This window comes from Anopheles coluzzii, chromosome 3 (genome assembly GCF_943734685.1).
Source record: "Anopheles coluzzii chromosome 3, AcolN3, whole genome shotgun sequence".
In the NCBI taxonomy this organism is placed as follows: domain Eukaryota; kingdom Metazoa; phylum Arthropoda; class Insecta; order Diptera; family Culicidae; genus Anopheles; species Anopheles coluzzii.
In genome coordinates, this window is record NC_064671.1 from 67,827,648 (window position 1) to 67,895,813 (window position 68,166).

General features: G+C 42.4%; 1 protein-coding gene across 1 annotated transcript; it reads right to left on the bottom strand.

The window, feature by feature from the left end:
* Window positions 1-51,244: 51,244 nt before the first annotated feature.
* Window positions 51,245-56,817, bottom strand: LOC120957814 (gamma-tubulin complex component 6). The gene is made up of 4 exons (XM_040380188.2): window positions 56,060-56,817; window positions 55,418-55,997; window positions 54,632-55,347; window positions 51,245-54,563 (listed from the first exon to the last, which is right to left on the bottom strand). The coding sequence occupies exons 1-4, from the start codon at window positions 56,480-56,482 to the stop codon at window positions 51,582-51,584; spliced, it is 4,701 nt and encodes a 1,566-aa protein (XP_040236122.2). The 5' UTR covers window positions 56,483-56,817; the 3' UTR covers window positions 51,245-51,581.
* Window positions 56,818-68,166: the final 11,349 nt, after the last annotated feature.

Consider the following 68,166-nt stretch of genomic DNA (forward strand, 5'->3'; position numbering starts at 1 on the left):
AAATCTTGAAGGAATGACTTGAGATCAAGCCTTCAAGTTCACATCTCCAAGATTTTTGAAAATACTCTCCAAAGAAGTAATAACTTACCAAGCTATTGAACCATAAGATTTAAAAAAAAGTACCGCAAAGCCCCACAAACTTACGCCGAAAGATCTCAGATCATGTGGAAATATTAGAGTTCATGTCTTCAATTCCTTAAACGATCGGCTCTGAACATTTGGGTACTGTCCTGAAATTATTGAAGCTCTAGTTTCTCATCTTAATATAGATTGCTGGAGTTCCTGGAGGAAAAATACCAAAACATCAAATGATATAAATTATCGTTGTAATTGTTTATTTCTCGTTCAATAGATAACAGAGATCCCTGTGAATGGTCTTAAGTCTAGTCCAACTATTAAATTAAAATATATTGAGCAACTTGATAACACGTTTTTGAAGAGTTTTAAAAGATTTTTAATGAGGCTCTAAAATCGAACAAATGACATGCTTCATTAAATTTCCAAATTATGGATTTGTGGGGATCCCCAGAGCCGTATTCAGTGCGACTACGGCTAAAAGCAAAGCCAATTATGAAAAAAGCATCTTCTACAGTATCTGTGAATTCCAAAGAGCTATTTCATTCATTTGCCGTCGTCAACTTCATCGATATCTTTTAAGGGTAATGTCGGCAATCCTCCATCAAATCGATATATTTCAGGACACTCCAAAAAGCTTAATCATTAACAGAATTAATCTTAATGAAGAGTACTTCTTTATCTTACGAATCTTACAAAAACTCCATTTTTTTAATCTATTCTTAATTTTACCAGTTGTTGTCATTAAATATTCTAGCAACCCTGTCATGAGACATGACAGATTACCAAAATCTAGTCAGTTTTTTATGTCAATTTGTCCGTAAAGATACAAAAGCTAGTCTAAGCTATCGTCCCGCCATTGCACGACACTACAAACTACCATACCATAGGAGCTGTAGCTCGTCCAGCTGCCCAGGAGCTTAGAAGTACAGCTTGACACCTAGCACGAACTATCGATCAACCGTTATCTACACACCTTGGCCCAGGCAAACCTGTATGCAGATTGACCATTCCACACTGCTTACTACATTGTACAGAGAGGTGCAAACGAATCCCATCGGGCACTGGCTGATAAAGTCATTCTGAAACCCTTTGCTTTTCCCGTCGCTTCACGAACGATCGATGGTTTGATTTAACATTTAAATGTTACTTTGTGCAAATGCACGAATGGTAGTGGTCTAACGTGAGTCCGTGTGACGTCAACTTAACAGCAGCAAAGCAGTGGGAGCGGAGGTTCGAAGGACGTTCACTTTTTTGTTTTATTTTAATCCGGATGTTTGCACGTTCCTTTCCTTGTTGACAATAAAGGAATACGGTGGCGTTGTTTTGCTGGAGCTCAGAAGATGCCTGATTCCAGTGTGTTTGGCAGTTGAACTATCAAACTACAAGCGTTTGAACCTCCCACCCAACAAGATCTGAAGGTCAACGGTCTCCTCCGGGGGAGGTAGAACCAACAAGAAAACGTTAAACGACCAACACACACACACACACACCGAAATCATCAAAATGCCATTTCAGTTTATTCTAACGGATTTCTCATGATCGAAAGATTAATGGAAACGACCTGCGCCTGCACGCGGAGCAGCACGCCAAACCTCTTTTGCTTCTCCAAAAACCCGTCAACTCCGTTTCTCCTCCCCCCCTCCCCCCCCTTCACACGATCGACAAGAGTGACGCGCCTTCAAATTTGTAAATCCGATAAGCATCTCGATGATGCGGAAAAGGCGGCTTTGTAGGGAACTACAACCCCACAGCAGAGGTCTGGAAAGAAGAACTGTCCAGGGGATCATCAAGAACCTTCTGACAGCAGGTTGTTGCTCCGATCGTCGTCACTCACTCGTCATCAAAAAAAAAAAGATCGATTGTTGATTTGTCCAACGTCCAATGATCGATCGAGCTGTGCTGTGCTGTGCGATAAACGCTTTCGCTGGCATTTCTCGTTAACTCCGGGACTCAAGGCTTTCCAGAGCGGCGGTGTTTGCACGAGGGTTTTTGTTTTTATTGTCGCTAGAAAGCTTAAGGTCTTAACACGGATGCTTCCGCAGTTACGACACGGGTGCAATAACCATATCTCGCCTGCATCTAAGGAAGGACCTTCTGTCGAACGGGGACGAACTTCCTGCCCTATGCAAAAAAGGAAGAAACCACCCGTAGTGCGAACCCGGGCAATAAAAACACCATAAATGCCCTCGTGCCCCGAACGACCCTGAACGATGCTTCCCCGTCGATGTAACATGACCCGCAGAGAAGCGAGAACCATTAACGGTTTCGGTGCTGGGCCCATAGATTGAACGGTGCAAGGTAGAATCGTAAATGGGATAAAATGAGATCTTAGCTGCGGCAAGACCTTCCAAGAATTGGGCATTCGCCTACCTGGCTCAGCTCGCTCAGGTAGAATAGGCGCACAGACCACGGGGGGATGATCCGTGCGCTGCTTTACCGTCCGCTGCGGGATATCCATCCGATCGATAGCACAGCCAGTAAGTCGGTTCGGGAGGACTGAGCCTTCAAGGAAGCATAACTAATGCCCGAGTCGGGATGTTACGATAGGATAGGACACGCTACAGGACGTGTCGGGGTGTTTTCGCGTGTCTCCTCTCCATTCTCAGAAGCTGCAGGGCCCAGTGTTTGGCAATTCGTTTTGGGTTTTTGTTTTAAACCTTTTCAGGCTCGGTTTTTTTTTTATTCGGGAAATGACTATGCTGGTGTTTCGGAACCAACGGAACCAAGGGGTAATCTATTGCTTCGATACGCGCAGATCTGTAGGTGCTGAGAGGATCAACTTGGACCTCGTCATTCTACGTTGCTACTTTTGTTTGATCGGTTTGTAATGGAGGTTTAGGAATCGGTTCATTATTTTAGAAAATTAAGTTAAATCTGAATTTCTAGAATCGTACAGGAAAGCAATCACCATGAGCTATAGGGCTTTTGTTTCTTTACTGCTTTTGTGCGGTGATGTTTGAAAAATTTTGTTCTACAAAAACAAAACAAAATCAACTTCGAGATACCAATACCCATACAATACAACCAATTCAATACCCATTTTATTGCCGGTGCTGACTATGTAGGCCAACTAAATCCTTTAATTTCAAGCTTTATTGCCTTTTTTGAGTTTATATTTATATAATGATTTTAATTAATTATATAATAATAAAATGCTTTTGGAGATTCTATATACGAAAGACGTTTCTTATCTCTGAAGAAATTGGTACTAAGTTGTTTCTAACTGGAATTCTAATCTATGAGGTCGTTACAACAGTATTTCAAGCCCATGTAGCAAACGCTAACATGCTTACCCAAAAAGAACATTTGTCGATTCCTACTATATTATAATATATTTTTTAACATTATAGGGTACTTAATTCTTTCATATTGTCTAAAGTAGCCATAAAAGTAGTGATACAATAAGTCTTATTTGGAAGTTGTGTCAGATTCAATAATGCTTACCAGGAATGCGAATGGTATCGTAAGTATTCACATGTTATGATCGATGTATCACTTGACAAACGTTATTACCATGTTTAGTCAAGAGTTCTGAGATAATGATGATTAAATACGTAACTTTAAATGCCCTAGCTAAGGATAATTTCAGGAAAGATTAATTGTGCTTTGAATTTTTAAGCAATATGGCAAAGCCGTCCCTACTGAATAAAAAAAATTATACTTTGAAGCATAACACATCTCGAAACAAACATTTATAAAAACGAATGCTAGGTTTTTATAAATGTTTGTATCACAGGTCAAAGTGACTGATCAGAAGTTCTAGAACAAATTTAATGATTGGATCAAAATCATATTTAATCTATTAAAACTTTCTGAAATTTCGTTTTTTTTCATTTTGGGTTTACCTTTTCTACCTAGAAGAGCACAGAGCCAAGTTATTTCTAAAATCAAATATTACGCAATGTCGCTTTCAATAAAAAAGGCATTATGAAATCAGTAGCGATGCAAACAGTAAACACACTCCTTACTTTCAACAAAATTACCAATTACAAGCATTAAAAACATGTTGAAAAACAACACGATAAGAAATACACTACATCCCAGCACTACAATCGATCTCTATTGCACCAGAAGCATCTCGCACCCTTCCCCACTGAAACTCCAAAACTACTCTCGCACATGCGTTGGGGTGGGTAAAACGCAACCACTAATCGCCCATCAAATGCGATGTCGAACGCGCATTTATTTTCTGTTTTACTCTACATCGGTTTTTTTTTGTTTGTGGGTCACTGACGATACGGGGCGCGCGAGAGAGCTTATCTTATCGCGGGGCACTGGCGTGTTGCGAGCAGGGCCGAACCAGCTTACGAGAAAAGCACTCCAACGCACCACTATCGCTATCGAGAGCCGCTGATTAGTGGATGGTGGAGGAGTAGATGAAGGGTGGCCACCACACTGCGTAGCGTGCGAGCGATGGCAGCAAATCCGGAGCCAAGCGCGTGCTTAAAGGGTACTTCGCCGGAGTGGCCTTCCCTTCCTTGCCGCCTATCTTACCGCACTCAGGGCAGGGGACTACCCAAGGCGGGGGACTGTTTTGTTAGCGCTGGGACACGTTCTCGGAGTGATAGGATTTTTGTTTTTGCGAGTTTGTAGTAAATTACGTAGTTTAACAATTGACAAAACGGTCGTTGGCGCAACGATAGCTTCTTACTGTGTGTGTGACGCGTTTGGTTGTGGTCGGTAATGATGGTTCGTGGCTCTTGCAGGTTTGTGTTCTCATCGGGTTGAGAGAGACAGAGGGAGTGAGTGACAGTATATACCGTTTGTCACTGCGCGTTTGCCGTTTGGTCATTGCCATTTGGGTGGCGAAGCTGTCACGAACGACTATTGAACTTGCAAATGGCAATGAACTTTGGAGACGCCATACCTTGGAAAGGTGATCTTTATTGTCTTTAAAAAACAACAAAGGTTAAAGTCATGAAATTGATGATTTCATATACTGTACTAGGTAATAAGGTACTGGAAAGTTGAAAATATCGATAAAACGATATTTTGGGCCATTTTCCAGCAGACAAAAGCAGAACAGATCATACAATTTTGATTTCAAAATTGAGTTATTTTGCTCAAGCTATCTAGATGAAAGAATTCTTTAGACAGCTAAATATTCCAGGTGAATATCATTAATCATTAAATAAATGCACTTCATTTTCTACAGCTGCAACTTGAACTTAGATAGCACTCAATACATACTTTACACGGCGGAAACAAGGGCTTGATGGATTTCCGATGAAGTGTTGAGTTCAATATCTCTAAAGTTAGTACTAAATTACTTAGTACTTAGTTCCAAATCATTTCAAAATCGATAATCGATCAATCATTTTGGACACTTTGGAAGAAATTGAACAAAATCTGATCTTGGATAGTTGGATTGCAGAAGTCGAGACTACTAGTAGCACTTTAACCACAAGCTCTTTGGAGGATCTAACCTATGGTTCTAAACTCATGTTGATATCGTTGAACTTTCTGCTAAAATGAAGTTCAGAATATATTTGTGTTCATATATTCTGTAAACTTTGATAGAAATTGAGACTAATCTATGATAGTTAGATTGCAGACGTGGAAAGTCCCAAGTCGTCCTCTAACAAACTCTAACCTTGACCTTTTTTAGGTTCCAGTCAATTATTATAGATACATGTGAATATCCCTAAACTAAACACTACAAATCATACTAGGTTGCATAACTATTTTATCATTTTGGACAGCTTTCATAAATAAAGGATGAAGATCTTCTATAGGATTACAGATTACAGAGTCTTCTAATAGCATAGAATCGTAGTTGCTAGTAATGAAGATCATTGTTGGCATTCTAGTCAAGTCAAGAATACTGCACGAATGGCTGCAGTATGAGGCATCGAATCTCTTTCGAGCTCGAATTTTTCTTTTGACAAGAGTTCAACCTGTGGAATATGCTGGAATGTGCTCACAAATGGACTCAAAGATCACTCTTAAAGTCTAGTAAAAACCTTCAAAACAAGATCGTAATGTAAGCAGTGAGTAATTTCATGTAGTACATGTACTTCGATAACACAAGCTACGCTTAAATGAGGGTTTAACAAATGCCTATTTCTCAAGACACTTCAACTCCATTCGAACACAATTTGGCAGCATCTCAGCGCACAAAAAAAACGTTCTCCCACCGGTGCTGACCAGAACATGGAATGTAACTGTTAAGCTTGTAGTATGCAAATTGCCTACACGAATGGCGCCTCCCTAAGGTGAAGGTGTCTGGCGTGTTTGCGTGAATTATTTATTGGCACAAAACTAAAAGCCGCCTCCTCCGTGGATTTGTTACCGTGGCAGTTACTGCTCAAAAGATGACCGCGGGGATAAAATGTACCATTGCTTATTCAATTTTATCGCAATAAATTGTGCACACTAGAAGCCGGTCGGTCAGAGACTGGAGGATGTGCGCGAAACAAAAAGCCAAGCGTCTCTCACAGTAAATATTGCACTTAGATCACGATTTTTTTTTGTTTTGTTTGCCAACTGACTGATTGCACCACTTGCACCATGAACTTGTTGCACCGGGTGCGCTTGGGAGGGTGGTATGGGTCAGTCGTTAAGCCGTTGCGGGAGAATGAATGCTGCAGCTGCTGCTCCTCCCAGGAGAATGCAAATCATCGCCGCCCGGTTAATTAAATGGTAATGAAGTTGGTCGCTCGGTTTTTTCGCCCCTCCGCTGCGTTGTTGATGCCCGATGACGTCACGGTGCTTTTTGTTGGTGTGCCGGGCCACCCAATCTCCGGTGCATCGTACCGCGATCTCTATGCGATATTTAACGACGATAGGTTGGCGGCGCGCTTCGCTCGGTCAGTAAACGCCACTGCCCTCCAAATGATCGCTTATTATACAAAACACTTGCATCTCGGTGTGCACAAACCCAACGCGGGCAAAGGGCAAGCAGCGCGAACGCCGTAAACGGTCGCGGATGATAGCTAGCATAGGCTGAGGAATGCGCGCGTAATTAAGTGAAGCACGCTTGGCGGGCAGCTTGGGAAATTTGATGATTGAGCCAGATATACGGCATAGGTGTTGTGGATTTGTGGCTTCACGCCCGCCCGTGATAGTGTTCTATTTGCACTTGCATCGGGCATGGAGGGGGGTGATGTAGCAATTGATTGCTTTATTATGGATGGTGGTTTGACATGGAAGTGGTGAATTTTTGCATAGTGATGTTATGTGTGTGTGAAGTGGATTTTATTTAACATAAACGCATTTACTAACTTAACGCATTTACTTTATTCAACATAAACGCATTCAGTACGCAAATTGAGTTAGTGCATGTTTGGTTGTGCAGCGACCTTGGTCGCTACGATTCGCGTAACGTGTAAATGCGACTCGGGTGCTGATAATGAAGTGAGAGCGATCGGCACAGATCGATTGGAGAGAGAGATCGTGAACGGCGAAGAGAGATCGGAGAATGGAGACAGAAGCGATGGCGGAGAGAAGCGGGTCTTCGGTGACGGCTTGCGTGTAGTTCGGGTGTGTTTAGAGTGGCGGTTAAATTAATGTAGCGGGAAATAAAAGTTAATAAATAAAGTTAGTTATAATCTCTAAAATATTAATCTTTAGTTGTTTCATCTGGTGACAGCGGTAAAGCGCCTACTTTGTAGCGCACGTAACGTTATTTCTGGCTGGTGTTCTAAGTGATAGTGTAAAAGTAAAGGTATAAAGTATGTGGTGAAGGTAAATTGCAGCGTCATAGTGTTAAGTGCTAATTATGATCTAATTATTTAAAAAATCATTTTTCTTTCGTGTAACTAAGTTAACAACAGTTTATTTTTGTTACTATCATTACAATCATAGTCATCATAATCGGTAGGCTAATCAAATTAGTTGGTAAATTTTTGCAATCATAATCCGTCATTTTATTTTAGCCGCGTACGTAGAGAGTAATGAACCCTAAGGTGTTGGCGCTTAGAAACAGGACTGTCAAAATCAATAACGGTAACGTGGATAAAATTCATTCAACAAATCTGCAACACAATCTTAATTCAACTACAAATAGTGATCAGTGTCTACACAAAGAATATAATTATACGGAACACCTCAGAATTCTTAAGGAAGACTTTTTCAACCAGAGTATTGAAATCGAGCGTGCATTAAACACTACAATCCACAAAATGGCATATGAATTTCCACTCGAAAGGGCAATGTTATGTATTCCGGAATACAACGGAAATGCAAATGATTTAGATGGATTTCTTTATCAAGTTGAATTCTTTGCTAAACAAATACCAGCGGGTGAATCGGAGGAAGATTTAATTCGAACCGTAATGTTTAAATTAAAAGGTAGTGCAGCTGGTTTCTTTCATCGCATATTAGACGAATCGTGGGTAAAAGTAAAAACAAACCTTATTAAGCTGTTTGGAGAAAAAATGAGTTTAGAAGCCATTTTCCAACAAGTGGAAACACTACAACAAGGGGGAAATGAAGCTTTTTCCGCATTCAAAGAAAGGGTTCTTAAACTCAAAGAAAACATAATTAATGCAGATAAAAACAACACCGAGGACTCGTACGCCATACGAAACCTAAAAATACACTTTTTAGCTGGTTTGAGAAATTCGGAACTGCAAACACTGGCGAGAATGAACAAACACTTAGATTTCGATGAACTTTTAGAGTATTTGGAAGATGAAGTGGTTCAAATTGAGCACATGCGGAAAATCGAAACAAGGTTGAATCGCTCAGAAGCGCATAATACTCCTCAAACCAGTTACTGTAGTGGCTCATCTGCACAAGGCGTGAATGACGAAAGAAACCTGCAGCAAGAAGAATGTAGTGCCAATAGTTTTAGACGCTGCAACAATAGCACTAATTTCACTAACCCTTCAAATTCAAATAGTTTTTGGCAATCACAACACAATAGTACGGCATATAACACAAATACTCGTAACATTAACAGTAACTTTTCTCGGCCAAGAAGATATTTTGCTCCGCATAGTAGTTCCTACCATAATAATTATACACAACTAACACCATCACACAATTCAACACAACCACAAAATTATTATACACAACATTTTTCACAACAAACACCACCACAGAATCAACATGAAACTAATAATTCACGGGGGCAAAATCAATATTACCACCAACCATTGAATTCCAACACACATACAAAAAACTAAATCAAGGAACACTATGTGATGAAACAGTAATTAATAGTGTTCCGAAAAAACAGAAAAATTTATTTTTGCTCAGTCCTAAAGAAGAATATATGGATAACATAGAAGAAGTACCAAATGTCTGTGGAAATGAATATGAATCATTGGATATAGAATTTACTAGCGATGGTAAACTAATGGTTCATATTTTATCGCAGAGCTCAAAAAAATTAATGATAAAGTATTTAATTGATTCGGGAGCTTGCTTCAATGCATTGAGTTGGGAATCGGCAAAAGAATTAGGGCCTTCTTCCATAAATTACAATGACAAAATAACATTGTCAGGGTTTGATGGAACTTTGTCCGAAACCATTGGCTCAATTTATGTTAATTTAAATGTTGGAAAATCTTTATATGCTATAAAATTTTACATACTTAAAACACTCAGCGTTCCAGGAATAATCGGAGCTAGTTTTTTAAGAAAATACACGTTAGGAATAGGAAAAAAATTTGAAAACATTCATTTGCAAAAGAATATAAATGAAAATGAGAAGGAAAAAGGGAGCGAAGAAGCGAGTATGAATGAAGAAGATTGTACTTTGATAGACAATCAAGAAAAAAATGAGTTGCTCTCACATATGGAGAAACAACTCTCTGATTGTGATGTGGTCGAAACGAGCAAGGAGGAAGAGTTAGTCGGTTCAGATATAGAGAATTAGTAAAGAAAATTAATTTTACACATTTAGATAGCACAAAAACAAATATCATTCAACAAATAATTGCAAAATACACCGATATATTCCATTTGCCAGGGGACAAACTTACATTTACTAAAGCAGCAATGCACGAAATTGAAACAAATTCCAATATACCTATATATAAAAGACAGTACAGATTTCCAGCTGCTCTGAATAATATTATGGAAGAGCAAATAGAAGAAATGCTTAAACAGAAAATAATAAGGCCAAGTAAAAGTCCATGGAATGCTCCTGTCATGTGCATTCCCAAAAAATCTGAGGATGATCAAGGAGAAAAAAAATATCGGATAGTAGTCGATTTTCGTGCTCTCAATTTAATAACTAAACCTTTCGTATATCCTATTCCCAGAATAGATGACATCATGGATAATATTGGCAATAGTAAATTTTTTTCTACCATAGATTTGAAATCTGGATTTTTTCAAATACCCATCGCACTTAAAGACGCCGCAAAAACAGCTTTCTCTACAGCTAAAGGGCACTATGAATTTTTAAGAATGCCAATGGGCCTCAAAAACAGTCCTTCAACATTTCAGAAGCTGATGAACACTGTGATTTACACCATACAACCAATTAAAGCTTTCGTTTACTTAGATGATATTGTGGTGTTCGGGGATTCAATAGAAGAGCACACCAATAACCTACTAAAAGTGTTTAATGCTTTAAGAAATCACAATCTCAAAATAGAACCGTCAAAATGCAAATTACTCCACAAAGAAATAACATATTTAGGCCACACTATCAAGGAAACAGGTATTAAACCAACACAAGCAAATGTGAAAACAATTTTAGACATGCACACACCAAAAACCCTGAAGGAAGTACGATCGTTTTTAGGAATGATAAATTTTTATGGTAAATTTATACCAAACGTTTCTGATATTAGAAAGCCTTTGCATGAGCTTTTAAAGAAAAATGCTGAATTCATTTGGGATAAAAATTGCGATGAAGCATTTAAAACGTTAAAAAACCTACTTATCTCTGAACCAATTCTAGTGCGACCAAATTTTGAAGATTGTTTTGTAATTACAACAGATGCTAGCGATTATGCTCTTGGAGCAGTATTATCGAACGAAAAAACAGTAGAATGTCCGATCGCTTATGCCAGTAGATCCTTGGTTGGAGCCGAAAAACGGTATCACCCTATTGAAAAGGAACTATTAGCTATAGTATGGGCGGTGGAACACTTTAAACATTATATATATGGAAACAAATTTATCGTATATTCCGATCATAGGCCCCTAGTCTCTATATGGCGCCTTAGAGAAAACTCGCCGATTTTATCTCGACTTAGGTTGCGCTTGCAAGGATTGGAATGTGAAATACGATATAAGAAAGGGAAAGAGAACGTGGTTGCCGATTTTTTATCTCGGCTTCCAGAGCTAAAATCGAGTGAAAATCAAAAAGAGGAAGAAAACAATACGGTAGCTGTGTTCACACGCCAACAAAAGAAACTTCTTATGAATCCTAATCAAGGTAAGAAACAAAAAGAAAAAGTGGAAGAAAATAATAACATCCCTGAACATGAAGATCACTGGCAACAATTATTAAAATTAGATGTACAAAAAGAAACAAGCACTGAAGAACTAAAGAGGACAGAAAAGTTGGAGAAAAACAAACAAACACTTAAATCAAAATTTCAAAATTATAACCCAGGGACAGAGCGAATTCAGATTGAAAAACATGAAGTAGATACAGTGCTTAAAGAATTTCATGACTCTCCGGTAGGAGGACACGTGGGTGTTAAAAGAATGAAAAAAAGGATAAAGGAGTTATTCTTCTGGGCTGGTATGGATAGGAATATTGAGGGCTACGTAAAAAGTTGCAAATCTTGTCAATTAAATAAGATTGGTAGATACAACAAAATTCCTATGCAGATTACTACTACATCAACTTTTCCTTTTGAAAAGTTGTACATGGATATTGTAGTACTACCAGAATCAGAGAGGGGGAATAAGTACGGATTGGTAATACAAGATGATCTCACAAGATATTTGATAGTTACACCAATAGCAAATCAAGAAGCAACAACTGTAGCTAAAGCATTTGTGGAACATGTCATCTGTCTTGTTGGCGCTCCTGTGGAACTCGTTACTGATCAGGGAACAAACTTCATGAGTGCGGTTATGAAGGATGCTTGTAAATTATTAAAAATTAAAAAAATCAACACGTCAGCATACCATCCGCAAGGTAACATAGTCGAAAGAGCTAACAGGGAGCTTAAGATATACTTAAGACAGTTCGTCGGTAAAAACTATAAGGTGTGGGACGAAGTTTTACCATATTTTTCCCTACAATACAATACATGTATTAATTCGTCGACTGGTTATACTCCCTATGAATTAGTTTTTGGTAGGAAAGCTAGGTTACCAACTTCCATATACAAACAAATTGATAGGAAAAGGATGTACTCGGATTATTCTGAAGAGTTAATAAGAAATATTGCAGAGACACATTTCATAGCGAGAGAAAATTTGATAAAGTCAAAAGAGAAGCGTAAATTAATATACGATCAGAACGCAATAGAATGGCAACCTATGTGGGGAGAGATGGTACTCGTCAGAAATAACCAAATAGGAGTAGGGCAAAAGTTGCAAGGGCTGTGGAGAGGACCATACGAAGTGGTTGAAATACCGAGCGACCAAACATGTATAGTAAGGAATGGGAAAAAATTAGAGAAAGTACACAACAACAGATTAAAAAAATTTAATTCATAAAATGAAAATGGGAAAACAAAAAGAGTAGAAATAGGATAAGGAAGATTCTTATATTCAGATTAGGATTTAGAAACATTAGAATTAGTAGTTTAGGGATTTGAAATCAAGGAAAACATAAATTGTAGGATAGTCTTGGTAGAAAAAGCTTAGTTACCAAAAAAAAAAAAAAAAAAAAAAAAAAGTAGAAGTAGGATAGACAAGGGTCATAGGTTAGATTAGGATTTAGATACAGAATACGGGGTTTGAATTTTAGGAAATTATTATTTAGCTGCAGGATAGAGCCAAGATATAGTTAGTTTAGATTTCATTTATAGCTTTAAGTGATTATGTACATTTAGGAAGTAAGGATTATTAAAAAAAAAAAAAAAAAAAAAAAAAAAAAAAAAAAAAAAAAAAAAAAAAAAAAAAAAAAAAAAAAGATTATCCCTAACTAGTTCCCTAAGCAACAGTAGCATATAGCCACAAATATCCACACGGCATATCCACACAAGCACGTATCGATGGAAGCAGCATTAAACAGACACAGGCACAAACGAGATATCGAGTTGAAGAAAAAAAAACGTAGCACACACCACTAGCACAGGAAACAAACGCTATACGGGTTGAGCTGGTGAGGTTGAGCTAAGACGGTTGAATGATGGTTGAATGATAACTTTGCTCCCCCAGTTCCCAGTCCAAGAAGGCAGCTTATAGTCAGAATTATGCACCTAAAATATAGAAGGCCAATGAATTATTAGGTCACGCGGACGGACTTTACACGTATGTTACGTTGTTCGCACGTGAACGCAGCAGCAAAAAGAGCGATGAAAACGACAGCCCAGCACAAGGAGCGTTCTGACGGAAGTCCCTTCTGACGGCCTAGATCTATCATAAGACACATATAGATCACGAGATAACGATAAGAAATTGCTTGCAAAACAAATCGTACTATATAGTTTTCTTGCAAAACAATTTTCGTTAAAAAAAAAAGTAAAAGGACATGCAGCGACCTTGGTCGCTACGATTCGCGTAACGTGTAAATGCGACTCGGGTGCTGATAATGAAGTGAGAGCGATCGGCACAGATCGATTGGAGAGAGAGATCGTGAACGGCGAAGAGAGATCGGAGAATGGAGACAGAAGCGATGGCGGAGAGAAGCGGGTCTTCGGTGACGGCTTGCGTGTAGTTCGGGTGTGTTTAGAGTGGCGGTTAAATTAATGTAGCGGGAAATAAAAGTTAATAAATAAAGTTAGTTATAATCTCTAAAATATTAATCTTTAGTTGTTTCAGTTGTAATATAGCAAATTTGAACTAACTATTGGTAATTGTACCACATTTAGTGGTAAAATCAAAATGATCATAAACATAAATTAAAGTTTAACTCATTCATTTGAAAATATTGATATATAAAAATAACTAAATTTAAGAATAAAGTTGCTTTAACTAAGTACGTTGACTACATGAAAAATTAATGGAGTTTTGATATCTTAATCATACCTATGAACCGAATAATTGTACAAAAAGACATCAGTAATTTTAACAAAAACATCCAAAGGTTGCTTGCGTTATTTCATCCGCAGAAAGTAATTGGAACAATAGATATAAAAAAGGTAAGATACCCGTCCAATATGCTCAAATTCAAATATTAAGATAAAATATCGATATATATTCAAAAGAGCATTAAAATATCTAACTTGGAATATGTATAATGTCAAAAGAGATTTAATAAAAAGTTATTCAGCTTCTTTCAATACCTGCAACAAAAGGATAGCATTTGCTGTATCTTTGTTACAGAAACAATACTCATGATCTTCCGAAACTTAGAGATACAGGATCCAAAATCTCCAAAAATGTACTAACTAAGGATGGATTCCAAGAAAATTTGATCAGCTATAGTTTACGACAAGCTTTCATAGATTTAAGAACATCTTTAATATGAACTGAAGGCCTAAACAACACATACATAGGCTATTATTATTTTAACATTTGCTCAGATACGTTCATACTGTCGATCCATTGCCAGCATCCAATATCGTCAAAATCATAATTAAGTTCATCTCATTTTGAATTAAAAGTATTAAATTAAATTTAATGTAAATGAGTACTTCAAACAATACCAAAGACTCTTTTACAAACTTTACGAACGTGTTTAAAAAGTAATTTAATTTGGCAATCGAATTACCTATGATATTCGTCTTCTATCTAGAAACGACTTTAGAATTATGTGTAAAAGCCCTTAATCAGTTTTAAATGTCAAGTCCTTAAAAATACGATATCGCTCAATATCTGACGTAAGGTCGGTGTATTCTTCTATAAAAACGAGCTTAGAATAGTATTGATATTCAGCTCTTCCACTCATTAAACGACTATTTAAACCTGTTTCATCACACACACAACTATGTATTAATTTGCACCATAAATTTTAATTACCACCAACGCCATCATTATCTCAAAACCATTATCGCGTAGCTTAGCTTTTCGATAAAAAAAAACAAACGCATACACACATCCCGATAATCACACTATTATATCACCCTTTCGGTAACAGTCGTTTAATAAAATACACCATTAAATCCCTCAAAAACCCACTCCCCACCATCCGCTGTATCGGTCTAGTTCAATGTTTATTCATTTATCGAACCCTCTCTCCGCTTCGCACGAGACATCTATGCCGGCGTGTGAAATGAATCGGAGTTTTTTGGGAGTTTTTTTTCTTGTTGTTGTTGTTGAATATTTTAACATCGTGAATGGTGATTTCCTATGCGATTTCGATTCGCACATTTCATCATCAATCGATAATCCATATTTCATTGAAATGGTTACCCATATTTTTTCTTCCACCCTATGATTTAGCAATCGCCACCAGCCGTCAATGGAGGCTAGGCACGGTGCGCCACCAAACACGTGTGAAAGCGTTGACCAAAGCGTTGTTGTATAGAGATTGTCAAAGTGTGATAAGATCGATGCAGAGTGCGGGTTTTGGGTTTTTATTTTAATTGTTGGACCTCTTCCTTTTTTGATCGTTAATTAATTTATTGAAATTTCCATTTTATGCAATATTTGTTTATGGTTAGCTTGCATAGTTTGGGTATATTTTATACGTTAATGTTTATTTTTTGCACCCAAGGAAACAACCCCTGACACTTAACGAAAGCTTTACGATTTGTCACTTTTCAGCTGCGTTGTGCAATTGATACAGAAATCGCGGGTTTCGTGATTGTTTTTGCCTTCTAACACCAATAAAACCCCTCGTCATTCAGCCCGCATCTTAAGCGGTTTTGGCCATTTTTTTTTGCACGCGCAGGCTCGCTTGCACCATAAAGATATAGCAATGCTTGCTTTTTTTCCTGCGCACCGAACATTTCACACCAAAACTCGCCCCGTTTGGGGGCTAGGTCCTTGCGTATTCAATCGACCGGATAACTGATTCGCACCTGGACACACGAAGCCACCAAACGAAGAAGGAAAAAAACCCCAACACGGCGACGTTACGAGATACAGCAAAACGGCTCTCGGACTCTCGGGGCCGTTTAATAAATACAGCTGATTTTTTATGCTAATCCAATAAGCTGTCGAGCAAGTTTCGATTGCTGCTGCTACGACGACTGCTGTGTTGCTGCTGCCGTCTACCCCGTCCAGGCTTGGTGGTTGAGTGAAATTTGCATTTTATTGGGTACCTCTCCTTGCATCGTGATCCTCCTCCAGCTGTCATAGGTCTCGAGCTCCATCAGCACACGGGGAGGATCGAACCCGCCCGATTAAGGATGCACGGATGATAAAACTGCAACTTTATAGCACATATTTAGAAAACGCGATCCCTGGCCTGCAGAGGAGAGCATACGAACCGTTTTGCTTGTGAGCTTGTTGCGAAGCAACCCTGACGGAGATATGGTTTCGGACAGTTTTATGTCCTCCGAAAAGGCCCCGGTATGTTTGACTGCCGATGTAAATTGCGAACGCTTCGTTCGGGTTCGATGTGTTACCTAATCGCTGTCTCTTACCGGGTTTTTTTTCTGCCCGATCTTGCAACGGTTTGATGGTTACTGGTTGGTTTGCCGGCTTACCATCCCATTTGTTCGAATGAGTTTTGAGCGTTTCTGATCGGGTCTGATGATGAGGATGCACATCAACTGACGTGCCTGTCATTGTCGCATTAACGCTGGTTCATAAAAGATATTACGTGGACATAAATGTGTGGAGGAGATAAATCAATCGCAATAATGTTGAATATACAAAGAGCTATTACAGGCTTACACACTGATCAACAAAAGGGTATAAAGGAATGAATATATTTCAAAGAATAAATCGATTGTAAATCGCGTGAGAATCATTTGAATATTTCACTATGTCTGCAATGAAGTCATTTTTAATTTTTCATTGTGTTAATTTGCTATTCTTCATCGTGTATGCAATGCATAAGCTCCTAGAATTATGGGAATATTGTCAGCCATCGATTCTTATAAAATCTGCAATGACATCCATGGCAGAAGATGAATTTCTCAAACTTTCTTTGGTTAACAGACACCAAATGGCAAGAATTGTCTGTATCGTGTCTAGAAATCAATGTTCTCTACATTGGTTTCATTTTGTTCATATTCTTGCTTTCAATTAGACAAAATATGTTAGAAATTATCGTTACTTTGTCTACAAGTTTCTACTAGCATTTAACTGAAAAAGAAATATAGGACGACATTTGTTTATTAGACATTTGTAAATTCTGCACTCTGCAGATTAGATCTATTTAATCGCAGGATATTGAAGACTATTATATGAGCTAGAACATAATTGGTTCGCTGGAATTTTTTTTGAAGCCATGCATGGTTTATGGCCATCTTCTGCAAATCAGTTATATCAGTTTTAATAACTCAATTTTTATGTTTTCTAGCCATACGATATTGTCCACTACCGCTATTGGCTGACGAGATCCCTCGGTTCCATAAGAGTAATATGCCTAATCAACTAAAGCCTACGCCTTTCCATATATTCGAGAGATAGCATATCAATTCAATAGGCAATACCGCTTCATGCAACACCTTTACAAAGATTTGCACTAATCTTTAATTAGAGGTACGTCAACAAACGAAGTCCTTTCAACTGAACAATCCACTTTTAGACTTCACATATATAAAAACAACTGATTCCAATGTTGCAATGTTCCAATGGCCGATATTAAAGTTCCATTAGGTTCAGTACTGTGATTAGTGGCAGAAGATATAATGAGTGCATACGACTCCACACAAGTTTAGGTTAAGTTTAGTTAGGAGCTCGTTATACCTATGTATAAGAATCAGATGAAGCCAGGTCAATTCGGAATTGGAGTAAGATGAGCCATTACTAGTTTATATCATCAGCGATTTGAGTTGCCTCTTAACAGACGACTGTGTGAGATGTCAAAGTCTCTATTCCGGACTTACGGATCTTTTTTTTGGCTCAACTACCGTTATCGGTCAAGACCGTTGTGGGGTTGGCTTTCAGTGACTTTTGGATTACCCTCCATAGCAGGATAGTCAGTCCTACGTATGGCGGCACGGCCTATTTGGGGCTTGAACCCTGACTTATGGATCACGGTTTTTAATGTGTCTACCTCTTTGGCCTAACACTTGTTGGGACTTAGTTCTGAGAAGCATAGCTATTAACATATATCAACATTTGGGATTTTTTATCAATACTATACACTAACTTCAGGAATACATCTAGTCATCGAAACAGTTCAATCTATTTACGTTCTTGTTTGTTCTGACGAATATGGAAAGTTCAATTATTAGCTTCTGATAACAAAATGGCAAACAAATAGGAATACAGATGTCTCTGCAGAACTAAAAGACAAAGTAAAGATCGTTCCGGATCTGATCGAGCGAAAGCGTGACCATGAACAACATAGCCTTGGGGTTATGTCATCGATTTCTTCAAGAGCGAGAGTGTCTATAGGCAAGGTTTAAGATCTAAAATTACCGTTTCAATAAACAACTGTTAAACAAATAGACAATAAATTAATAATTTCATGTTTTCGATCCCTTTTTCCATCCTTCCACACTTACTCCTCAACATCCACGTGGCTAATCGAGCGAAGGAAACCATCCGTCCGCTTCCAAACAACTGCACCGGAAAGCACCGGAATTGGGTGTGAAAACCTCGACATTGCATTACGCTGTTTACTTCCTATTTTGTTCCTGCTCCGCGCAGCCCACCACCCGGGGGGAAAACCGGAATCCATTCCAACCATGCTTTCGTCGACAGAAGATATCGACAAAATGCTTTTGCCACTTTTCCTCTTCACCGCATGTGCGCGCATGTTAGAGACAAGGGCTAGTAAAGCTAATTGGATCGGTGCTTTTACCTTGTCAGGGTGAGCACGCCGATGCAACATTCACTCTTCACTCGGATTTTCCTCCCCGAAGGAGGAGAAGGCGAAACTCATCCGACCGGAAGCGAGGAAACGAGCTTTTCCAAGCGTACCAAGGGCCAACCCCGCAAGCCAACTTCAAAGTCAAGTTGATTGAAAGGGAAGGTGTGAGTGTGTCCAGTTTCCGGGTTTGCGTTGGTTTTCAAGCGGATGGGGCCGGTTTTCCTGGTGATGGATTGTCTTTCTTTGTGTGACGGAAGTGCCACGACTGGATGGGAGGGGGGCCCATATTTAGTGTTTCACCGTACTGTAGCGTCATCCTGCACCGTCGGGTGTAAGTAACGGAGCGGCATCACGCTGACATTGAACGGCATTGAACGGGCGTTGGGGAGAAGATCGGGTCGGGTTGAATGGCACACCGCACACTCACCGGCGTGTGTTCGTAGTGATGGAAAGATCACACGGCTCGCACAGGTTATGGACCAGCTCTTGTCGCCCGAGGTCGTCCGGCGTTGGCAACCCTGCCAACGCGCCACAAAAAACCGACATCGAGGGCCACAAAAAACCGACATCGACCGCAATTGGAGAGCTCAACTCGGCGGTGGCGGCGCGAGACCGTGAAAATAGTACCAAACGCCGCTCGGGGTTTCACCGAAATAAACAGTGCCTTCCTCCGCTACACACTCCGCCACACCGGACGGGTGCTAAAATTAGTCAAATTCCTTGTCGTCCCTCCTCCGGCACTATTTGGGAGATGTGCGCTCTTTCACTGGTCTGCACTTTATTTTGATGTTTCTATCCACACAAATAGAAATAATAACATATGAGGTTTTGGGTTGCAGTTGCACTGGAGGACACACAAACACACACGTCAGATGCACACGCATGCAGATGGGTTGAAGGTGCAACGCAATGCGGTAGCAATGCACTAGCGATATTGGTGCAGTGAGTGTTTCGCCCTTTTCGAAGGCGAATGCTGGTGCTCTTTGTTTACATTTAAAGCGGTTTAATAATTTTGAACCAAATGTGGCCAGAGGTAGTACCATGCGCAATGGGAATAAACTGTTCTTTTTCATGTGTATGAACTGTACTTGTTTGTTCTTTGTTTTTACAGTTGAAGTTATAAGTTCAGCATGTTCTTTGGTTTTGAGCGACTTTTGTATAAAGCTTAACAGTTGCACGTTTCCAACTTTTTCATTTATTCGTTTAAAATTCTTATTATTTTTTAACATTCATTTGCCTTTTTTAAGTTTTTAGTTAATCTTCTATATATGATTTGTTATAATGTTATTTATATGTGTTGAATCAATTGTTTTTGTTGTGGTTTTGTGTGTGTTTATTTTCATATTTGATCTCATTTGTGGTTATCTGCAATTATTTAATATTTTATCTTGTTTCGTACTTCTTCGAAAAGTACTACTACGTAATATGGGTACATAAATTATATACATTAAACCTGAATTCTGTTTTCATTTCTGATAGCTTAATTAGTTTTCTATTTTAGCTTTTGTTTTTTGTTGTTTTTGTATTTAGTACTTCATTTTTTTAAATTAATTATCAGGTTGAAATCCTCATCTGATCTGATCAATTTTGTGTTTATCTGTAATTTATTTGTTTTATTATATATTTATATATTATTTTATATTTATTTATTATTCTTATGTCTTGTCGCCTCTTCTTTTAAAATTACGATCACGAAATAAATATTGATCGAACCTGAATGCTATTTTGTTTTCTTGTATATTAAATAGTTTTCTATTTAAGATTTTGTTTTAAGTTTTTTTTTAATATTTAGTGGATTCCTTTTTTCAATTATTTCAAAGTTTAAAACAGCTTTTTGAAACTCTAGTACATGTTTTTTTCTGTTATTTTTTCATATTTTTATTTACTGTATCTTTTCTCTTACCCTTTACAAAGCGTAGCCCTTGTGACGAGTTTTGCGCATAACGAGCAATAACATACATTTTCCGGTGCCAATCTGAAAACAAGATCACTATCGGTAAATATTGAGTATTGCTTTCGCTCAGGCAAATAAGAATTTTGATACTAAGCATCATTTAATATAAAACTATTGCCATGTGGAAAAGTGTGGTATACTAACGAGTGTTTCTTGAACGCTTTTCTCCATATACTTGTAAATAAAGGCGATATTTTCTCCTGCCGATTAATCGTAATTCGTAAATCGTAATCGTAAGTAATTACTGCTACTTGAAGGGCTTTCTTTGACTACAGATGTGATGTACAAGTGTTGTAGATTTGATGCAAAAAACTTCATTTGTGATGAAATGATTCATTTTTTAAATGCATGTACCAACACAAACCGATGGAAAATCTATAATCTATACAAAGGTGATAGTAAAATTCCTTATTAGTCAGCAATAAATATCTTTTGCCGAAAAGCACAAAAACAAATGAAAAATGTCACTCTTCCAAAAACAGGCAGACAACGAAAGCCAACTGTTTACGAAAGATACAGCGACTGAGATCGACCCGAATACATCGCGGATTGTTCGATCGGTCATTGATATTTTCTTTACATCGATTCCAAATTCAACGGCAAACAAACGCGTCCCGTCGGCATCAAGAATGAGATGCGGGCTGCACAGGAAGCCGGCCCGGCCCCGAACGTTTGCACCGACTTCAATTGACCTCCGGCTAGCCAGCCAGCCAGCGCATCCAAAGCCGATGCATAAACACATCCACGAGCAGTCGCCAGCGTCGCCAGCGTCGAGTTGCAGCTGCATTATTTACAATAAATCACACGACGACGACGACCATCGCTAAAAATATTCTTCTAGTTTAGCCGTTCCGTGCCGTGCCGGGCAGGAAGCGCACCGATGCATTATTGTTGCGTGCCCGATTCCTTGCGCTATAAAAGATGGAAGATCTATTTTCGTAGCCCCGTACCCCGTTCTTCTGCAGCACTTTTCTCACCTTTCTCTCTCTCTCACTCTCGGTGCTCTTGTTGGGTCTCGTCGGGTTGGTCGGGCGTGCCATGGGGACCAATGGCGATCATGCCCGGCACCTCAAACACTCGTCTGACCGTGAAATGGTCCTCGTGCTCGCTTTTCTCCACAAGCTGCTTCCTTCTCGCCTCCCAATAGTTCGCTTTGTTCGACGCGATCGCGTCGAGGTTTTACTAATTTGTTGTGAGGAAGCAAAGCCAGGGCGTCGTCATCGTCTTTGTTTGGTAAACAATTTTGACCGCAGCGTTGGTGCGCCACCGGCACCCGCATCGCCTCCCCTACTCGAGCGAAGAAGCTCACGTGAGGTGAGTTTCATTCACGTTTCCAAGCCAGGGGGGTGTTTATGCTGTACCGTACCGTCTAGGCACGCGCACCGACATACCGCACCGTGGCAATTTGGCGGCATCTGCGCGCGCGCCTAGCACGCGGATGACGGCGAAAGTATTCGCTGATGCTGCAGGTGCGAACGTGCATGCTGCTGTTGGATGTTGCTGGCTCAGTGTTTTGCTTTGCCGCACACTCTTAAGCGATCGGATTTCTTTCTCGCATCGTCCTTTGTCCCGGTGATGATGATCATCGGTGGATCAGTCTTCGCCAATCTGTCAACAGTGTGGGACCACTGGGAAACTGGGTCAGGGACAAAGGTTTCAGATGATTGGGTGCGATTCTGCAGTGGACGTTTTTGTGGCTGAGATGGCATGCGCGCTACTTTCCACGGTGTGGCAGATGGTGGTCTGATTTGATTTTTTTTTTTGCGGTGCCGTTTGGTTTTGTTTTGCATATCAATCATGCATGTGAAATGCAAAGAAATGAGGGTATGAGAATGGGGACATCATCGGTTACGAATTGCAACATTACCATACAGCTACAAGAAACAATCGGTTATGAATCAACACGTTACTTAGACGCTTTTATATTTAATTATATTATATTTAAACTAAATCTAACAATCTATGAAGGTGACTGTTGACATATGAAATATTAAAGCATAATAGGCATAGACATAAAAGAATAATAAAATCTCTCAAATACCCTATCTCTATACCAGTGGCGGATTAAGGGTATCGTGGGCCCTAGGCGGTAAAACGAGTTGAGGCCCCCTGTAAATGGTAAATGGAGTTGGGGGGAGGGGGGGTGGTACTGGCACTTGGGTTGGGAGATTGAACAGTAAACTTGAAGCCCCTACGATACGTCACAAGCTCTATATTTTGCTGGCGGAGGGGGGGGGGGTGCAAATGACTCGCCAGCCTCGGGACTCCATCCTTCCGGGGGCCCTTGTCGCTAGTACTCTGTCCATACGGCATACTATTGACTAGCGATCTACGGGGCCCCTAAGTCGGCGGGGCCCCAGGCGACCGCCTAGTCCGCCTACCTTTAGATCCGCCACTTCTCTATACTGACCCTAATTGAATAATTCTAAAGAACAATTTATGCAAATTTTCTTGTGTTGTACATCAGGAATGAGTGATCCTGGATCCATACCGGTCATGAAACTAATTGTGAACAAAGCCGGTTCTAGAACTGATTAAAAACCCGTTACAGTCCTGAAGCATATCCCCAAACCTTGGAACTGATCCTAAACGCGTACCAATTCTGGAATTGATTCCGTCTTGAATCTCGGTCCCAAACGGATTTTCGAACTAATGTTGAACCCATAACGGTCCAGGTACTATTCCTGAACATATACCGGTACTGAATTTAATCTTGAATTCATTTTGACCCTGGGTTCAATCCTGAACCTATAACGATTTTGGAAAAGATTCTGGTTCCAGCATCGATACTGAAACTGATCCTAAATTTATAACAGTCCTGAAATTCATCCTTATATCATATCAGTTCTGTAACTGATCCAGGTCTTGCAATCGATCCTGGAACTAATCTTGATTTCATAACGGTACTTGCACTAATCCTGCACACATACCGGTATTGGAACTTATACTGCACGTATACCTAATCCTGAATCTGATACTGAACCCATATTCTTCTTCTTCTTTGGCTCAACAACCGTTGTCGGTAAAGGCCAGCCAGTACCACTAATGGGTAAGGCTTTCAGTGACTTTATTTATTACCATAGCAGGATAGTCAGTCCTACGTATGGCGGCACGGTCTAGTTGGGGCTTGAACCCTTGACGGGCATGTCGTTAATTCGTATGAGTTAACGACTGTACCGCCAGACCGGCCCCATATTGGTCAAATAATTTATCCTGAACCCATACCGACCCAAGAACTGTAACAAGAATGTGTCTCAGTCGAGGAACGAATCGTGAATCCCTCTCGGTAGAGTCATTGGTACAGTATCTATTCTGATTCAATGATTGACTTTGCTATCATACTGGCCAACAACCCGTTCCCGTCAGCCGAATTTTTGAAACCAACATCAGCGTCAGGAGCATAGCGTAGCCAAAAAATGACAAATATAAAGCGCTTTTACTCCTTACTAGAACCCTAATGCTCTCTATTGCTATTTTTGGATTCTGTTACGATTCTAGATTATATTTCTAGTGATTATTCTCAAAGCACCTAAGGACCTAAGGTCAAAAAATTTCCAAGCTGTGTGAAAAACTTTCATTGATTCTGCTTCTTCTGGATTTAGTGAATTGGATTTTAGTTCCTGATGTGTTCGATGGAGTTGACCTGTTTTTTCTTGATGAAACTACGTCGGTCGTCTTGGGTGTGTGTATGACTTAGTGGATTCTTTCGAATGACGTCCGATGCCACCACTTGCTCGTAAATTTTTATTTTTTCAAAAACTACCTTAGAGTAATATTATCGTAAAGATACTTCCGTCCTTCTCAAACCTGTGTTGGGGTAAGAGGTGGGACTTATCAGCATCCTCTTTTTGGTCCATATTTTTGCTACGATGAAAGAAGCAATAATATCTGAAACGTTCGGAAAATTAAATTAAAAAAGTTCAACTATCTATTCAACTACAAAAAAATATTGAAATTCTTTTCGATACAGTTATTCTTTTTAATTGTGGAACAAATCTCAACTCTCACTTTAGCTTAAGCAATTGACACCCATCAAATACATTCCCCAGCACAAAAATACACCCTTTTCCGATCTACACCCAAACTTGTTCCGATCTACTGGCCCAACTGATCGATGATCTACACCCTTCTCACAGTGCGACAGGAGTGGCGCTCTCGATGGATCATTTACATGCAGCAAAAAAAGGGTGTCGTTCCCCTTTTCAACCTCGTTAACAATTTCTTCCATTGTTGTACCAAAGGGCAAAGAAGCTACACCTTCTTTGGATTTTAAAAGTGGTCCCACCCAACCGAGCCTTCGCCTGAGACGGAAAAGAGTGACGAGCGACCAAAAAAAAAAAAAAAGGAAAAGTGCTTGATAAAGCGATTCTATATGCTCAGAGTGGGCTCAACGCACCGCATGGTAAGGAAATACCAACAGCAAGCAGGAATAGCGCCTCTCGTCCCTCGCGGGAAGGAGTACAATCACTCATCTATCATCCCGGCTGCGTCCGATAAGCGAACCCTCTCGGGGCGGGTAAGGAACGATTCTAAATCAACTTCCTGATAAGACGTAAGTACCTTCCCAGCACTGGCAGCACCAGCAGCAGCAGCAGCAACCACACATTTATGGCACCTCTTCGCTTCGCTTTATCAAACCCCGGCCGGGAACGGGCGCACACGGTCGGTCACCCAAATCTTTGGCCCCAACCGGTATCACTTGTGGCACTAAATAAAATATTACGGGGTCTTCCGTGTAAGCCTTCCGGTGACTTAAATATTGACCCACCCCGATAGGACGCTGCCTGAGCGTGTGTCTGTGTCTGTGTTTGCTCTCGTTCCAAGGCAAGAGGGTCCCAAGGAGAGAGAGGGTTTCTTTTCGGTGGACTGGGAGCTTTAAGAAGTAAGGAAAATACACACACAAAACACTCTCTTATTTGCTCGTTTACTTCACAAGATGCCCAACGCTTCGTACATATCTTCGTCCATCCCGGGACGAAGCAGTTTTATGGCGCGCGCGTTCGTATCAGTCACGGTTCCGTCTTTGGGACCCCGTTCTGTTGACATTTTCGACGCTTATCGGAGGGGCGCACGGCGTCGTCTTCAGATAGAGCAGAATAGACTTTCTTTCAGAGTTTTCCAGTTACGCGGGTCTTTCCATTTCCATTGCGCTTCTCAAACCAAGTTCCCGAAACTATTTCCTGCAAGGGTCTTGGAGGGAAGTTTGAGAACAAACAAGCGCAAAACCCTCTTGAGACCTTCTCCAGGGATTGAACAAGAAAGCAAAAAAAGTCTGGAATATAATCCAGGGAGCAATATATTTTTTTCGGGAGACCTCTTATCGCACGAGGGTTTGCAGCCGATAACGCTCATGCCTCCTCAAAACCATGTGCACGCTTGCAGCCCAGCTGACACATCTGAAGATAGTGAGTGGTCACCAGCCCAAAAAACGGAAAACCCATCGGGACATAGGCCCTTCAGGCTTGGCCCTTGCTCTGTCCCGATTTTGCTGGCCACACACATACGCACACACACATTTTTATTGTATTATGTGTGTGGCGTATTGGGTGGCGTGTATGTTTGAATTTGATAGCAATAAATGGACTGCAAGCGGGGTTCTTTATCGTCCTGGTAACTGTGGTGCTCCGCCAACGGGGCAGCTGAAGCAACTCGGCAGCATGGGCAGCACAATCTGAGCGGGTTTGTGCAAAGTTATTGCACAACTTGCCACACACATTTGTCGTGAGAAATTACGCATCGGCTTAAGGCGATTGGAGCTGGGGGTGGTCGGTCAAACGTGACACAAGCACAAGAAAGCAAAACCCAGCTGCTTGTGGAGGGAGTCATCTTTCTTTGTCGGAGCGTTGTTGTTGGTTTTATCGCTCGCTTCAGCAGTGATTTTGCATTAAAGGTTGCAACGGTGCAATTAATTGTGTTTTGTAGTGACTTTTTCTTCGATGTAAAGAATGGTAAGGAAATGCGCAAGATATGGATGACGATTTACTGAAGGTCTTAAATAAGCAATTAGCCAGAAGAAAGCATTACAGTACGGGAAGCTCAGACGATATTTACAAAGAACATAATAAAAAAAAACAAGCATATTATCTGAGATTATCAATTTTAACAGCAATCTCGTTCCAGAAACTGGCAATTTTCTTTATGTTTACAACAATGGGCTACTAATAATGTAAAAAATATAGGTAAGCGCAGATTATTCATTCACTTCAAGTAACAGAATAAACAGAGCAATTCTCGTTTATTCTTCCAATCGTTAGTGTTGACTAGCGATTCAAACCGAGTGACTAAAATCATAAAAGAGTGAATTGACACGGAAAGTGAGTGAGTTGAATTGTACAATTGTCACTGCAAGCGACCTGTGAGTGCAATGCAGTGTTTACGTATCACAGAATTATGCACCTCAAAGGAGTTATTAAAAGATTCGATTCTACAACTCCTCTTCAACTCTGACTCCGCTCACTCACTCAAAGTTCTTAATTTTATTTTGTTATCATTTGTAAATCTAATATAGGGACCTTTCACGATATTAGTCAGCTTTTTAAACGGAGTTTGACAGTTGGCGGCTGAAATCATGTGAACACTCCATACAAAACCACACACAAAACTAGCCTGTGATTTTGCTGCCTAGTCAACTGAAAGTTTGGGTAGTTTTGGTTCCAAGTAAGTGAAATTTCAAGCTCCAAGAACCGTCCAACACTGTAGCTGAGACTGAGACAAAGGATACAAATAGAAAGATATGTTGCTAAATAGATCAGATTCAGGACCTGAATTGCATATTTTTATTTTTTTTTTATTTTATTAATTGCTCGGCCACGTTGGGTTACAGCAATAGTGCTTACTGACTATAGTATACAATTATTCACGAAGGAGTTGGATGGCGTTTATGGTACGGAAAAGGAGCGCAGACGGGTTCGGTAGACAGGATAGGATAGGTTGAAATCGAACAGATCTGAAGTACTATTAAAAGACGACATAGCTCTTACAAAAGGCTCATTGCGAGCAAAACGTGTACGACATATAGGTAACTGGAGACGAAAACGATAACGTAAGGTGCGACAAGGTGCATACAAATGTAAGCGCGACAGAAGTGAAGGAGTATCAATCGTATTGAGCAATATGCCAGCAACGAAAGAAGCCTGAGCGACCGAGAGGCGGTGCTCCAACTTGGCAAGACCTAATAGAGTGCATCTATCGCCATACGAAGGAAGCGGAATAGAGTGATAACCCACCGACCTACGAAATACGATCCTTGTAAAACGTCTCTGGATCCTCTCAATCCTTTGGAGCAGAGATAGTTGGGCAGGAGACCAGATGACACAGGCATATTCTAGTACGGAACGGACCCAACAACAATAAAGGGACTTAAGACAAAAAGGATCACGAATGTCAGTGGACATGCGACAAATATAACCAAGACTTTTGTTGGCCTTGTTGATGACGTAGTCCGTGTGCTCACGTGAATTTACAGAGCCAGGATTGAAGGACTAGACAATCAGCTGTAGAAGATACAGGAAGAAAAATTTTAACGTCATCCGCATATAGCAAGAAGCCGTTAGGAGGAAGGATCGAAGTACAGTCATTGAGGAAGAGAATGAACAGTAAGGGACTAAGGGCACTACCTTGTGGGACACCCGAAGTACTAAGAAAACATTCAGAGAAAGAGCCACAGATTTTAACTACATATGAACGATTCTCAAGATAGGAGTTGAACCACGGCAATATAGAGCCACCGAAACCTAGTTTTCGAAGCTTAGCAACAAGTAATGATAGAGGTATACTGTCAAATGCCGCTTTGAAACACAGTACATGGTATGGTATCAGTACACTGTTATTGCAAGACAGACCTCTACTGTATCAGGTTAAGGTAGAAATAGGGAATGGAACGGTAATGTACTACTTGCTGCTTGCATTTCTGTCCTATAACATCAACAATAATTTGTGCGTTTTTATCAACTTGAAGCCTCAATGTGCTGATTGCATACATTTCGCTTAGAAACTCCAAACGACCCGCGTCATTTGCCAGTGTCCTAAGTAAATACAACCGCATCCTGGGCTTGGTTAGGTACCGGTAAACCGAACCCAACTGCATCGATAAGCAAAACGGGCCGGGCACACATGGCGGAAAACTGACACACACTGCAATGCAAACGGGGTACAAAAACCAAAAATTTGAATTCTGATATTGCACCCGAGCTTCTTGGGAACTTGCACTTTCGCATTCCTTTCGCTTGCGGCCTGGAATCGATCTGACCGTGCGTTATGTGAGCTGCTTTCACAAAGCACTCTGTCAACACACCACGGTTCAACTGCGTAGTGGTAAGCAGTTTTTTTAACCTGCCTTATGCTAAATCCATTTGCTTTATCACTGTTGAAGGGCAAATGTTAGCTCATGTTGCAACGGGAGAACAACTTGCTTGGAGTTTTGTGATGGGACAGGAATCTGCTACACAGAGCGAGGGTGAGAGAGGAAAACAACAAATCCAACATGGCCTAGTTTAGGTTGTGTTTGTTTGGCTGGCATCTAGACGGGGACATCCAGTTTGCTCAGCTTTTGATAACCCAATCTGCTTCGAGGTTAGGAAGAAACAAACAAACAAACAACATTGATTGTTTTATGATGCATGTTGTAACGAGCATGTGGGGTGGAGTTTGGTACGGCATTGCAGTTGTTGATAAAGCAGTTTCTTAAGGATGACACCAACCAGTGACACTAGAAGCAGCTTGACCAACTAGTTAACCTAAATTGACACATACTTTTGTAACTAATGGGTTACATTGATTAATCATTCTTATGAAATCATTAGATGCAGTGTAATGACACGCTAGCAGCACATTATAACCCTCTTGCATCTAGGAATATATTAATGATCTTTTCGTGCCCATTTACTGGTAGGTGTGTAGTAGTAGCTTGCCCTATAAAAAAGAACGTGATTAATTAATAATACCTTGAGTAAAATCTACCCGTTGTCTCTGTGGGTAGCTTTGCTCAAGGGCAGGTAAACGCTGGCTGGGAAGTGTCTAAAACCATAATGCAAGATCAATTTTGATTAATTTACGACACAGTAGCTTGATCGTGAACCGATTAGTGCAGTCGTAATAGCACTAACATCGCAACGTAAACATTATTTTAAGATCTTTTTTTTTTGTTACAGTGCTTGGCAAAAGTTTTTGAGCAAATTTTCAAAAAAATTAATGGGTAAAATTTATTCTCCCCATATACTACTTCTGGGAATGATTTTTACACCAAAGAAATCAACTGCTGTACCGGTTCCAGTATCAGAATAGGACAATGATTGGACTCGTTACCGGGATAGGTACAGGTACTTTTAAAGAACCAGCACGAATTCAGGACCAATTTCCTGAGCAAGTATGGGTTCAGTATCATTTTCATGATCAGTATCAGTTCTATGGATTCATTATTATTAACAGGTTCGGCACGGGTTCAACATCAGTTCTAGGATTAGCATATAATTGATTTTAGGACCCGTACGGGTTTACCAGTTCAGTTCCACGACCATTATGAATTTAGTATCAACTCCATGGCTGGAGTTCCAGTTCCAGCTCTGATCAAAAAATTAAAAAGTTTAAAAATGATTTGTTTTTTCACTTAATAAGAGATTCAGTTTAAGGTCCTTGTTCTTCTTCTATTTGGCGTAACGTTCTACGCGGACATGCCGGCCTATTCATGACCACGCAGCCAAATAGTTAAACCTTAGCTACGGGGGGACAGTCCGTTGTAGGCTTGAACTCATGACGGGCATGATATTGAGTCGTTCGACTTAACGACTATACCACGAGACCGCCCCAAGGACCTTGTTATCTACTTACTTTCTTACTTATCCGGCACTACAACTGCTTTGCCATCTTGGTCTGTCTCAGGAGTGTCCGGAACCGCTCACGGTCTCGTGCCTTCGTCTGCCAGTCCGTTATCCCGGCCTTAATGGCGGATGCCTCCACGCCATCTTGCCACCTCAGTTTGGGCCTACCACGCCTCCTCTGTCCTTGCAGACGGTCTAAAAGGACTTTACGGGCTCGTCGTTATAACGGCTCCTCCATTGTCCTTCCATACAAAACGGGCCAAGGATCCTTCTGAGCATGTTCCTTTGACGCGGCTAAGAGGGCTTTGTCAGATTTGGACAGTGTCCACGTCTTAGATGCGTATGTGAGTACCGTTACTATATAGGTACTATATAGTCCATGCTTCCTCTGTCACGACAGGTTCTTAGAGGTGAACTGATTTTTATGAATTCTGGGACTTCAAAAGTGCGAACACCTATATGTAGGCCATGCCTGCGTAAGTACGTACATACGTACCTACTTTTTTTTTTTAAATATACATTAACCTAAAACTACAACCTGAAACAAATGGTCATTAATATAGTTAAACTGTTAATTACCTTTATAAAATATGTAAAAATAATAATATTAAACAAATTACATGAAATTCCAAGAGTGAACATCCATAAATGGCAAACAATTTATGTTGAAGAGGCTTCACAGACAAAGAATTTGTAGATACTAAAAATACAAGAATTTTGAAAATTTTCTAGCGATACATAACTAGATGACTCCAAAAAATCTTTTACAAGTTGACATTATTGTGTACTGGATTTTCTTTTTAATAAAAAAAATTGCAAACATAGTTTAAATTGTAGAGCATTTCCCTTTTTTCAACATGACCTTACTATTTTTCCTAGCACTGTACAGCTACTAATTTAACGAATGCAACTGCTCTCTACACAGCCATGCTTCGACTCATCCTACCAACCGCAACACCCATCCAACCAAGGATCATTGCGAGCCATTTTGCAACCGCAACCGCAATGCACTCAGCCCCAACTCCTTCAACCTTACGAGACACACAACCATTTGCCCCTTCCCTCCACAAAAGCAACATGCATTAGGCCACAACTCCATCACGGTGAGGTTAGGAAGTTAAGTATCATAAAATAAATAAATAACAGTGCGAAAGATAATGAACTCCTTCCCTCCATATGCGGAGTCGTGTAGAAAACGAAAAGCTTCACCCGTCCACTAGACGGACGCGACGCGTTGGGCTGTCAGCAGTACCGGCGCTAGGTGGAGCTTGACATTAGACAGACACCACAGCACCACAACACTGGAAGACCTCGATAAATCAGTCAAATTCGCAGTCCAAACAGTCTTCACAGCAGTGAGGCTGGTGAGTCATTGTCACCACCTTCACACGACCTCCACCTCTAACACCTCTAAGCCGGCGCACACAATGACGAAGAAAACGGCAGATTCACCGCCACCGCACGTTGCCGAGGGCACAAAACACTCTCACTTTCACAACCCTCCATTCGGCGATCTTTCGCCGTGCCCGGGCTCTTGACTTTTGACCAGTCTTGAAATCGATGACCGCGCGCGCGCGCACCGTTTCGGTTCAATTTGATGGCTTACGATGGCTATAAGCTGGTGCAAGGTGAAGAAAATTAGTGGCCCCATAAGTGGTTGGCCAAGCACAAAGCTTTGTGGCACGGTGACGACAGCGATGAGGGGGGCCATACTACTCTTATCGAAAATCCTCTTTTTTCAATTAAATGCCCTTTACTAATGAAGTGCACGATTTTAATGGAATTTGGAAAATACCCTTCTTCAGCGTGTTTCAAGTAGCTCTCTCTCTCTCCGCTTAATGTTCTCCTTGAGAAATGGACCGTTTTCCGTACAAATCAGTCGTGGTGGATGGAAATTTCAACTCCATTACGCATTAACAGCAGACTGAGTGCAGCTCCAGTGAAGGTCTTGTTTCTCAAGGACACTTTCCTTGAAAAATTATGAAAATTAAATTACAATGTAGCATGTTCTATAAACTCTTTGAGATAATTTTTTAGTGATCAGGATGTGAACAATTCATGATCAAATATTTATTTCAATACCAAAAGGTGAATTAGAAATAATGCTTTATTTATACCTAAATTATGCCAATGCAATGATTGTAAAATACGTAAATTGTTTTAAAATAATGATTTTTCATTTAAAAAAACGATATAAATGACCATATTATTTGTATTTAAAAAAATAATTGTAACCATTACTGTATAAAAATCGAATAAAAAAATATTGATTTGTATAATTATAATATTTAGCAAACGGCAAACGTTGCTTTTTCACAAAAATATATTTGTAAATTATTCCAAATATGAGAGTATAATTATTTCAAAAAAGGAAGAAGTAAAAACTTTACAATTTACACATTATCTTTAAAACATCCAGAAAACTAGTAAACTAGTAAAAAGATCAATCAAAACAAATAGAACAATAAAACAAAATTATACACAAAACATAACAATATACTAACCATTATAAACAGAAAACAAGATAAATTGTACCTTTTAATTGTACCTTACTACTCTAATATAAATAAAAAATGTAATAATGAAACAAAAATTAAAATTTACAATAAGAAACAATAACAATAAGCATGCAAAAATATAGTAAACAAGAATAGAGAATTATCAAAAATATAGATCAAAGAATGTTAAAATAAGAGAAGGGTGTAAGAGACATCCATTACATGAAAAGTGAATGAATAATGTACCCAGAACGTATAACAACTCTGAACTTGAATATAGAAGCACAATAATAATAAAACAATACATCAGTCAAACCAAGATGTAGAAACAAAGCTAAAACGCTTGCTAGACGCTAGATTACAGAAGCACCCGAAGAAAAGCATCGGCAATCGCTGATCGGCAAGCGCAAACATCAAAACACACTTACCACACCTGTGGGGCCGCAATTAGGAGCCGGCTAATGCAAGCAATCGTTTGAACGCCTTCTAAACATCTTGCTTTGCGCAGGCTTTAGGCAATCGACCCAAAAGCCACACACAAGCGCCCAAGTGCAGCAAGCACACACGAACACACACTCACACACGGGTACGTGCATTAGGCCAGTTGGACCTCATTCGCCAACCAGCATGACCATTCAGCTCGGTTGATCCATCACCGTGCAAACATTAGGCCATCTTCATAAGTCACCCTGCCTGCCTAGGGCTTCACCGCTCGCCTACACTCTCTCACCTTCCTTCTCTACCCATTTACAAGTCAGTGAAAAGCAATCAACCTGGCAGTGCAGCAGCAGCAGCAACAGCAGCAGGCAGCAGTTACGCTAACGGTTGCCTAAAGGGCATTACCTACGCGGCCGCTTGTCACTTGGCTGGCGGAGGCCAAGGCAAACGGTTTATTGTCCCCAAATGTGTTCAATCGTGAGCACCGGAATCGCTCACGCTCTTCCACTCCTCTCCTCCTTCCCCTTCCCGTGTTGCATTCGCACAACCGCGTTGCAGTCTGCCTCGGAACCTCGAGTTCATCCATCTTCCATCGTGCGTCGTGGTAGGTTTCGTGGCCTGAGAGCGGGAAAGCGAGACGGCCTGGGGTCCGGCCCCGGCTTGACGAGACGTAACATCTTTTAGCATAATCAACGTAATAGTGGTTTCGTACCGTGCAGAGCACCCACGAGCTCAATGACAACCAGCCTCAGTCGAATGACCGGATGGCGGTTGCCGGTGTGAGGGATATCACAGTGGAATAGATGGAATTTCCTAGTGTTTCGCTCACTGTTTGCTGATTTTTTAATCCATCGTGCACGCGGGGAAGTGGAGGGAGAAGCGGTGGATGAGCCTCAATGTCGTGCTCGTCCGAGGAGCATGAAACGATCGAGACAATGCGGTGGGAAAATGGAGAAAAACTACTGTTTAATAACAGTGGCGTTTCTTACTGTCGCACATAAAAATGGCAGGTCGAAATCAATGCTAAAAATTACACCAAATGTCACTTCCTGCTGCATAAATGTTTTTGATTTGGCTCTTTACTTTAGCTGTACCAATAGTGCCTCTTTGTTTTTCTGGTTTAACTTTTTTCACAGATTACAGAAATCTAGATACGTTTAAATTTGATTGTGAAGGCGTTAAGAAAGAAATGAAGAAAAAAAACCATATTTACATTCCTATTTTAATGTTCGCTTTTTAACTGATCATTTGAATTTTTACGTTTTGTGATAATAATTCCTTAAATGCAATTAAATCAAATATTCACAATCATTTCCTTCAGCAATTTTCACATTATCTGAGAACTTTTACTCACCGTTTCACATTAAAAAGATATAAAAAGGAGTAAAATTAGTAACAAAAATAAATACGACAAAACTTAATCGAAAGACTTTGCTAAGACCCTCAGATTAGGCGAGGAACCCTCAATAGAGTTTATCTTTGAAATTTATTCAACTACTTCAAACATATTGATAGCATTACCCATTTTAATCATAATACAAGAACTAATTTAAAGTTGTTTTTTTTCTAATTTCTTTTAATTGTTTGTTAAAATTGTGTAAAAATTAAAAAAATAGAAAAATTGTAATTTGTATCACTTGTAAAAATACATCTATACTCCATGCTTTAGAGTTTCATGTGATGTATTCCTATTTATACTATTAAAAATTAGGTCTGAAAAAACACATAAGAGCTAACCAATAATAGTGAAACGCATTCAGTATTTAAATCTACATCCCTTTAACTTACCTCATTCCTTCATACCTTTGCAAAAAAAACCCCTAAGCACTATGGAAATAGAGCAAGCAATTAATTGATTCTTGCTGAGCAGTCATGTCATACAACAAAAAAAGCTCAAAATAGCTGTGCTTTTTTGCTGCATTTGTGCCCTTTTCATAACCAAATCCCACCACCCATCCACCCCTCTGTGTACTGCCTCAACAACAGCAGCAGTAACAGCAGCAGCAGCTGACTCAATGGAAAGTGAAACAAACGACTACCGGCACGACAGCAACAACAAACTAAAAAACCCCGACGCTTGATGCAAATTACCATACCCACCTACACCCATCCAGCCCCATGTATGTCAGCTTTGGTGTGTCCGTCGGTCCCCCGCGTCCAGCACAAAAGCTAAGGCCACACAAACGGTGCAGTTTATTCACATCGTTCATCTTGACGGGCTCGTTTTTTTTCAGCGTGGTGCTCCAGCGGGGAGGGCCTGGCAGTCATTGTACTGTACCGTTGTACACCGTCTTTTGTTACGTGGATATGTTCCAACCATGCCTCACCCCTATTTCCGATGCATTTGCATCCAGTTTCGGTTTGGTGCATGCCGCTCTTGTCAGTGTCATATTTTACTGCAGCCCCGTACACATCAGCATCATCATCATCATCTGCATTGAATCAGCACGGAACGGAGATGAAATGGGAAGGAGAACCTGCGGCTACGATAACCTGGCCAGAAAGTGTGTGCTTGTCACGATGGAAAGGTTTGTTACTACTATTGTTTATTGGGTCGTTGCTTTTCGGTGTTGCATGCCATGAAAGCTTAAGTCGGAAGGCCTCACAGTGTGAGAGCGATATCAATGGACCAGTGTGACATTTATGGTGAGCTGAATAGGAGCTGCAGGAGGGGTTCAAGTAAAGATTTAAGGCATTTAATATAAATTCAAGAGCTTTATACAGGCTTTCTTTCGAGTAGAAGCTAAAAGAAAGGGTCATTTTTACAAATATCTTCGAAAAAGAGTCGGAAAAGTCTAAGTAAGCAAGTCTGCAATAACTTCTTAAATACCAATAGCAACTAGAATATGAAGAAGACGTATCCCATAAGACTTTTGAGAAAGATTTGAAAGTGGTTAAGCGGGAAACCCCTACAATATATGCACTGCAATAGCACTGACCAATATCATACTACAGACACCCTTTCCAGCCCATGGCCAGATTCGGTTGAATGATCGCCAAAGGCTTACCCAAAGGCTGCACCAATTAAATAAGACCAATAAATAAACCCCGTTCGATGTAAACGTCTTGTAAACGTCACAGAGATACAATCGCTACGATAGTATGACACCATCACCATCACACATTGACTTCCAAATTGATCCCCCCTTGACAAAGCTTTAACTTCATTCCATCGACAACATATTCCACCAACTGTTGCATGAAATCGTAAATCTCCGTTTGTGCAACAGCTCACCGGCTCCTTTCCAAGTCCATTCCAACGCCGAGATGACACAATAGACAGACCTCCGTGGCTGCACTTGACTTCCGAAATGTGCACTCACACGACTCCCAGAGCTGCAAGACGACTGGAATTGGAATTCACTGTTGGAATTTCGTCCTATTTGTGTGTGTGTGTGCAAGATTGCAAAATTTATGCGGCTTCCGAGTGTCATATTTCGAGCTGTGTCTCTGTTGACCAGCCACAACCGTTGACAGTTGTATGAGACACGGCTGAGTTGTGCGAGGGACAGTTGTGGAATGTGACAACCTGTGGACGAGTCATTGTCGGACCGTGCTTATGCTTATGTGGCAGGCGAACCCCCGAACGGATGTAATCAAGCTGTGCCCGTGGATGCTGTGGTGGGGTTGTGCGTGGTGGGTGCTCCCTATACGAGCATAATAATCGGACATTTGGGTGGCCACATTCCACCCGGGTGGGAGAGAAGGCAAGAGAATTTGCTTCCGAAGCTAACGGTTATTGGAGCCATAAAAATGAGGCACAAAACAAAAACATAGCGTGATCGGGAGGGTGATGTGGAGAGTTCGGGGAGGGAGGAGGTGGTATAATGTGCGGGTGTTAGCTCGTGGGAGGCCCACAAATCATTTTGTGACAAAATGTAAAACTGCTGCTGCGGCGGTATTTTACGACAGCAGCAGTAGCACCAGCAGCAGCTAATGATGGAGCAATAGGGCGATGTATTGTATAAAGTTAATTGTTTTATAAGGGCCACCTATCGGTAACGGGACTTAAAATGACATCTACATACGTAATGCGGGATTTTCAATCTTCAAATGATAAAACTGAATATATTGTATGTTTTAAGTTAATAGTAAGTTAAAGAAAAGCTGGTATAAGGAGTTTTTCTAAATAAGTTTTAAATGTAAATGGGAAAAGTAAAATAAAAATAATTTTCCAAAATTATTACAATTTTTTTTAAAACTGAATATTTAAACTGAATATATTGTATGTATTAAGTTAATAATAAGTTGAAAGAAGCTGGTACAAGGACTTTTTTTAAATAATTTTCCAACAGAATGATTTATACAAAAAATAAATGCTCAAAGTTTTACATGCACTTTTCCCGTATACTATTTTTATAGGGAAGACAATTAAAGTATCAAAATGGATTTTATTAACGCTAAAATTGTGCAATATACAGGCTGTTCCCGAGTTAAGCAATTCTCGACTTACGCGGATTCGGAGACTCAAGGTTTTTTTTTTATTTTACATATCAAACTATCAAATCAGTACAATTTGCTTCAAGAAATGTCCAATGCAGTAAAAATTGCATTTTTGCTAAAGAAAAATTTAATCCACTTTAAAACCAGAATCACTATCACTAGAATCAGGATGCACGGCATCATCAAATGTATTTTAGCTGAAATACGTGAAATTCGAATTACGCAGATTCCTAAACCTCCTGTCTCGGGAACAGAGTATAATCAAATATGCAAGACAGACTATGAAGGATTATGAATTATTGAAGAGACAGACAATACGATAGAAAACTTCTGTTTTAGCAGAAAGAAATAAAAGTAATAAGAGACTCCTCATAAGCTGTAAAAGAGACAATCAAAATGCATGAATGATGATTAGTTAGTTTAAGAAGAAAATATAAATACGAACAGTTTAATAAAACATTAAAATAAATCAAATAAAACACTTTTACATCCAAGTAAACATTGAAAACGCATTTAAAAAATACAAACAAACAAATATGAGCAAATAAATAAATAAATAAAAAATAAGGATAAAATAAAATAATTTGCTGAATTTTTTACATCAAAACATGATTTTGCTATTAAATGACAAGTGTGACAAAAACATATGCAAAAAAAACACAAAAATATTAAATGTGAACTACAACCATTTAAAAAAAATTATGTACTATTAGTAAGACTAGTAGCCGGTCTCGTAGTACAGTCGTCAACTCGTACGACTTATAACAACATGCCCGTCATGGGTTCAATCCCCAAATAGACCGTGTTCCCATACGCAGGACTGACTATCCTGCTATGGGGGGAAATCAATTAGTCTCTGAAAGCCAAGCCCATAAGTGGTACAGGCAGGCCTTGACCGACAACGGTTGTTGAGCCAAAGAAGAAGAAGAAGTAAGACTAAAAATAATATTAAAAAGGTCGTACAATGGAACATTGAAACAAACGAGTTAACACAACCAGTATTTTTTTTTAACTAATAACCTTTTACTCGGTGAAATATTCGATGAAATAATGAATCTAAGTTTTTATTTATCTACAATTTCAAACCCATTCCAATACTTGTCAAAATCAAACAGGCAATTCCTCAAACGAGCGACATTATCATGCCCCTTAATGTCACATTATTTCAGCAAAAAGTATGTTAAAAATGGTCCAAAATATCAACCCTCCAATCAAGTAAATCATTCCAAACTCTACGCTCGTTAAAGCAACAAGTTAAGCCGATGCTGCAAAAACGCTCATAAATCGATTAAACATAAACCGGGCACCGTGCTTACCAGCTTCACACTGAAGCTATTAAACCAAAAAGGCAAGCCCTTTTCAACGGACTGTGGTACCGTACACTCCCTACTCTCCACGGGCTGCACCCGAAAGAAGATTTCGGAACTTTACGGCAGCTCTCGGGGCTCAACTCTATTAGCTCAAACTTTTAATGTCACATCGCTAAATGTCAACTCTTACCTCATCGATGAAGATGAGGCCGGGGGGAAGAAAAAGCTATCAAAAGCTCGATCGTAAAATTCCAACCCATTTCCTCGGGCAATATCGCATCCTAAATTTGGTGTTTTGCTCCCCTCGATCTTCTTTCTTTCAGCGCAACAGAGACGATCTTCAAACATTCCACCTTCAGGAGGAACAAAAACCCCCCGCTCCCATTGCACACGACGGAACCCGCTCGGATAGCAAACCGAAGAAAGCAAGCCACCACTGCGCCAAAGGAAATTGAGAGTAAAACGCGCGGCGACACATTGCGCCATGCGCCCGCCCGGTTGGTGGGTGATTCACTTTCGTTTTTGCCTGCCCTGCCCTGCCCTCCACTGTGCACGGTTACACGGAAATGTGTATCGAATTTGAAGGGCTCCCGGGTCGGAACCGCGGGCCGCAGTGGTTGCTCGTAAGCCAGCTTGCTGTTGCTGTGCGCGTTCCGGTTGTGTTTATCTTAGTACACGCCAAGGAACCGTTGTGCCAAGTAAGGCGAAGCAGGAAGCAAAAAGGTTTCCCCCCACACACACACAACTCCACAACGATCGAGTTTTGTAGCGCCCAAGAGTGGCCCGTTCCCTTTCGATTTCGATTCGCGAATAGCGCTTTGCGCGGCAATGGAGTAAAGAGGGGAGGAAAAGAGATGTAATTGCCGTAAAAGCTCTCCAGCATGCACTCCACGCCAGGCTGCACCGCGCCTTCGCAGCTGCTGCTTCATTCCTCCACAATTTATGCCAACATAATCCAGCATAGAAATAGTGAGGCCAGTGTGTGGGGTAGAAGACGCGTTTCCTCGCTTGCCTATACTTTCTTCTCCTATTATTTCTCTCTGTCTCTATCTTTTCCTTCCCTCTGCATGGGGTGCATCTTCCGATGCTTTCTTAATTCTTCTTCTTTTTTTCGTCTGTTCATGCCAACCATAAATGGCCAATTCTGGTCGCAATTCAAATGAGAAAAAGGGAAGTACCAAGGGAGGGTGCACTTCATTCCGTGCTCTGGGAGGGCGCGAGTTGGCTCGGACGGCACGGAACATGAGGTTCGTCGCTTACGGCCGGCCTGCGGATGGTTGGAAAGTGTGTCTGCGCGCCGCTCAGCAGATGGCGAATAAAATTATTACACACGCATAAAGTGGCACAATGATTGATTACGTGCAATCGGCAATGGAGAGTAGGAGAGAGTGCATGTAAAACTTTGAGCATTTACAGGGTTTCCCACGATTTATTGGTCAGTTCCCATGATTTTTTGGTGCGTTCCCACGATTTTTTGGTCGTATCCCATAGATTTTTGGTTTGTTCCCATAATTTATTGGTATTTTCCGATTGGATATCAATACAATTGCACCAAAAAATTCTGGGAAACGACCAAAAAATCGTGGGAACGCACCAAACAAACATGGGAACCCACCAAAAATTGATGGGAACCAACCAATAAATCGTGGGAAACCCTGTATTTCTTTTGTTTTTTTTTTCGGTATAAATGATTCTGTTTGAAGCTTAAAGCTCATGTTGAGCCTTAGAAATTGTGTGTAATTATTTTTAAATAATTTAAAACAAATTTTGATTTTTCTTCTTTTTTCTTATTTTTCTTTTTATTCTTCTCTCTCTCCCTCTCTCTCTTCATCTCTCTATCAACTAGCCAAACGATTCACCTCAATGATGGAAAGTGATGTGACCCAAGAAAGGGGTTTCCGGTCCCCCAATGCTGCTTTTTTTTAACAACAACCCGGCGCGGGTAAGTGCACCTTCCCACAAGACCCCTACTCCCCCTCTCTCCCTCCCCCCACTATCCCACTCTATTGGCATAAGTTATGATTATACAATACATTGAGGCGGCGCAGAGGCTTTTTTCCAAGCGGTTTGTGGCCTTCCTCCGTGGACCCACTTTCGTTTCGGAAAGTGATCACATCGCCGTGTGCAGGAGGGGTAGAGTTACATACGGTCAGCTCGAACATATGTAATGGGTCTGCTTCTCTCTCTCTCTCTCTCTCTCTCCCTCTTGCAAGTTGCCTTCCGGCCCGGGGGCCACAAATTACGAAACTTTTGCTCCGACCGCTTGGACCGATGTTGGATGATGTTGCGTGCCATGGTGCATGTGTGTGTGTGTGTGTGATTGTGGCGGAAAGCGAAAACAACTCGATCATGGTGATCATGAAAACTGTGATGCATTGCATGCGGTCACGGCAGTGGTGCAGTTTTCTTTTCTATCTTTCTTTTTTTGCCTCCACCATTCGTTGTTCGTTGCTGTTTCATTTGCTATGCTTCCTATGCTGCTAGTAGCTTTGAGCTCCACCACCACCCGAACGGGAAATGTATCATCAGCGATGGATGCACCCGAGATAGATGGGGAATTAGGGCCAGCGGGATTGGAGGAGGAGGAGGAGGAGGAGGAGGAATGTGCTACAACGCGTTAAGTGCCGGGTTGGTATGCAATCTGATTAGTCGTTAATTTCATGCTGCAAATGGGTCTGTACATTGTACCTTCAGATTCAGGCTGGTGGCATCCATTACGATCGCTAGAATCGTTAGGAGCAGTTTGTCGTTATTTAAAGTTTTTGATAGTAGGCGCCGGTCTCGTAGTACAGTCGTCAACTCGTACGACTTAACAACATGCCCGTCATGGGTTCGATCCCCAAATAGACCATGCCGCCATACGTAGGATTGACTATCCTGCTATGGGGGGAAATCAATTAGTCACTGAAAGCCAAAGCCCACTAGTGGTACAGGCAGGCCTTGACCGACAACGGTTGTTGAGCCAAAGAAGAAGAAGAAGAAGATAGTAGGCGCCACACGGTAGTGTGATGCAAAATACTTGCAAAGTGTAGTATACCAGCTTATTTTAAATTTTGTTTCATTTCTTACGCTGCTATTGTCTCCAGCTCGTAGTGAAGCAAGATAAACTAAAAAAAGAATTAAGCAATCTGTGATCTAAATTTTATTGCAGCTAAACACCAATCAGAACATTAAGCCATCGCATTATCTGATCAATTTAATGCACAATCATGTTTATTGCTTTATATTATGTACCATTCTTCATTAAGCTTTGAATAATTTAATAATTATTATACTAATCCACCGAGCGATATTGGAGGCTTAAGATCTCTAAAGACATGAAGTTTTTAACGAACCAAGTATTTCCCTGAGTGTTGTTCAATAAATTTAAGGTTTAAAATATGCTTCTTCTTCTATTTCTTCTCCTTCTTCGTCTTCATCTACTTCTTCTTCTTTTTCTTCTTGTTCTTCTTTTTGTTTGTTTTCTTATTGTTTGTTTTCTTCTTTTTCTTCATCTTATTCTCTTTCTTCTTGTTTGTTTTCTTCTTTTTCTTCATCTTCTTCTTCTTCTTCTACTTCTTCTTTGGCTTATCCTTTCCATACTTCTTTTTCTTCTTTGTTTTATTCTTTATATACTTCTTTTTCTTCCTGTTATTTTCCTTATCAACAAAGCACACCTATCATTAATAGAAAGAGGCCTTCTCAGTAACATATTTTCAGGCGTACCAGTTATAGATGGGAATTCAAAGAATAAAATCTAAATTTAAAGAATAAAAAGTAAATAAGGGTTGCTTGTTGCTTTATTATGAGTAGATAGATACTGTTACCCGTAACTATTAATGGGTCAAGTAACTAGTTAAAAGAACCCGTTGGCAGCAACTGGCAAGAATAATTACTGACAGTAACTAGATGTAAATAATTGATTGTGAGAGTGAAATGAATTAAAAGAGTATAAGTAACTAGTAAAAAAAGAAACCAGCATTTATCTATCTAGCTAGTATCTAGCTGTTAAAAATGACTGCTTGTCAAAATAAAGTGTTACTAGTTTAATAGCACGATTAGGGCAAATAATTTACTCTGATTTACATGTTTTTTTAATCTGATTTTTTAGTCTGATTTTTTATGTTTTTTTAATAAGATGGTTATGTATAACTAAGCAACTATTTATATTTACCAGATACAGCAAAAAAATCCAATCTCTAGAACCGTATTATCAGCGGATACCCCTGAGAGGGCTTTGTCTGGATAATAACCTTGTCCAACACTAGGAACCGGTGTGACGACGAATATAACTTGATTATTTCCCTTTTAATGGCAGTCGTAAAGATTACCAGTTAAGTGGATATTTAAATTCTTTCTTGATCTTGATCACCCCAACATATGCGAGATGTTAAAACTATACTCCTTTGACTACGTCAATTTGAATCAAATAAAAAAATATATTAAAAATCACGAGAACGGTTCAAGATAGAACCAATATGCTCGTAAAATCCGGTTCGAAGGACCATACAATATTCCTATTTTTTTCCTTTTACCGCTCCATGAGAGTTTCACACGTTTTAAGATTCTATCGTAGTTTTTTTTAACTAGTTTCTTCATTAAATCTACTATTCAATCTATTTACAAATAAAACCAACAATTGTAGCGTTAAAAATGGCATTTAAACACTCCACATTCATTATAGGACTCAATATTCGACTTGACTGGTCTCCATTCAGACCTAAGAACTTTTGTTTAGGTTTGCTAAATGGTTGAAGATTAGGATACTAGGGTAATTACTATCATTATGATCAAGGAAACATTGGACATTGGAAAAGATAATTGGCAGCATTTTTACTAACAGTAAATACTTCATCTTCAAATCCCTCTGAATAAATGACGCTTTAATCAAATTTATCCATTATCAATATAATCCCTGACTGAATGATTGTTTGATAGTAAAAAAGTAGTAATTAATCTTTCGTAAACCTCTACCATGACCCATCACATTGCATAATGAACTGAAAACTGCAATACATCGTGCTGGCATTCCAATCTCCCCAGCAACATCACCAAGTAGAGTGGGAAAATTGCACATTGTTCTAATGAAAAAAGCACTTACTAACACCACAAAAACACACACGTTGTAATTAGCTCCGTTCTATCGTTCCTCGATCCAGCTGTCACGATACCTCGCGATCAGTGAGCCCCTTCTCAGCAGCGTGAACATGCATGTGACTCAGCAGCGGTAGCAGCTTTAGACGAATCGCCATCGGGAATGCTGACCGGCCGCAACAACCGTCCTCCCAAGTGACGACGGCTCAAGGGAGGCGTTGTTATCATCGACGCAGACTGTGCGAAAACTGACCGGAACTCGGCACAGCTCGTGTGCCATCCCCGTGATAGCACGATAAGGGTTGCGAACGAGCGAGCGCGCGCGCGATGGTGCTGACAAACGCGCATTTTGCGCAACGCTACACACACCCATCGCGCCCAAAACTCGTCGTCAACTTCCTCGTCGGACCGCTAAGCCCGTGTGGCCCGAATCATATTTATTATTTGCAACTAATGTCCACAAATTATGGTGCCCCTTGGGATTGCAAGCGAAGCAACTTTGGCGCCGCCATCGTGTTTGTGTGCAGTGTTGATAACGGCTGAATTTTGCTGACATACACAAGCGGGTTTTTGTGCATTGCATTACTCGGTGTTGAGCTTATTGCAAACCTCACCCCCCTCCCACAGTAATGCCATTTGATGAGACAGCATTCCTCGAGTGACCTTGTGAGTATGGATATAATTTCGCGGGCGCGGGTTCGCCGGTTTTCGGTTTTGTGGCGGCTTCTAAACCGGGCAACCGGTAGGCACCACCATCACCGTTGGCAATTCCGTGAACGAAACCGACGACGGCTGCGATGGCAAATCAACTCAAGCTACCCGTTTAACAACCGTTAGTCAGCAAATGAAGAAGGGAAGCTTTTCCTTACCAAAGAAAGTAATAATGTTAACAAGCACTATTCAAGCTGACAGTAGCAAAATGTGTAATAAAACTGAGCATACGGAGAGAGCTTGGACAAATGGTAAACGGTTGCTTATCGGAATTTGTTATTGTCGGTATAAATGAATTTTTTTCCTCTAAGAAGCAGCATTAGAAGTAACACTTTTGCTATATGTTCAACAAATGTTTGATGATTTTGTTAGTATATTAGTATTAATACTAGAAAAAATACTTGAAACGAGAGGCGGGTTTCCCGATTACCCTATTTTTTCTGAAATGCTTTAACAACATGATAAATAAATATTATTTTACAATTACTACACATATATAATTCGTGCAGAAGTAGTTTAGTAGTAGAAGTAATAGTATCTACATCTATGCAGTTTCCGTATTGATTCAAATTACGGACACTTAAGAACTCTTTAGATTAGAATATTTTATTTATTTATCTATTTATTATTATTAGTTAATTCGAACGCCATGAAGGTTTCACAAATATTTCAGGCAGTTTAGCAACATATCATTTCTACAGACAGTACAAGCTTCTATGAGTGGTGATGGCTGATACAGGACGACGGAGACGGAGGCATCTGCAAGGAACATAGAAATGAAGGAGGAACATCGGCAAGGTTAGGAACATCGATAGTGCTAAAGATCAAACCAGCAGTGAAATAAGAGTGAGCAATATGCCCTCTCTTTTCTTAAGAGTCAATTCCCAAAAGTTGACAACGGACTGCATATGGGAGCAAAGGAGAAAAGGGCATTATGTGCCAAATAGGCACTCTAGTGAAAAGTTTCTGTAGTCAAGCTGTGTAATGCCTCTAATACTAGTATAGCTCCTTATTTTGCTGGCATATTCTAATAGATATCAAACCAGAGCAACATACAGAGTTTTAAAGCAGCGATGACCATGGAAGTCATCTGTTAAGCGAATTATTAAGCCGAGAATTTGGCTGGCTCTGCTAATGACGTTATCAATATGGACAGAAAAGGTTAGTCTGTCGTCAAGCAGTACTCTTAAGTCAAGAATTACGTTAACACCATTTATCTACGTACCCATAGCCAGATAATTGTGTATCAATGTACTACGAGCACGAGAAAAGGTTAATGCAGAGCATTTTTCAGGACACACATATGGTTTGAAAGGTAAAGGAGTTCAATCTGAATGCTATTATTCAGGCATTGAAATATAGAGGAGATAAAGGACATAAGATTGGTACTTGTTGAACGTCCAGCCATAAAGCCATGTTGGTTTGGATTTATCCAAGACCGACAAGCATTAAGTTTTGCCGGATGTAAAAAATGTAATTGAAATCAGTCAAATCTCTACATATTCCGCTATAACTAAGCTATTTAATTTAAATTTGGGATATGTATAAAAAATTTGAAGTATAGTACTCGAAAAAAAACATCAAAATAAACCGTTAGTTTGATTCCAACTCCAAATATGCTCAAGCTTATGTATTCACATTCAATATTGTTAAAATTGATTACGATCTATGAAGTGAAGTTTATATGCGGTTTGATTATAACCTGGATATACAAAATAAACAATCAAAACCGTAAGAATTTCCAGAATTTTGAAGTAATCCGCAACATGAATCAGAACGTTATATTGTATACGGTATATACGAGTTTGTCTTGCTTCTTGCTTATGACATGATTAGCGTATTGAAGATTGATGACTCCAATGCCTCATGTTGGTAATTTTAGATAAACCCTGATTTTATTTGAATAATTATACAAGAACTTATGAACATTAACTCTAAAATATTGTTACAAAATGTAAAAGAATATATGAGCCCCTTTGTCTGCCCTTCAAGTTACTAAAGATCAACTCCAATAGATACTCTTCACTGCTACTATGGCAAGATTACCAGTAGTAAGAAATTTTGCAATAAGCTTCCAAAAAGCCAAATCCATTCCCCCCTTACAACCCCTTCTCCAATAATCACTCAATTCCATTGTCCAGGGCACCCTTACCATCTTCAATCAGCTTAATGAGTCGAGCTATCGATGATGCTACGCTACGTCCTTGAAAGAAATCAATCGACATCGAGTGGCACAGACATAATTTACACAAACCAATACACCACAGCCTTATGTCAACCTGCCAGCGCCACACAATTATTACCAGCTCGGATGCCCTTTTCCCCAAAGTTATTGCAACTTGCCGGTGCAGTTGCAGTTAACAAACGCCTTCAACGGCAGCGCTAAGGTGCATCAACAGCTCTGCCATTCGGCGTAAATCACCGCAAGCTGCTCAACTTCTCTTGCCAACGATAATGAACTTCGCTCGGTCGCAGGATGCAGGAACTGCAGTGCTGGAATTGAAATAGCAAGGGGTAGGAGCATCGGGTAACGCTCACGACTCTGGCGGATTCATTTGCCTTGATCGCATCGATCGAATCGTAGTTTACCAAATCGTGCCGGGGTATAAATTACTTTTTTTTAATTAATGAGTTTGATTACTTGCTGCATACGACTTGGAAACTGAAACAAAAAATCTTGGAAAAGACCTGACAGCTCAAAACTGATTTTAAATAATGACAAAAAAATACGGAAAAAGATAAGCGCTTAATGTCAAATTAAGGCAAAATGAATAACGAGCCGAGATTAACGGCAACTTCAACTTCTTCTATGATTATTGGTGGCTTCTTCCCTTATCGACCATATCTTAACAGCGACCCAGGTAATGACCTCCACCGTATTCAGATGAGATTTCGATTAAAATTGTAAACTATTCCGAAGGCCAAACCAACAAACCAACGGCGGTTTCACTTCACTCACTTCAAGGTTTGAGCAGCAAGCAAAGAGAGAAACAGAGAGAGAGAGAGAGAGAGAGAGAGAGAGAAAGAGCGCGTGCCCTTCGTCAACCTTCCTGTTGTGCATCCCTTCAAGTCAGTCATTATCCGAAAGTTCAAACTCACGATCACCCCAAAACGACACCCCCTCTACGGTCCAGCTTCTAACGGTACCGGCGTCCAAGGTGCCCAAGGTGTCTGATTTGATTGCCTGCAGCTCTTGGCGGCTGCCCGGTCAAACCAGTCCAACCACTTCCAAACCTAGCCGATCGTAGATACAGTTGCTTCGAGCTGGCCGTCTGTTGGGCCGCATCACGGAAAGTGAAGTCCAAACTCTCCCCGCCAAGAATCGAAACCGAAAGGGAATGTGTTCGTTGGGTTCGTGCATTCCCGGGACCGTTTCCCTGAGATACTCTATTCTACTCGGTGTGATGGGGGGAATGGGGAGGGGAGGTTTGATTGGGAGCTGCAGAACGCTTCCCATACAACAGGGTTCATGGTCAGCGTCAGCGCACAAAAACACGTGGAAACGTCGTGAGCGTACCACGACAGAACGAAAGTGAAACACCCTCCTCCCCCCCCCCCCCCCCCGTCATCACGTGGCAAGGAAGCAGCGGAAAAGAAAAAACACAAAAAGAAACCGTTAGGTCATGGCAGACCTTTACCAAGGCCCCCCTCGAGGGTGCTTTTGGATGTTGCTGGTCCCTCGATCGATTGATCTCGAGAGCCGTTAGCTTTACACGATGCTGTAATTTTCTCGGTTCGCCTTCTTCGCCAAGACAATGCAATCGGAGCGACAGCACGGAAGAGTATCTCTAACAGGTGATTTTAAATGAAAGTAGCTGTGTTTCTTCTTTTCTGTGATGAATGTCATTCCACCCACACCCGCGAGCGTGGAAGTACACGTGCGATGATCACGATCGAAGCGGATGCGACAATCGTTGACGTTGGATCATAACGGAAATGCATCACACGCAGCGTGTAATATCGAGACTATCGCGCGTTTACGTTACAATCAGCTGGAAATGGTGCGGGAAGCTATAATAAGCAGTTGAAGTGGTTTTATGAATGTTACATAAGAAGTTAAGGCAAATTGCCTTGATTTGTCAAGAGACTGTTAACGATTACAGTATCCATAACGAACCTTACATTCCTCAATGTTTAACAGACAGGCTTCCAACAGTTTTTAGTAAACGGCACGAGAGCTAACAGAGCTCCGGAACTCAGTGAAAGAGTCTTTAAATGGTTGAGGTTGGAGTGTCATTTGCAGGCACATACAGGTTACAGATACGTTAAGAAACTCTGAAGAAAACCCACCTGGCATGTTGAAATCATTAAAAAAGGTGAAACAGTCCAAGCAGCATCTTCCGTTTGTAACACCAAGCAGGTGTTAACCACCTAACACATTCCGTTGGATAAGCTCAAGCTGCATAAGAGTCTGAGTAGATGAGTACCAGCACAAGTATACTGATTAGCGAGCAGTACAGCGTCTTGATGCCCACACATAGGACGATTCGAGCGGTCATGTTCACTACCAGTCTAAGCAGAACACTGTATCTACTAAACAATGTACTCAAGCTGTTCTTAGAAAAAGAGTTTAGCAGCTAGTACGACAAATAGCTCCTTGACACTGTACGGTCTTACAAAGAATTGAGCTCAGATTTTTCCGTAGAAATGAAAATCAGTATCAGGAAGTACCGCAGGCACAACATTGGTGTAGAGTAGGGGTATCCAAACTACGGCCCTCGAGAGACATTGAAAACGATTGAATATTTTGTACATTCTGTTAGTAAAAACGAAAATTTTAATAGTCGTATTAGTTAAAGGCTACAGCAAAATGCAAAATCACCGTTATATACGGTCCACGAACTCAAAAGTTCGAAGATCCCAGGAGTAGAACATGATAACCCTGCGAAATCCTGATGTCTGGGGGAAGAATCCCAGATAGATCTGTATAACTAGGGACCTAACAGCGTATGATTTCATCCTAACACCTATATGATCTTATCAATTTTACCAAGAACGGTGACAAACGGATTCGGTCCAGTTCGACAAGAACTCGCCTGTGAGATACGCTCTCTCCTAGGAAATATACAGTTACTACGAGCCTACATAACTACTATACGCTAGACAACAACATTCGTGGCACGATCCTCTACCGGTCTCTCCAATTTCTTGGCTTCGCGAATGACATCGGCATCATCGCCAGGACAACAGCGAAGGTCGACTCAAACGCGAAGCAGCAAGAATTTGATTGAGAATCAATGCGACGAAGACAAAGTACCTGCTTGCCGGAGACTCAGACCATCTGAGAAGCAGTGTATTAATGATCTCGAGTTAGTAAAGATGTATTGATATTTCGGGACGGTCGTTACTTCGGAGATCGACATCAGCAGCGAAATCCGGAGACGCATTGTGCAGGGAAATCGTGTATACTTTGGGCTTTATCGACTGCTGAGATCCAGAAGACATCAAGCCCGCACGAAATGTGAGATATATTGCAAACTGATTCGCCCTGTGGTCCTCTATGGACACGCAGCTTAGACCATCCGAGCGGAGGATGCAAACGCTCTGGGCATGATTGAGCGACGCATCCTTCGGATCATCTTTGTCGGTGTGTTCGAGCATGGAGCGTGGAGGAGAAGGATGAACCGCGCGCTTGCTGAGCTGTACGGCGAACCGAGCATCCTGACGGTGACGATGGCTGGGGCATGTCATGAGGATGCCGGAGTCATGCCCCACCAAGAAGGTGTTCGACAGCGATCCCCAGTTCGGTATAAGGTGAGAGATCAATCCCTAAGAGTGATATGAGTCTGAGTACTCTGCAAGGAGCTAAACTGTTATAAAGGATCGGTATCCTGGCATCGGTGAAACCCCGAAACAATATTTTAGAAAAGACAGTAATAAGCTGTACGTATATGCTCAAAAGCCTTACTGCCACAGTAGTTGGAAGCTTCCTTTTTTGCTACCCTTTTGCTTTTATACTCACCATGATTGACAGTGACTGGCACAGGAAAGCGCACCCAATCTTGGCCATAACACCCAAAGTAACTTTTTTCTTTTGTACACATAATGTTTATTGGAGTATTACGCCCCCACATTCGGAGACATTTTGCTAAACGACTGTACATTTATAAATACATAAAAAACACATAATAACAGTAGCATAAGTTATCCTACCGAAACAGATCTTCAATATTCGAGTGTGCACTGTACAGTTGGGAAGTAGTAACGATTGACTTGGGAAGTAGTAAAGATTAACTGTGTAAAACAAGAAGGAAGTTATTACCGGTCGCTTGCAGCTGGAACGAAACTCTGGCCATCACTGGCCATCACTGTAACCTCAACAAAACCTTGGTGCAAAGGAACAGACAACACCATTTAACTAGCAGCAGGCTTCACATCATCGTAATAACCATTGATATTGATAACGTGCAGGAACTCGGATATTTCCTTCTGGTACCCATGGTCGTACATCTTGTTCCCGAGGAAGATCGTGTACTTGATCAGCTTCTCAAAGTCGATCTCATCGTCCAGCATCGACCGGTAGCGTGGATGCACGTAGTACTGCTGCGATTCCTCCTGCAGCCGCCACTCCTTCGAACGCAGATGCCTGTAGAACCGCAACACCACGCGAAAGATCTGCTCGATGTTGTTGTAAAACTCGATGCTTCTCCTGTTCAGCAGGCACAGGAAGATCACCCGCTTCAGGTACGTACGATGCTTGCGGAACAGGTCTTCCATCGTTTCCGTCGCGTCCTGCAGATCCTCCCGGAACGTTTCCCAGGACGCGTGCAGCGCACTGCTCGTGATGTAGTTCTTGAGCGCGTTAACCAGATGGGACAGCTTGTGGCGGATCAGCTGCACCCGGGCGTACTGGGGCGAATGGAGCAACGGTTTCCCCAGCCGCCTGCTCGCTTCCTTCAGCAGCTGGAAGGAATCCTCCAGCACGTAGCTAACGCGGCGCACCTTCACCAGGTATTTGAACACGTTCGTGTACTGTTCGATCGTTTCGTTCGAGAAGATTAGATTGAGGGGCCACTCGACCCGGTAGCTAAGGTTCAGCATGCTGAACACGTTCGGCGAGTAGAGGTCAAACTTTTCCGGCACCTGGCACACGATGAAGGACAGCCGGTCGGCATTACGGTCCGTGCCGGCATTGCTCGAGTACAGCGCCCCATCCAGGATGGAGTGAAGCGTTTGGTAGTTCAGCAGCTCCTCCGGCGTGCGTACGGTTTCGAGCCGCTGGAACAGATTGTCACAGATGTGGGTGGAAAACTCACCGTCCATCAGGAGGAAGTAGTTGCGCAGGCTTTCGAAATGCCCCAGCACGTCCAGGTCGTACAGATACATCTTCAGTATCTCATTGTTCACGATCTCCATGTGCGCTTTCAGAGGAATAACGAGCGAGTACTGCAGGAAGCGTGTGATGGTAAGGACGTCCACACTGTTGAGCTCCTTTTCCAGTGCTTTTGAAGCGCCTACGTGTGCCGAAGTGTCACTATCCGACGTCGGGATCGCTAGTCGACAAAAGTTTTCACTTTGCTGCTTCATTGCAGCGACAAATTCGCGATAAATCTCGTCATCCTCCTCCTCCGTCAGCTCCACAGCAACACCGGAAGCGACCACCGGCACTAAGCTATTGCAACCGCTCGGCCCTTCCCTTCGTTCTAGTGCTTGGGCGCGCGTAAAATCAAACCCTCCATCGAGAGCGTCCCCTACCTCGCCAGTCGCTTTCATCGCACTGGCCGGGGTTTCCAGCTCTAGCGCGGCCGTATCGGGAATGCCAAATCGTCGCTCGATGCCAAACCGTTCCGCTGCATCGGCCGCCGCCAGGACGTCCAGCTTTAGGCCGGCTCCTTTCCCTGCTACCGGATTTGCATTAACGTCCTGCTCGCCAGTGATGGTTGGCGTTGTGCCTGAGGCGGTCATCGCCAACGATGGACTGGCCGACTCGTCCACCGTATCACTGTCCACGGACATCGGTGAGGCGGGAAAGTTTTCCACCCCGGTCGCAATGTCGAACTCCGATTCCAGTATTCGGCGCCGGTTCCGCGCCCGGTCCGAGTCCAGGTTCAAGTACATCGTGCGCTTCTGGTTCGGATCCCGTCCGCCCGTTCCATCCCAAACCGCCTCGTCCGTAAGCAGATTGTACTCTTGGCTCATAATCTTCCTGCGATTCTTCTGCAGCTCGCTCAGCTCCCGCCCCGGCACCGGCTGACCACCCGGTGCCGCTTCCTCCTCCCTGCTGGTGTAATCGCTTATAAGAATGCGCTCCCGATTCTTTCGCCGCTCGGCAAGCCGATTACAGTTCTCATCCATCGTGCCGAGCTCGTCCGGCGGGGCGATTTCAAACTCTTGCGATAGGATTTTCAGCTTGTTGCGCTGTGCCTCCGTCAGCTTGCGCAGTCCCGCACTCGCAGTGGCCACGACCAGCTGCTCCACGTTGGCGTTTGCGTGATCCTCGTTCAGAAAGTCGCCCACCGTCGATCCCAACACCTTCGCCCGGTTCCGCTCCCCTTCGCTGACCGCTGGAACGTTCGAGTTGAGGCGATCACTGTCGAGCACGGCCGCCGGCGACTCCACCGTTGGCACGATCGGTCCCTCCACGAGCGTACAGTCCAGATCTTCCGCACCGGACGTGGAAAGATCGCCCTTCCCGGCGGAACCGTAGCTGCTCGTACTGTCCGCCCCGTACGGCGACGAGTCCACACTGCACGCAGGTGACTTTTGTGCATCCTCGTAGATAGAAACGCTCGTCACGTTGCTCGCACGGCTCTCGCGGCAACTTTCAAACGGAGCTTCCTCACTCACCGTCCCGTCCGTCCCGTCCACCGTCACCGTTACTACCGGCACAATGCTCAGCTCGCCGGCCGCGGCCTGCAGCACCTCCAGCTTCTCATCCATCAGCGTGTTCAGGGCCGTGTACTTCTTCACCCGACCGGTAAGCTCCAAATTTTCCCCCAGCAGCTGCCGATTTTCCTGCTCGATGCGGGCCTGCTCGAGCGCCAGCTCCTCCTGCAGCTCCGCCCGCTTCGCCAGCAGCTTGCTCTCCCGGATCTCGTTCAGGTGGTCGAGCAGGTCGGCCATCTGCTTCTGCTTGCGGCGCTTCTGCTCCTGCGCCTCCGTTTCCTGCTCCACCCGCCACGCGTCCATGTAGGTGCGGAAGTTTTCCTCCACCAGGCGGTAGAACTCAACCTGCTCGCTCTGCTTCGTTTCGTACAGCTCGCGCACGGACACGGCGGGGCCACAGAGTTGGCGCGCTTTGGCGACGTAGCGCAACCATTGCGTGCGCATCGTCTGGATTTCCGCGAACGAAAGGCACACGGTCAGCTCAGGATGGCGCAGGGTGAAGAGAGGGTGCTTTAGAAAAAGAAACAAATAATTATAAATACAGAACTGAAGCCATCGTTTACATTTTACCCTCTTACCAATGGTCGAAATGCTCGCAGCAGCATCACGTACTTTCCGCACAGCAAAATGTCCTCATCGTAGCCCTTCAGAAATCCGGGCACACTCTTCCGCCGGATAAAGTACGCCTTATCGAAGAAATGCTTCGTGTTCGATCGATAGTGATCGACAAAAAACACAAACAGCTCCCCGGAAGGATCGTGCAGCTGGCCCTGAAACAGCCACCGCTGAAAGATCGCAAAATACTCCAAACAGCACCGCCGCAGCGTCGACAGCAGGAACACGCTCACGCTGGGCTGCGTCACCTGTATCAGCTCCCGGTACAGATGATCGAGCAGCATCGAACCGGTCGGAAACTCGCGATCGCTCTCATTGCCCGGATGCAAGCTGCACAATTTTGCCATCGACAGCAGCTGCTCGTTGGCCGGGGAAAGCATTTGCAGCAGCTGCAGTATCGATTCCCCGGCGTAGCTGTTTACGAGCACGCGGTAGCAGCAGAGGAAGTTTTCCACACTCTCACAAAACGCCCTAAACACGAACCCTTCCATGATGAGCTCGAGCGTGTACGGGTTTTTGCGGGTCATCATGAGCAGCCGTCGGAAGCAGGTGCCGATTTCGAGCGCTTGATCCACAAACGATTGTATCGATTCGATGCGCACATCCTCGATCGTAATGTTGGGAAGTGCGCGGAAGCGATTGCGCTCGTCGAAATGAAACAGGCTGGAGCTTACACCGGCTAAAAAAGGGAACCAAAAACATTAATAATAAACTCTTCCTAATTTCAAATGATTTAAAAGGTGACTTACTGATAAGAAATTTAATGTCGCGTATGAAATTGGCCCGCGAAACGACTTTCTTCTCCGAAAGTGCATGCCCTATTGCACTCTCCTGCACCGCGGTGAACCGAAACAGTGCTCCAGCACATTCGGACACGAACGGTTTCTCCTCTGGCACATACTGCTGTCCGAGATTTTCCCAATTCATACCAAATATAAGCGATTCTTCCACCGGTTTCGCTGGCTTTCCTGCAGGAACTATCTCAAAGTTTGTGACAAGCTCGTACGGCGGTTCACCGTTGATAGTTTGCCGAACCGCTCGCAGCAGATTGTACCGAAACGGACCCTGGTAATGGTTCAAGCTTGCCATTTTGTCACTAAAATAGGAACAATCGGCCGCCAGCGGATCGTTCCGCGTTGATTCGTTGGCAAGTATGTGGGCAATGTTTGCGGTGAAGACACCATTAGTGGCGCGGAAGAGATACGGATTCGCTTTCCGGTCGTAGCAAGCGGCCACCAGCCGGCCATCGATGTGGAAGTCCTCGGGTCGGAAGATCGGGTAGGGTCCGTACCGTGCGGCAGGCATTTTGCTGTGCCCAAAGAACGGGTTCTAAAGGAAAAGTGATTAAAAACTGTTGCGTTTTGCCAAACAAATGCAGTCACCCGACTCACCTCCGCCAGCACGTCACCGCGGTCGGTGGTGGAATTTTTCAGCGACAGCAAAAACTCCAACAAGGAACAGTCGGATTCGGCCAGCGACCATTCGCCGCCGGTGTCGCGTCGGATTTGATCCAGCAGCCGCTCGAACCGTTCGCACCGCACCATCTGATATTTGTACCGGGCCGTCATCTGCATCTCGAACTGATGGCATTCCAGCATTGCGAGCGGATCGGTTGGCGCGGGTGCAACGGGGCATTCCGACACGCTCGCCCCAGCTCGCGGTGGCGGTGCTCGATGGTCCGGTTTGCCCAGCAGTATTCCAAATGCTCGCGATTTACACTTTTTCACCGTTTTGCCGTCCGCCTGCGCACCGCACTCTTGCCCAATCGCCTCGACCAGCTCGTCAACGAGCCGGTACACACTGTCGGAATGCATTTTTGCATTCAGCTTGCAGGGGGAAAATCAATAATCGAGATCCGTCGTGTGGGCGCTGCTGGCGTTGCTGCTTTGTTGTTGTTTGGTAGCGGGACCTTGGCTTTTCTTTTTCCCTCCCTCTTTTGCATTTGCTTTGCGAGCTGTTGTCAACAGTGTGGCCAGATTATTTTGGCGGTTTTCGGAAGGCGCATCAAAAAGTTATCGGTAGTTTTCGGTAGGTTAAAGCTCGAAACTTAACTTGAGTTAAAGGAAGTGAAAGCGAAAGAAGTGTTAAGCGGGATGGGAGGGAGAGGGTGCTTATGCGCAAAATGAAAGTTCCATATCACGAGAATGTGCATCCTTTATCTAGGATATGGATTAGATTTGGTTCAGCGGTTACACAAATGAAGGTCTTTCTGAAAATTGATCGTCGATCTGAAATTTGTACTAGGAATTCTAAGCCAAAGAAGGACTAAGATGCACAGTACAATTTGCTTCAAGTTCGGTATAAATTTCATTTTTGCTTACAAATTGAAACCGCTTAAAAGCCAGAAATATTAGAACTTTCTGCACGAATCATATATTATATATCATATATAATCATAATGAACAGACTGTAGCATTTTTCAAGTGCCAGGTCAACAAACGTGCATCAGCGCGATAAGTAACAAATGAGGATAGCGATCCTTGAAACAGCATCCCAAGCGCCACAGATTAAGCTTGAACGACTGAAAAATCAAATATCTGTGATTTTCGGTAGGATAAATGGAAAATCAGTAGTTTTAGCACCGACAAACCGACGTGACACTTCGAACAAAATGAGCTTCAAAAGTTGTCTCCTTATTTCAAATGAAAATACGATAAACACTAGCGCCATCTCTAGAATGATTCGCTTACTACACTGACACAGAGAAGAAACTGCTAAATTCTCTTTTTATTTTTCTTCGCAAATTCCAATGCGCATTGTTTTTTGTACTTCTCACATCTTTTGCATTGATTTGGAAACTTATAAAATGACTAGCTGGCCCGGTAAACCTAGTTTTACCCCACATTTTATTAGTTGCCGATTAAGTATTTGAAGTTGCAAATTACTTATCCGGCACTACAACCGCTTTGCGGTCTTGGCCTGCCTCAGGAGTGTCCGAAACCGCTCACGGTCTCGCGCCTTCGTCTGCCAGTCCGTTAAGTTGCAAATATAGGTGTTTAAATTCACATTTAATTTTTTATTCATTTTATTTGTTTTCATTGATGTCATTGTCGTTAATTACTCAAATAATATGTTTAAGAACATAATTTGGAACAGTAAAACAGTGTAGAATTACGTAGATTGATTTATTTACATGCAAATAATTACATACTTGTCACACACATATAACTACTATGAATCTCTAATGCAAATCTCGAAGCGCTAATGAATGGACGATATTTTTGGTTAATCTGTCTTTAGCTAGTATGTATAGATTGGAAGGTTTACCCACGCGAGAACATGCCACATATAATTGTCCATGCGAAAAACACGATGTTCGTAAGTCCAAACCGCAAACAGACATCGTTTGACCTCGGGTAAGACCGCAGCCGGGCAGACCGAAAAAAAAAACACCATAACGAAAAATGTTGTTTACACTTGCGAGTTTAACATCAGTAACCAAACATGTTTATGTTACAATTATTAAAGCAAGCATATTTGTTCGTTTTGGAACATCAAACAGCAAACAGGACAAAGCGAAATAGCATGTATTTTTTAATTCATTATTCCCAAACTAAAGTACTCCATCTCTGTTTTGTCATTATGGATATTTGTGACAGCATCGTAAACCGCTAGGCATTTCACAGCGAGTGTAAACCGCACCTTACACCGAGTGTAAACCGCGCTTCACACCGGCTGTCAAAGTGCTGTATACAACAACAACAATGATGTCCTTTGTATGGGAGTTAGAAAATTGCTAATAAATTAAGTTTAGTTCAACTTCTGAAAATGATGTGAGTATTAAAACCTATTCTCATACCACCATAAGGTGTGTGCAAAGTTTCGTTGAAAAAGATCCAGCCGTTTCGGAGTTTGCTCGCGACAAACACCGTGACACGAGATTTTATATATATATAGATTTTCCTGGGTGTTTTGTCCAATAATTCTCACAAAATCGTGCCTCACACTTCCTTCGCAATTTGTATTTAGAAAAGTTGTTTACATCGAAGCAGCAGTGAACAGAGCTTACTTTGACAGAAGTGATCGCCCAAACGCCACAGATTAAGCTTAAACGACTGGAAAATTGAATATCCATAGAAAAAAAAAATGAAAGCTCCACAGCTTCATTGGTTTGATCAATAGATGGCGTATTAAAACTGATTATTATATCGCTATCCTTTTCTTGCAATGTGTTTCGGCAAGTTTCATCTTATCATGACCTATATAGCATTCTAACTTTCCGAGCAAAAATCTATATAAATGGTCGTGTGGTCAGATACGTGGGTATCAACACCAACGACCATTACTCAAATCTCACTTGCTTCAGTGCTAGTGGTTACCTTTGGAGTTTAGTATTTAAACAATTGTATCGCCGTTCTAGTTCTAGCGATGCATAACTGCAATGCGAAACCATACAACAGTACAGAGGAAATGAGAAAGCTCTCCTCCAAGCGATGAAGCTCAACTAGTTGGGGTATCCCACCAACAGAGAGCGCCACCAGCTTTTTCGCTATTTTTAGAATGCATGAGTCGTTTGCCGTCTGCTAAACGAAGTCTTTCTGTTGTGTCCGCACAAATGAACATGGTCGATGTATGTACGGCACAAACAGGATATATATTTAACAACTATCTTTGGTATATATATTAAACACACGCACGTAATGCGGGGAGAGGACGACTGGTCCTGCTCGCGCCGCGATCCTCACTGAGGAGGTCACAGGATGACAGCCCTGCTGTCAACAGTGAGCCCTCAGGATGAGGCAGCGGTCTGTCCACAACATCTCCCCGTTTTAATTAAGCTGGTACGGCTTAAGCCGACGCAGCGGTTTTAATGTAATTAAAACCGGCGTGGCCAGCGTACGGCTCAAGTGGCGCTGTGTAAAACGGGGGAGAGTGCTGACCGGCCTCCGTGTAACGCTCGAACGGGATGAGCGTTGCGGGCTGCAACAGGGGGCAGCCGATGTGCTGCGCTCGCTCGTTCCGTTGCAGCCGCTGTGGTGTTGTTGTTGATGGTGCAACAGTAGCGGATAATCCTGCCGCTGTCGATGGCTGTTGCACCTGACGCCGATGATGATGAGGCAGCTCTCCCGGATGCTGCTGCCGATGGGGCGTCACTGTGCGGCTGAGCAGGGGGCGACCGTGGTGCCGCGCGCGCTTGGACCGCTCAGCCGGAACTGCTGCACAGGGGCGACCGTGTTGTCGCTGCCGGTGAACTGCTGTGCAGGGCGCGCAGGATGATGGTGACGTTGACGATGATGATGAGGGTACACAGGGGGCAACCGTGATGCCGCGCACGACGACTGTGACCCGGGACACATACGATGTTGCTGCACAGGGGCGACAGTGGTGCCGCCGTCGAGATGCACCTGTGCAGCTAGAGCGCCGGCGATGAAGATGGACAGGGGGCAGCCGATATGCCTCAGCACTGTGCCTGCTCACCGGGCTCGACGATGATGCTGGTGCAGCAAGGGCGGCCGTGATGCCGCGCACGACAATACTGCACCAGTGTGTCCGATGACGCTGCAGCGGGCGGCGGTGATGCCGTGTGACGACGGTCCAAAGCGGAATGTCCCCTCGCTTTGTCCGGTATAGTGCTGCAGCGGAGTGAGGATCCCTTCAGGGCTTCGCGCAAGCCCCGAGCGTGCCCATCCTGCGCGATGGCGGTTGTGCGATGGTGGAACCGCGATGGTGACCTCCGTGCTGCGTCGGTCCTTTGTAGGATCCCCCCCTACGCGAGGAGGATCCCATCCTCGTCGCCACTGTTGTGTCCGCACAAATGAACATGGTCGATGTATGTACGGCACAAACAGGATATATATTTAACAACTATCTTTGGTATATATATTAAACACACGCACGTAATGCGGGGAGAGGACGACTGGTCCTGCTCGCGCCGCGATCCTCACTGAGGAGGTCACAGGATGACAGCCCTGCTGTCAACAGTGAGCCCTCAGGATGAGGCAGCGGTCTGTCCACAACACTTTCTATATTCCGTTTAGGTAGAGAACTTGAGTCGTTTAGAAGCCGTTTAGTGGTCGTTTAGTGAATTTGTGACACTTGGGCGCCTCAATGGTAAATGTCAGTACTTTCGTGTGGGACAAGGATAATGTAATTAGAAGGTTGATTTTTATCGCTTTTGCTGGGCGACATTGTGGGGGACATCTGTCACTCTCTGCATACAAATTTCATTACCCCGCACCAGCCCTCCCCGATTTTTATACCGGAGCCCCCGGAAGAGAAATGTCAAGTCGAGAAATGTCATTTTGCTCTGAACAACTTCACCTTGTCATTTATAACACCTTGGTGTGGGACACTTTTGTAACGCCAGTGTCACGTCGGTTTGTCGGTGGTTTTAGGGCGGTCATCTGTGAATCGGTAGGCATATAAAAAATCGGTAGGAATACAGATAAATCGGTATTTCTGGTCACTCTGCTTTTGCAATTGCTGCTGTCAAACGGATGTCAAATCGGGATGTTTATAGCGTCGGGTTGAGAGGGTCCGGTGTTCGAAATTCGAACAAAGGAGGTTTCGTTTCGAAAGTGTGAATTTAAAATTCAAATTTTAGACCGTTACGCGTTACGTGCGACCACGTGTTGAATGGAGCTGAAGAAAATCGAATTTAAATGCTTTATTTTTATTTTATTTCAGCCTTTTAAAAGCAATTGGATTCTATTTAAATTGTTAGAATGATGTTCATAGTAAAATACAGGTTAAATAAATAATTCTTAAAGTCATTAAATTATGATTTCTGTTTTAACAAATTTGGTTTAGTAATATTACACATATTAAATGGAATTTATCAGTAGTTTAATAAAGTTTTAACCATTTGAATGACTTATAGAGTACCCAAAGAAGAATAGTCAAACCTACATGGTTGAGCCATGGTTGAAACGAGGCTTGAACACATGACGGACCTGTTGTTACACAATATATTCAAAAAAATAAAAAAAAAGGTTTACTACTGCTTATCCATTAATGAATAACTGCTCTTTTATTTTTTTAATACAAATTATGAATTTTTTTCTCACTTTGGATCAAACACCTAAGCATTATGTAAGCTTTAGCCCAAAAATCCACCATTGCATTGACGAGATAAATTTAATCATTGAAAAACACAACCAATTAATTTCCATTGTAAGCTACAGCAGCGGAGTAAGTGCAGCGGTTTTAATTTAATTTGCTACCTTATATTAATTAAATGACAAAATTAAATTTGTCCTTCACACAAATCAACACCTCCACCCCACCCGGGCGACGTACACAAACAGGTGCAAACAACCTTCCCGTTGGTTGGTTGGTTGGTTGGCTGGTGCAACGTAGCCAAAGCGGTTCGACCGACCGACCGACCGACCGGTGGCCGAGTGCCGATAGGCTAGGATAATTTTATTAACATCCACCGTTTGGCAACGTATGGCTTCGATTGCGCAAAATTGCTTCGGCATTGCAGCAGTAACGCGAGCCGAAGGCCGCCACCGCCTGTTCGCTGCGTCGCATGGGTGTCTTCTGCAGAAAAAGGAACGCATACATACACACAAATACACACAATAATGCGATCACATCGCGCTGACGCCAAGCCCACCGACAACTTAAGAACTTTAAGGAGTGCATGGATGGGGAGTGGAGGTCCATAAATTGTCCAGCCAGAGCGCCCCTTGGACCTGCTAGGACCTGACTTTCTGAGCAGTGTGTGTTTTGTGGAAGTGTCCGGATTGTCCACCACCCCCCTTCCCCTCCCCTCTAGAGGTCAGCTTGCGATTGCGTCGGCTGCCGAATCTGCGGAGGCAGCAGCGAAGCGCAGCATTAAATGCCGCAGCGCGAACGCCCCGGACGCACCCAATATTACGCGGCAAGCGCGCGGCCACGTTGCAGTGTGTGCGGCAAAAGTGGCCAAGCGTAGTTGCGGGAGGAGGAGGGCAACACTGCAACACGATTGGGAGTGGAGGGAGAGTGGCACAGAATTACTTTGTTGGAATTCACCCGCTCGCACCCGCACCCTGGGAGGGAGAAGGCTCGATTCTCCAAGGATCTTAGCGCTCTTGGCCTAGCTCCAACTCGCTCTCTCTCTCTCATTTTTAAATTTATTATCCTGGTGCTCTTCCCTGACGTTGTACACACTTTCTCCCATTTTTAGACATTTTTTGCTTACCTCCCTGTCATTCTCTCTCTCTCTCTCTCGCGCCCGCAATGACGTGCTTTCTTTGCTGATTGGAAGCACCATTTAGCTAACAATCAACAAGTTCTCCTCGGAGAGTTTAATCCCTAGCTCTCCCCGGGTCTACACCCTCCACCCCTCCCCTCCCCCCGCCCCAGTCGGCCAATGCGTCGGAGCAGTCCCTGGAGTTGTCGGGCAGTCCCCGAAATGCGCATGACGTCGACAGCAATAGCGTAGCCGGGTTGGGCGTTATTCCTTTTTTTTTTTTGCTTTGCTCTGCTTTGCGTTCTTACGCCACACTACGCCAAACGCTTCCGCTAGCGCACCAGAATGCGCACAAACCCGATGGCGCCCAAACGTCCTAATGCCCTGGTCCAACAGAAAGCGAGAGAAAGGGAGGGGGAGGGCACCGGGCACACACACACTAAGAGGCAAAACCTAGTTACCAGGGAGGATGTTTATTTTGCTTTTGCGTCTTTTTGCTGCAGCCTGTAACCCTCAGCTGTGCTAAAAATAGGAGAAGAACTACGCAGAGGAAAAAAAAACTGAAATTCAGAAGAGCCTCTTGATCGCATGTCCGCACGGAGAGAGGTCCTTACTGACGACTCTGTACTGCAGGCCGAAAAGGGATTGAAGATTGCAGAGCACCCGGGGAGGTGGTAAGCATCATCCTCGTTTCGGATGGCAACAGCAAGCGCAAATGCTCCGTGTTTTTTTGTCGTTTTCACACGAGCGTCTTAGCCATCCGAAAGAACTCCAGCATTACAGCTGCATTGAAGGTGGCTGGGAAGCTGGATGCAAACATCCTTGCCAACTCCCAAGACGGGTCTGGGGAGGTTCTTCCCCAGACTGCACTGACAACGGACGAGTTGGAGCTGGAGGGCTCATATTACTGAGCCGTGCGCCTGTCCCTAACCTCATGGCGAGGGGCACCCTCACTGCAGGAGCACGGTGGCCTGTTGGCGTACGGTTGCGTCGTCTCCGTCCGGGCGCTCTGCAGTTTCCCGCAAAGTTTCCCGCAATATGGTAGCGTCAACGTCTGCCTGCAATACGCCTGCCGACTGGCGCGTATGTGTGCAGTTTTTTGGAGAGAAAAAAGCGTGCGAGAGAGTGGTGAGAGTGAAGGAGAGATGAGGGATGAAAGGGAAGACTTGAGGGCGGCAGGGAACGGGCATCACAGTCCGATAGACCGACTATGCCACCCACCCCAGCAGAAGATATCCCACTGTACGTGTTGACGTCTTGATGGAGCACAGTTCCAACGCGGAGGGGAGTTGGATGGAGGAACAGGCCTGGGCAGGTTGGGCATGGGCATGCAGGTTGTTATGCGATGCTTCTGCAGCTGAACGGTATTGCTCGCCTCGCCCTCGGGTTCGCAAACTAATCAAATTAAGCCTACCCCGGGCTTACCCCGTACATCATCATGACCCACTTCCACCCACCCATGAGGTCTGCACTTGATCCTGCTTGCGTGCGGGTGTGCGTTCGCTCAAGGTTAGGAGTTTTTGATTTGCGAGGAAAACGAGCCCCGGCTGCAGCGGCGACGGGACGGTTAACGGCAGCCCGTGCGTGCCATGGGTGTGCTTTTGACAGGTTTTTGCTGCGGCGGGCTTTAATCGAAATGGGAGTACCTGGGCAGGTGTTTAAAGAGAGGAATCGGACTGCTGGAAATATCTGCGAGATTCTTTGAATGAAGGACCTAAAGAAACCATTGCTGATGAAGGATATGTTAGAAATGTGATAAAAACATCATTCGTTTATGACTTAATGAGAATGTCTTGATCTTCAATATATCAGAATTGCTTTCAATGTACATCTGGTGTTTCAGAAGATATTAACGACTAATTGCACGATGTTCTACTCAGTTCTTTTGTTCAAATTAAACCAAGATAAAATGGATCTCTGTTTTGACGAGCATATTTGAATTAGTCTTCTCTGAAATAAGGACTCCCTAGAGTTTCCTGATCATTTTTCAAAGTTCCAATTGAACGAAAACTTTTTGTGAGTTTATTTGTATTAAAATTTGAGGATGAAACTCCTAATTCAACTTCCAGTAACAATTATTTAACTAAATCTGACGTATTATATCCTAAGAGGAACAAAAAAGGTTGTGATTTGTTTTTGGGTTCTAAGGAATTCTTCAAACTGTCAACTTCATCCTCAACTCTACCCCTCTTCTTCATTGGATGCTCTTATCCACAGATATGTGCTCTCTTGGAGAAAGCAGTGTCCCCTCGGAGCAAACATTTTCAAGCACGACTATCTCGGAGCAATAATTCTAAACATGGTGAACATCATAATCTCAAAACTGGTCCGATTTGAGCACGGGTTGAAATGTTTAAAATCAGCTCATATTTACCCAACATCCTAAGCAGTTGTTTTTAAATCTCTATCTGTCTATCTGTCGACTAGTAGGTTCCTGTCATAGGTACATCGTTGCACATGATCTTTTACGGAACGTTTAACTTCTTTAACCCAATTCTGAAAATCGGTGTCCTCTTAAGGCCATATTACGTTATAGGAATAATTCTGGAATGTATTGTATTTGTCGCTGACCTCATTTGACAGAAAACTAGCAGTTTTTTTTGGAAGATTTTGTATTGTGACGACACTCTCTGATCTAGTTCAATTTTTTCTCACGAAAACAAAACTACCGTTATACACTTTGACAGTGGAATTATCCTTCTTAACAAAATGTACATTGGCCAAGACCAATTATATCCAATAATTCTGTAATCTATCTTTAAATATCGTTGTTGTACTGTTATTATCACTGTATTAAAACATTGTAATGCAATCAATTATAATATAGGCTGTAGAATTTAAAACTAGAAAAACTATCTTGCTTCGTATTCTATACAGGATTAAATACAGCAATTATCCGCAGTATGCGATACTCGATATACGCGAATTCGCAGTACGCGATTCCTCTAAATTTGACAGCTCCATGTGTTTTTTGCAAATATTTTAATTTTTTGAAATATTTTATGCTCTTTTTGAATTTCCTTAATGTTCTTAATGCATTTTGCATTAAATTTGTGCAAAAGATACCTATTTTATAACAAAAAACTCTCCCGCTATACGCGAAAACTCGAGATACGCTATTGCGCTCGGTCCCGTACGATAGCGTATATCGGATAATGACTGTACGTATTTTTTAATATTGTTATTTTTACGACAACTGCCTCTACAATGAATTCACAGAAAGTATTTATTAATCGTGACATCAGGGATTTTGTATAAGGGGTCAGACAAATTTGAAATTGATTGAAGTACACAATTATGTATAATTTGGCATGGCCATGGCAATTATGTATAATTTAAAATCGACTTGGTCAGGAATTAGACATGAAGAAATTCTTCGTTTGTTAAAATGAGGTAAGAAATAAAAATTTACAACACTATTTTGAATGATTCTTCCATATACGTGGATTATCTACATTTCATCTCAATCGTCCAGAATTAATGGAACAATATTCTTCAAGATCTTCGATATACTGAGTGCGTTATTCCAAGTAATGTAGCTGTAGGATAAATTATTGCACACGAAAGTAGCAATGGACCAAAATCAATTTCTACGCCAACCATCACTAAAAACTTTAAAATTTGATAGTCAAATACTATTCCTTTATCATGCAGGGTGCACAAATATTTCCTGAAATGTAACAGTTTATGCAAACGCAGCATCGAAATTAAATCAAAGTCCGCTCTTACGCAAACCATTACTGCAGATTGTTTAACGCGTTTTCCAACCATAATTGGGATGCAGGCCGTGATTTGCATGCCGTGCGCATCGTGGCAACGGGCACACCCGCGTGAGAATTGTTTACATCGCAATCGGGTCCGCTAGCACGCGCAACGGAGGTGGAGGCTCGTTCATTATTCGTCCAACCTAAACCAACCTACCGCCTAAAAAAACAGAAACAACAAGCAAGAGAGAAAGAGCTACAGAACAGAAGAGAGAGAGAGAGAGCATGCGAGAGAGATCAACCACAGGAAGTGGGCAAGCTTTTCTGGACCAAAAAACAAAACCCATCGCAGTAGACGCAGAATCTCATTTCAGTACGGTTGCGAGATCCTTTTCTCGGGGGGAGATTGAGAAAGGGAAGAGTACACCCCAAACTACCCCTGTTATGTGTGTATGTGTTGGTATATGGACTGACAAAACGACCCGATGCATGAGAGTGTATATGTATGTCACAGCGTGCTGAGCGTGCCTTACCCTGGAATTTCTAAAATAAGGTTATCACGCCACGCCGAAGACAGGGGACAGTGGGAAAACGCCGGGAATGGAAGAGGGTGGGCATTTTGCGTCAGCAATTTGGCCCTTTTTGCGATACTTCATCTCCTCTGGGGAGGTTCTGGTGCCGTGTGGAGCACAAAAAAAAACATTATTTCCCCCCCCCCCCCCCCCCCCCCCCCCACACACACACACACACACACACACACAATTTGCGTGTTAGCCGAGCTCCAAACCAAACGCGCTCGAAATGAACCTGTTGCACGAAATGAACCTGGGTTGAGGTTCGTTTCGGGAGCCTGGGCGCCTCCATCGCGAGCCATATCACGCACGCACGCCATGTTGATTGGGCAATTACAATCGAACCGCTCGTTGTTGGCCGCTCTCGATGTTGATCGATCACTGACGGGGGCCATCATCGTTTTTTTATGGCAGGATAGCGCAACGGGCAGACTTGTGCTGCGGCCGATAACAAGCAATAACGAGCGCGGCTTGATAAGGGGGTTTGTGCCCCTAGTGCCCGGGGATGCGATGCTCTTGCGCGAAGGCCGATAAACGGTATCGGCCAAGGTGACGGGCCGCTTGGATCTTATCATCGGAATCGGAAATGATAAGAAGGGGAAAAGGAGGAAGATAAAAAAACACCGCTTTTTTTGGGGCACGCGGCACACACAGAAGCGGCACGCTAACCGGATGGAATAGCGTCCGTCTCGTTGTTGTTGACAGAGTACTGTTTACTGTCATCCGCTGTCATTTGGTGGGGTGGCATTTGCTCTGTGTACCGTGCGTTCATCTCATATGGCAACCGCCTCATGGCCAACTGCTCCGTGCTGAGTGCAGCTTCACACCTTTACCCCTGCTCCAACAGTGGCAGTGGGAGCCGACAGGAGAAACATAAATCATCTGCCCAGAAATGGAATGGACAATAAAATTATCAACCCTCTCAATACCTCCCCAACCTCCCCAATTCCAACTAGCACACGTGCACTGCATCTTCAGCAGTGTAAACGTGCGTCCACCTGTTCCGACACACGCGAAAAAAAAAAAATGCGGGACGGGGGAAAACAACAACACAGCAACGAACAGACGCGCCGTGAACGCGTGTTTGTGTAGGCGTTGGCGCCCGA

Excerpts from the sequence above, each read along its gene's own strand:
- LOC120957814 (XM_040380188.2), bottom strand. The coding sequence starts at position 56,482 with ATGCATTCCGACAGTGTGTACCGGCTCGTTGACGAGCTGGTCGAGGCG. Across the intron at positions 55,348-55,417 it reads CGACATTAAATTTCTTATCA|CCGGTGTAAGCTCCAGCCTG; the intron begins GTAAGTCACCTT and ends TCCCTTTTTTAG. Across the intron at positions 54,564-54,631 it reads TGCGAGCATTTCGACCATTG|CACCCTCTCTTCACCCTGCG; the intron begins GTAAGAGGGTAA and ends CTTTTTCTAAAG.